The 72,089-nt window shown below is 31.4% G+C and overlaps 4 protein-coding genes and 1 non-coding gene across 10 annotated transcripts in view; 3 read left to right on the plus strand and 2 right to left on the minus strand.

Moving 5' to 3' along the window:
• The first annotated feature begins 981 nt into the window (after positions 1-981).
• On the plus strand, positions 982-19,316 carry LOC143072606 (KH domain-containing, RNA-binding, signal transduction-associated protein 2-like). 5 transcript variants are annotated; one of them, XR_012977255.1, is made up of 11 exons: positions 982-1,199; positions 9,866-9,984; positions 10,974-11,090; positions 12,400-12,543; positions 12,892-13,043; positions 15,258-15,293; positions 15,605-15,761; positions 16,339-16,403; positions 16,819-16,892; positions 17,180-17,372; positions 19,133-19,316. XR_012977255.1 is itself a non-coding variant. In XM_076247643.1 (10 exons), exons 1-10 carry the CDS (start codon positions 1,064-1,066, stop codon positions 17,290-17,292), a joined length of 1,113 nt encoding a protein of 370 aa, XP_076103758.1. In that variant the 5' UTR covers positions 982-1,063; the 3' UTR covers positions 17,293-17,977. The 5 variants fall into 5 exon arrangements, 3 of the variants coding, with proteins under 3 accessions (XP_076103758.1, XP_076103771.1, XP_076103779.1); XR_012977261.1 differs by having other exon boundaries at positions 983-1,199; positions 16,819-16,883; XM_076247643.1 differs by lacking the exon at positions 19,133-19,316 and having other exon boundaries at positions 17,180-17,977.
• A 5,547-nt stretch (positions 19,317-24,863) lies between these two features.
• LOC143061561 (U1 spliceosomal RNA) lies at positions 24,864-25,027 on the plus strand. Its single transcript, XR_012974468.1, has one exon. It is a non-coding gene; the product is annotated as a U1 spliceosomal RNA (small nuclear RNA).
• A 2,517-nt stretch (positions 25,028-27,544) lies between these two features.
• On the minus strand, positions 27,545-48,114 carry LOC143072654 (meiotic recombination protein SPO11-like). 2 transcript variants are annotated; one of them, XM_076247701.1, is made up of 13 exons: positions 47,971-48,114; positions 42,792-42,917; positions 35,660-35,748; positions 34,972-35,038; positions 34,172-34,280; positions 33,451-33,537; positions 32,467-32,503; positions 31,992-32,101; positions 31,172-31,271; positions 30,442-30,479; positions 30,046-30,122; positions 29,163-29,274; positions 27,545-27,906 (listed from the first exon to the last, which is right to left on the minus strand). In XM_076247701.1, exons 1-13 carry the CDS (start codon positions 48,066-48,068, stop codon positions 27,787-27,789), a joined length of 1,170 nt encoding a protein of 389 aa, XP_076103816.1. In that variant the 5' UTR covers positions 48,069-48,114; the 3' UTR covers positions 27,545-27,786. The 2 variants fall into 2 exon arrangements, with proteins under 2 accessions (XP_076103816.1, XP_076103824.1); XM_076247709.1 differs by having other exon boundaries at positions 29,144-29,274.
• Positions 48,115-56,269: 8,155 nt separating this feature from the next.
• On the minus strand, positions 56,270-62,871 carry LOC143072672 (transmembrane protein 53-like). The gene is made up of 2 exons (XM_076247733.1): positions 62,647-62,871; positions 56,270-57,051 (listed from the first exon to the last, which is right to left on the minus strand). Exons 1-2 carry the CDS (start codon positions 62,862-62,864, stop codon positions 56,391-56,393), a joined length of 879 nt encoding a protein of 292 aa, XP_076103848.1. The 5' UTR covers positions 62,865-62,871; the 3' UTR covers positions 56,270-56,390.
• An 80-nt stretch (positions 62,872-62,951) lies between these two features.
• Positions 62,952-72,089, plus strand: part of LOC143072667 (armadillo-like helical domain containing protein 1) — a 13,906-nt gene continuing 4,768 nt past the window's right edge. The window contains exons 1-9 of the mRNA XM_076247721.1: positions 62,952-63,291; positions 65,975-66,043; positions 66,857-67,023; positions 67,922-68,118; positions 68,625-68,709; positions 70,043-70,162; positions 70,824-70,896; positions 71,407-71,452; positions 72,051-72,089. The exon at positions 72,051-72,089 is cut by the window's right edge and continues 45 nt beyond it. Coding sequence (XP_076103836.1) covers positions 63,086-63,291; positions 65,975-66,043; positions 66,857-67,023; positions 67,922-68,118; positions 68,625-68,709; positions 70,043-70,162; positions 70,824-70,896; positions 71,407-71,452; positions 72,051-72,089 — 1,002 coding nt within the window. The 5' untranslated portion in view covers positions 62,952-63,085. The remainder of the gene's footprint in view (positions 63,292-65,974; positions 66,044-66,856; positions 67,024-67,921; positions 68,119-68,624; positions 68,710-70,042; positions 70,163-70,823; positions 70,897-71,406; positions 71,453-72,050) is intronic.

The following is a 72,089-nucleotide window of genomic DNA, read 5'->3' on the forward strand; positions in this document are numbered from 1 at the left end:
TATAGTCATGATGAGACCGGTTAAAAAAAGTTCTGAAGAGTCAATGATTTAGAAATAATGGTTAAAACTGCATGTTATATAACACAGAAAAGTCTTATTCTTTGAGGCATTCTTATTTAACTTATATTTCATAAACCAAACAAACCGGCCATACCAGATATAGATATGAACATATAGACTTAAGTTTAAATTTCAAACATAGGAGCCAGGAGGTTTTTTCTCCATTCTGTATGCTAGAGCTCTTACTTTTATATGAAAAAGACTAATAAACACACAGAGAAATAAAAAAAAAATCGCTTGTAGGCCACCATTTTGAAAATCTCTAAACCGTCCTTGGAAGTACGGTTAAAGGTTTCATTAACCAAATAACCAATTGGTTAAGAACAAAAAATAATAAAACATTGAACCAATAACCAAACTTCAACCAGGTTAATGGTTAAAGAAAATAAAACACGCCTTATGATTAAAGAAAAATAAATAGCGCTTGTGCTAATGAAACATTCTATTTGTGTAACAATCTGTACGGTTTGAAGATTTTTCTATGTTAATAGATAATGTGTAGGGCAGTATTGTGAGAAATAATAATAAAAAATCTAAATTTCTTATTTTCTCTTAGATGTTTTAGTGTATTTTAAACAGTGATACATAGTCAGTATCCTGTACATTTTTTTATTGGAACAAAACTCTGTAATACCCTAATTGAGCCTCAACGGAATAAAAAAGTTTGATAATTTTGTATCAACACCGTCTTGTGTTCGTGTGGCAATAATAGTAGCATTTAAATTTTTAACATTGAAATAGAAATAAATTTCTTTTGTCTGCTTTTTCATTTTTTGTTTCGAGCTGTGTTAACCACCCATTGTTGGTATTTTAGTCTTAATGAATTAATTTTATCAAATTTTGAACTATATCGCGGATGTTTTATACTGGTTACTTTTACATATGGATATTCTTCCTCCGGACTACCCAGCCAGAAACCAGTTCAACATTAAAAGTAGTTCGCCGACAAGCACGCGTTCCTTTCTCGCATATCAATCTTAAGACAGGCTACAGAAATAAGACAATGGCTCAACAACAACAACAACAGCAAGAAACTTCTCTTGGAGAAGCAAGCTCCAGTTTGGTGGAGGCGATGAAAAGTGAAATAAGTCAGTTGGATGCAAACTGCCAACCACATGGAATCAGACTCTTAAATGATGGTAAAAAAATACTTTGTTCATGGCTCACGCTAACTTTTCCATAAAGACTCCATGACTGATCAAAGCAAAAGTTTAAAATAGCCTTGCAAGACGTCATAATTATTTGGACTAGGCTGATCCATGTTATTTCAACACCGCTTCTTAACTAAATGTTTATGAATTTACGTTTTAAATTGATAATAAGCGTGTTTCGTATGTGCAAAATTGTCTTGCAATGATAAACGAGTTGGGGACAAATATAATTTCATATGCAGCTAGAATTAAGAAATAATTCATGGGTGCTTGAATATATCGTGATTTTACCATGGGTTGGCCCTTTAGACACATATTCTACCCAGAGCAATAGCGAGGGGAAAAATATCAGCTTAAAGGGACAACCCATGGTAAAATCACGATATATTCTATGCTGTTGCTGTACTGTATCTCTGTAATCGGCAAAAGCTATGGTTCAGTAGTTATTCTGTGTCTCAAGATGACAGTCGAAACAAAATCACAAGGGACACAGAAATCCAAAACGTCTTTTTTCCCCAAAGTAGATAGACATTGACCAAAGGGCAGTAAAACTAGTTTTGTTCAGTTAATGAGTTACACAATGGGTGCAACATGTGGAGAAGGATCTGCTTACCCTTCCAGAGCACCTGAGATCACCCATAGTTTTTGGTGGGGATCATGTAGTTCAAATAATTATGACGTCTTGAAAGGCTACTATATTTTTTTTCTTTGACGCCTTGCATCGACGTCATAATGCCGGACTCATATTTTCAGTTGGACTTTTAAGAGGGAATTTACTGCTTTATTAAAATGTTTAGCTGATTTCTCCTCGGGATGTTTAATTTTAGTAAAAAATATATTTTTTGAACCAAACTGTAAAATTTAACGGACCAGAATTTCCGGATAATGTAAAACAAAAGGTTCCGGAAATTTGGGTCTGTCAAATTTTACTAAGTTTGGTGCAAAAATTATTTTATAATCTCCCCAAAAGAAATCAGATACATGTTTTTAAAAAAGCAGTCAACATGTTCCCGCCTGGGATGGAATTGTAACTTATTTTATTATTACTGTAAGGATTAATTGGAAATATTTTGCACAAACACATAAATGGCAAGAATTTTTATATATGCAAATATTTTTAGCCTTCGATGAAAGTTTAAAGGTTAAATTGGTTCTTAAAGTTGAGAGCAAAATGTGCTCAAATTCCAACCGAAAATGGTGGCTTCAGCATTATGACGTCAATGTAAGGCATTGAAGAAGAAAATATAAAAGCCTTTCAAGACATCAAAATTTTTTGGACTAGGGTTCATGTTGATATTCTTTAGTTTTCTATGTTGTGTCATGTGTACTATTGTTTGTCTTTTTCATTTTAACCATGACGTTGTCAGTTTATTTTTGATTTATGAGTTTGACTGTCCCTCTGGTATCTTGTCCCTCTTCTTTAATATGACTTGCTGGACCAAATGATCAGTTACATTTTTATACGACCGCAAAAATTTTAATTTTTTGGTCGTATATTGCTATCACGTTGGCGTCGTCGTCGTCGTCCGAATACTTTTAGTTTTCGCACTCTAACTTTAGTAAAAGTGAATAGAAATCAATGAAATTTTAACACAAGGTTTATGACCACAAAAGGAAGGTTGGGATTGATTTTGGGAGTTTTGGTCCCAACATTTTAGGAATTAGGGGCCAAAAAGGGCCCAAATAAGCATTTTCTTGGTTTTCGCACTATAACTTTAGTTAAAGTGAATAGAAATCTATGAAATTTTGACACAAGGTTTATGACCACAAAAGGAAGGTTGGGATTGATTTTGGGAGTTTTGGTTCCAACAGTTTAGGAAATAAGGGCCAAAAAAGGGCCCAAATAAGCATTATTCTTGGTTTTCGCACAATAACTTTAGTATAAGTAAATAGAAATCAATGAAATTTTAACTCAAGGTTTATGACCACAAAAGGAAGGTTGGGATTGATTTTGAGAGTTTTGGTCCCAACAATATAGGAATTAAGAGCCAAAAAAAGTCCCAAAAAGCATTTTTCTTGGTTTTTGCACAATAACTTTAGTAAAAGTAAATAGAAATCTACAAAATTTTAACACGGGTTATGACCACAAAAGGAAGGTTGGGATTGATTTTTGGAGTTGAGGTCACAACAGTTTATGAATTAGGGGCCAAAAAGGGGCCCAAATAAGCATTATTTTTGGTTTTTGCACCATAACTTTAGTATAAGTAAATAGAAATCTATGAAATTTAAACACAAGGTTTATGACCATAAAAGGAAGGTTGGGTTTGATTTTGGGAGTTTTGGTCCTAACAGTTTAGGAATAAGGGGCCCAAAGGGTCCAAAATTGAACTTTGTGTGATTTCATCAAAAATTGAATAATTGGGGTTCTTTGATATGCCGAATCTAACTATGTATGTAGATTCTTAATTTTTGGTCCCGTTTTCAAATTGGTCTACATTAAGGTCCAAAGGGTCCAAAATTAAACTTAGTTTGATTTTAACAAAAAATGAATCCTTGGGGTTCTTTGATATGCTGAATTTAAAAATGTACTTAGATTTTTAATTATTGGCCTAGTTTTCAAGTTGGTCCAAATGGGGGTCCAAAATTAAACTTTGTTTGATTTCATCAAAAATTGAATAAATGGGTTCTTTGATATGCCAAATCTAACTTTGTATGTAGATTCTTAATTTTTGGTCCAGTTTTCAAATTGGTCTACATTAAAGGGAAACTTCGCAAAAAAATCAAAAATTGATATTATGTTCATTCTGTATAAAAATGTTCAAATTCATAGATATTAAAGTTTTATTCCGCTAGATAAGCGATCACCATCGATTTTAAATTTAGAGTATCAATTCTCCGAGATCCGCCATCTTGTCTTCTTTCCCGATGAATAAAAACGATATGTCTATAAACCACAAAGAAACAAAACTACAGTAACCGATGTAGTCGTAATTGCGTGTCGATATCTTGTCAATCGTACGGTTGTTTAATACGACTAACTAACTTGATACGGAAAATATTCTTACTTTTTTTAAATTACCATGGTCTGTTGTTTTTAAACTGTTGAAATTGGAATTAGGTGAAAAGTCAAAGTTGAAATCATAAATAAGTGTTCCGTGAAAATTGTTTTCGAAAATCTAATTTGTTCATAATTCTTTAAAGTAATAAACTTTTTTCAAATATATTTTGATCTTCACTTATCTGATCACCAGCATGGCTAAAGGTATTACTTCCAAAGGTATTGTGAGGGGTGTGAGGTGACACGTCCAGGTATTCAAGCGATTTCCTGTCGGGCTTGCAAGTTCATGCATCGTTTCACTTCTGCAGGTATTGATCAGTGTACACGGCTGATAACTTATAACTTATAACTTTCCATTTTGAACTATCAGATGTATAATATACAACTCTGTCTTACTTGTCATTACTAAACTCATACGCTTGTTTATAAATAACATTTCTGGTGTAAAGAATATAATTCATAATATATAAATAATACCCAAAAAATAAGATTTGATGAAATTAAAATCTATTTAAATATTTTTTCCAAGGGTGAATTTGGGAAAATGTAATATATAGTCATTGTCAATAGTGAAGGACAGATTGGAACAGACCAGAAATATTGATTTAAAAAAATGTACGCACTTGCCGACGATTCGTTTATACGACTGGATATAAAGTTACGGAACTATAGCGCAATTTAAAATATATACGTGTATACATTGAACATAAGAAAAAAACATATATTTTGAATAAATAGGGGTAAAAGTGTTGTAAATAGACTAGCCAACGTATGCCAACAGTATGTAATCATCGAATGTCGATAGACTACAGTTGTATACCAAAAGAAGAAGAGAACCAATTTGATTTAAATACAGGTCGATGTATAACTTTTGCTTTGGTTCATTGAAGCTGTGGACCTAGGAAAATCACAGATTTATATTTCAATAAGATTGTTCTCAAACAAAGGAAGGAATTCGTCATCACAATTGTTATATATGCCACTGGACGAACACTAATTATCCCCAGGGGATGTGAATATTTTGCTGGGAAACTTTTGAGTATCAAAGTTTCAAATTAATTTCGGGATTTATTTTCTTTCTTGGTATTCAATAACCGAAAAAAAGAATAAATTACTTGTTCGCTAAATAGGGATATTCTTGTCAGATAAAAGAATTTTAGTTATATTTAAAAAATAGGGAAATATGACATTAAATTGGTTCTGTCTTTTTTTAAACATCGTTAAAACGATGTGTGTCTAAGGTGAACGCCACAAGAACCCTGTAATACTAAAAATGTAGTACGAGAGTATAGCATGTAAACATTCCTTCTCAATAATATGGTTGTATTGGAAAACTTTTCATACAGATTGACAACTCATTGTCCGATATGCATGTAATATTTGCCACATGACGCCCATAGTTCTTTCTACCATCATCACCTTATTCCTTGATATTGCTGTAAACATCGATGGTTCACACCCAAACAAAATGGGAGTAATGAACCTTCAGAGCTTCTCCGTGTTATACACTTGTGAAATATATAGACGAAATTTCTGTATTGAAATGAATCTACATCTCACAAACAGGATTTTCAAATAACGATTTTGAGTAATCACCTTACAAACCAATATAAACGTATGGCAAGATATAACCATGAAGGAATTTAGTTTTTGTCAGAACTCATCACTATATCATAAACGTATACGTATATATATGCATACAGTTTCAAATATCAAGAACAAGCGTTCGATGTCGATAGTCTGTTCTCTAACTGTTCAGAGTTAGACATGTCACTTGTTCATTCTTGGAAGCCTTCATATTCCCCGTCTAACGATGGGAACTCTTTCTGATTGTGTTGACTATAAATGCTTGTATGGTAATTCTGTCGTTTATCTGTACAAGCGGTTGCATTTCCTCTCCTTTCCCAACAAACAAACGAACGAAACGCAACTAGTCTGATTTCTCTGGAGCTCATCCTCAATGGCTCTTATACGTCAGGAAACTTACATGTATACTAATAATGATTGTTTCATGAACAACGATGTATGAACGAACTATTATAAATTCGTCAATATCTGTAATGCATGACTAAAGTATAACTTTTATTACAACTACTGTATTACTTATTTGGATTAATGACGGCTATCATGTTCAACATTGCACAACTATTATCATAGAATTTTTAAAAAAATCCTCCAAAATCCTCAAAAGATATAATGCCTTAGCTTAGATAATTAGTATTCTTTTCACAAAAAGTTCGTGTAAATGATTGTCAAATGAATTTAATTATGTAAGAATAAAATGTTAAAAAGAAACTAAAAAAAAATTATGCATGTTGTATGTTGTATGTTTTTGTCAATTAAAAACTTTAAAATTGCAATAAAAAAAAACACAGCCAGATTTGAATACAAGTTAAGAAATTCCGGTAAAGTCAATGATATCAAACAGATGTACAATGGTATATCAAATTGGGTAATATTGCATTTAGTTTTTATACGCCCGTCAAAATTTTGACGGGACGTATTATGGTATACAAATGTCCGGTGTCCGTCCGTCTGTCTGTCCGTCCGTCCGTCTGTCTGTCTGTCCGTCCGTCTGTCTGTCCGGCGTAAACATGTCGCACCGTAACTTGAGAACGACTTATCCAAATTTCATGAAACTTAACATAGTTGTTACTTATGATGGTCAAATGATCTGTATACTTTTTGGTGAAAATAAGATTAAAACTTTTCGAGTTACGGCACTTTGTAACTAAAACAGGGGTGTGTTTTTTTCACATGTCGCACCGTATCTCAAAAACGATTCTTGATTATGGCTTAAAACTTTAAACACTTCTAAGTTATATTAATCTTAATATCTGTATACTTTTTGGTGATGATTCAAAATTTCATTTTTGAGTTATTGAGTATTTTGTAAAAAAGGGGGAGGGTTTTTTTACATGTCGCACCATATCTCAAAAACGATTTATGATTATTGCTTAAAACTTTACACAAGTCTTTGTTATATTAATCTGAAGATCTGTATACTTTTTGGTGATGATTCAAAATTTCATTTTTGAGTTATTGAGTATTTTGTAAAAAAGGGGGAGGTTTTTTTTTTTACATGTTGTGCCGTATCTCAAAAACAATTTATGATTATTGCTTAAAACTTTACACACTTCTTTGTTATATTAATCTAAAGATCTGTATACTTTTTGGTGATGATTCAAAACGTTATTTTGGAGTTATTGAGTATTTTGTTAAATAGGGGAGGGTTTTTTTTACATGTTGCGCCGTATCTCAAAAATAATTTATGATTATTGCTTAAAACTTTACACACTTCTTTGTTATATTAATCTAAAGATCTGTATACTTTTTGGTTTTGATTCAAAATTTTATTTTAGTGATATTTAGTTTTTTGTAAAAAAAAAACAGGGTTGGGGGTTTCACATGTCCCGCCGTGTCTCAAAAACAGTATATGGTTATTGCTTAAAACTTTCTCAGAAACTATTTATGATTATTGCATAAAACTTCCACACAAGACGTCGGGCGTATCATGCGCTCATGGCGCAGCTGTTTATTATTAAAGATTAAAACTACTATTTTTTGCTTCATATTTGAATCTTTACGCCAATTGCCGCTAAGAAAGTAATCAAAAATTGTTTCCTTTTATTTTTATACACTTTCGGAATTACGAATCTGAATTTTATTTTCAATTAATTTACACAATTTAATTATTGTATCTTTATTCTCATCGTGTATTTAATCTTAGTGTACTAACATCATGACAGCATATACTCTAATCCTTTCTATTTATCCTTTCCAAATAACAACATTTATACCTGTGTACGCTTGAACTCACACCTGCGGCTAAATAGCTACAAGGTAAACGAATTGACCTCAAGCCGAGAAATATACAGTGACCTTTACAAAATAATATACACACTCTGCTCACACATTAGTTGCATTGAAATGATTATCAAAACAATAACGGTAAATAGAACTGAAATAGTTTCAGTTCAATATCAGTAAAAATGTTCAATAAATATTTTATGAAAAAAATCTCAACAATAATTAATTAAATTTATTCAAAAACATTTACTAGAGATAATTTTATAGGAGTTTAATTCAATCAATACAAAACGGTATATATATGCATATTCACTTTCGTTCATTCTTATATTGTGGTTTATAACTTCGACCATTCGTCAGCTGTGCGCTTTTAATTACGTATATTGTCGATAAGCTATAAGAGTTAAACAGATTTTATTTTTTCCCAGAATTCAATAAATCGGGCTAATACGTCACGACCCACTCGAGAATTCAACCAAAAAAGTTACAAATACTTGATTTTCTCCGTTATTAGAAGGAATATAAATTTAAAACTTTGCAAATGTGTTTTTTATGTTAAGATGAACATAATTAGATGATAAGTAAAAAATCGCGGAATTTCCCTTTAAGGTCCAAAATTAAACTAAGTTTGATTTTAACAAAAATTAAATTCTTGGGCTTATTTGATATGCTTTATCTAAATATGTACTTTGATTTTTGATTATGGGCCCAGTTTTCAAGTTGGTCCAAATCAGGATTCCATATCAAGTATTGTGCAATAGCAAGAAATTTTCAATTGCACAGTATTGCACAATAGCAAGAAATATCTAATTGCACAATATTGTGCAATAGCAATTAATTTTCAATTGGAGTTATCTTTCTTTGTATAGAATAGTAGTTGATAATATATGTTGGAAATTTGCCAGGCATGACTATGATGTCATTTTCTATTTTTATTTGCCAATAACTTTATGTAAATAACTTCATTGGAAATTTGCCAATATAAAATGTTGCTGATGAAGCTTTTTTTCCTTATCTTATCTAAAATGTTTTTAGATAATGTATGTTGGACATTTGCCAGACATGACTATGATGTCATTTTCTATTTTTATTTGCCAATAACTTTATGTAAATAACTTCATTGGAAATTTGCCAATATAAAATGTTGCTGATGAAGTTTTTTTTATTGTTTTATACAATAAACAATGTATATTCACTTTTACTACCAACCAATCTTTACCATTCAGTGATAACAAGCACTTTATTTTACATTTTAATATTTTATGATGTATTTAAAAGAGAAGTTATTGTTGCAACCTATGCTGTGTCATGATCAACTATTTAATTTTAGATTTAAAAAGTTTGAAGAAGAAATCTTTAATTGATTTGTAAAATCTTGACATTTGTTTTGTGTAAAAAAAAAACCATGTAATGTCAAAAATTTGATCACAATCCAAATTCAGAGCTGTATCACGCTTGAATGTTTTGTCCATACTTGCCCCAACTGTTCAGGGTTCGACCTCTGCGGTTGATAAAGCTGCGCCCTGCGGAGCACCTGGTTAATTTTTGTCAAATTGTACATCTACATGTAAATGTCCTTTTAAAAAAATCTGGTCCAGAAATCATCCTATACCAACAATGGGTGGTTGACACAGCTAGAAAATCCTGCATTTGGAGGTGGGTTTCACCTTGCCCCTAAATACATATGTGTGCTATGGCTACATGTAGTTCAGTAAGACAAATGGTTCACCAGACCAAAATGTCTATTTGATTTCTCAAAACCTTGGGTGTCACTGCAAAAGGCATTTCTAGGCACTCCACCCAAATAACACAGCCTTAATATATGTTTTATGGTTTTTCTTTCCAGAGGTGAAAAGAATTGAACAAGGAGGGCCTAAGAAACAAGTGCCACTTGTTGAAGCTCATCACAACCGCCCTCAGGCTGTAGCATTGAAAGTAAAAATTCCAGTTTCAGATTTTCCAAAAGTAAGTAAAGTAAAATGTGTTTAATGTTTTATTAGCTTAAATCGTCAGAGCTGAACTGACTAGGATGGGATCCTCTTTAAACAACCAACAGCGATTTTTCAGAGCAAAATAAATGCTCTGAAAATCCATAGATGTTGATTATAATGCATACAACATTTGAATAACAGTTTGTAACACACCGTGCTTTAAAAAAAAACAAGGAGTCTAAGCCCTGTACAAAAAATGATTGCCAATTTGAATGAAGCTCATCCAAAAAAGAGGGTAGTCATAATCAATTTGGATAATTACAAAATAAAGCTCTATGTGTCTGTATGCAGAACATTTTCTGATATATATTTCGGGATGCTAATGTTTTGTTAGCAGAATGTAATATTCATACATGACACAACAGAGCCAGATGAACACAAGACCATAGTGCTGATAGAGATTGTTAAATCATCTTTATCAGTCTCCAGTCTTTGTTACAGTAACTTTTTTTTGTCACAATATGTTGTAGATATGTTTCACATGATGCTCCAATGGCAAAACACCGTGTCTGTACTTTGAGATGTTGATTGAGCATCAATATTGCATCCTTGTAATACTTTCTTCCAACTCTTGCAGCAGCATCAGATTAAGTCTGTTTTTCTAGGTAAAAGATACATAATAAACAAACAAACAAACAACGTAATATGTATATATCCTCTGTTTCACCTTTAAAGAATTTAAATTAAATGGCCATTTATGGGCCAATACTTCAGTGTCAATTTGAGAATGATATAAATGATCTCATAATACATACATGTACAATTGTACATTGAAAAACTTGTGGTAAATGTTTCTTTCAAAGAAAGTTATTTAAACTTTGTCTGCATGTACCTCATGTCCTGTAAAATCGGAGTTTTAAACATTGCATTAAACTTGATTGGATGGTTTCCATGAGACAGTTCTAACTAACTGGAAATACAAAGCAAAGAAATTTATTTTAATGATTCTGATTTTATTTACAGTTCAACTTTGTTGGAAAACTGCTTGGTCCAAAAGGAATGTCATTAAAAAGACTGCAAGAGGAAACTGGAACAAAGATGTCAATCCTTGGGAAAGGATCAATGAGGGACAAAGGAAAGGTAATATAGAAATACATGTACTAAAAGGAAGTCATATTTATTTAGACTGACTTTCTGGTATATTTTAAGTTAGATTCTTCTAAAAACCACAGAAAATCGACACATTTGAAATAAGATTTTGACCATTATTTGTATCCAGTAATATAAGACCAAAATAAAAAGCTCTAGGTGTCTGTATGCAGAACTTTTTCTGATATATATTTCGGGATGCTAATGTTTTGTTAGCGGAATGTAATATTCATACATGACACAACAGAGCCAGATAAAAACAAGACCATAGTGCTGATAGAGATTGTTTAATCATCTTTATCAGTCTCCAGTCTTTGTAACAGTAATTCTTTTGTCCGAATATGTTAATGAGTTTTACATTATGCTCCAATGATCAACTATTTTGAACTGTTAAATTTTTTTGCAATAAAGTTATATGTTGGTATACTATAATTAGGCTAACAAAACAGGTGTATACATAGTACTAAACATAATGTTTTGTTTGATCTGGATAATTTGCTTCTTTTAGCATATTCCAATATTGCTGTGAATGGTAAAAAAGCTCTAACTTTAGCATGTCCCAAAATCGTCTGTGTCTAATAAGCCCTATTTTTAAAAGGTTAATTTCACCTTTGAAAAAGAGCCAAAATAGAGACCAATATTTGTTACCTCAAATTAAACTTGTAATAAGAACAAATAAAAAGCTCTAAGTGTCTGTATGCAGAATATTTTCTGATATATATTTCGGGATGCTAATGTTTTGTTAGCGGAATGTAATATTCATACATGACACAACAGAGCCAGATAAACACAAGACCATAGTGCTGATAGAGATTGTTTAATCATCTTTATCAGTCTCCAGTCTTTGTTACAGTAATTCTTTTGTCACAATATAAATGAGTCACATTATGCTGCAATTACATCACTCTGTTTTGTACTGTTGATTATTAAAAAATGAAAAGTAATTTTGTGTCCAAGAACTAAGAAACGAATTAATATTTTCTACTGTTTCAATCATAAAACAGTTTCTCATCATTTCAGTTGAGGTAATATATCTGTTAAGAGACTAATGTCACATTTACTATTAATTTTAGATTATTATATATCAAGTTAAGAAACGAACAGCATGGCCAAAAAAAATGATGCTAAATGGTCTTATATTTGTATATAATGTCAGATTTACATGTACATTGTATCTGTTCCCAAGAATATGACTGAAAGAGTCTATACTCTATTTAAAAAGTTATTTTGTGGCTATAGTTAATGAGCTTGAACTCACAGTTCTTGTTAGGTATGATTTGATATAAATATTTTATTTTAGGAAGATGAGATGAGGAAAGAAGGTGGAAAATATGCTCATTTAAATGAAGATCTTCACTTGTTAATAGAAGTGTACAGTGAGATATCTGATTGTTATGCTCGTCTGTCACATGCACTATCAGAAGTACAGAAATACCTTACACCAGTAAGTGGATAATACATTAACTTGTTGTAAAGTGTTACTGGTTGATCTTGTATAGTAATTGACTTTTCATTTAAGTTGGTAATTCAAGAATTTTCATTTACAGTCCTTCAATGTGTCTCTGAAAGTTAAGCCTGTTGAGCCTCTGATATGATTTGTGTAATATACTGAAGTATAATTTCTACTTGACATTATATATCATTTGGTCCATTGTAAAGTTTGTCTGATTAGCAATCATACTACAAATTATTTTTAGAGGATATACATCAGAAGAAAAAATATTCTCATTATTGTCAACCAAACTGATTGGACATACATGGTATAAACTGCATGATTGTGTACTATTTTCAGGAGTATAATGATGAAATAACACAACAACAGATGCAGGAGATGAACTACATGTCAAATGGTTCACAGCCCACTAGAGGTGGTGGAAGAGGAGGCCCAGGAGGGGCACCACCAGGCCGTGGAGCACCCAGAGGAGCACCTGCTCCAAGGGCAAGGTATTCATAGTTGTTGGTTTCCCAACAATCACTTTAGTTTAAGTGAAGGATCTCTATGAAATTTTTTAAGTAGGTTCAAAACCACAAAATGAAGGTTAGGATTGGTTTTGGGGATGATGGTCCCACCTGTTAAGGAAAAAGGGGCCCAACACCAGCTTTTTATACGACCGCAAATTTTTTTTGGTCGTATATTGGTATGACGTCGTCGTCAGAAGACATTTGGTTTTCACACTATAACTTAAGTATAAGTAAATAGAAATCTATGAAATTTAAACACAAGGTTTATGACCATAAAAGGAAGGTTGGGATTGATTTTGGGAGTTTTGGTCCCAACAGTTTAGGAATAAGCATTTTTCTTGGTTTTCGCACAATAACTTTAGTACAAGTAAACAGAAATCTGTGAAATTTTAACATAAGGTTTATGACCACAAAAGGAAGGTTGGGATTGATTTTGAGAGTTTTGGTCCCAACAATATAGGAATTAAGAGCCAAAATAAGTCCCGAAAAGCATTTTTCTTGGTTTTTGCACAATAACTTTAGTAAAAGTAAATAGAAATCTACAAAATTTTAACACGGGTTATGACCACAAAAGGAAGGTTGGGATTGATTTTGAGAGTTTTGGTACCAACAGTTTAGGAATTGGGGGCCAAAAGGGTCCAAAATTAATCTTTGTTTGATTTCATCAAAAAATGAATTATTGGGGTTCTTTGATTATGATATGCCAAATCTAACCGTGTATTTAGATTCTTAATTATTGGTCATGTTTTCAAATTGGTCTACATTAAGGTCCCAAAGGGTCTAAAATTAAACTTACTTTGATTTAAACAAAAATGGAATTCTTGGGGTTCTTTGATATGCTGAATCTAAACATGTACTTAGATGTTTGATAATGGGTCCAGTTTTCAAGTTGGTCCAAAAAATAAAACTTTGTTTGATATCAACAAAAATTGAATATTAAGGGTTCTTCAATATACTGAATCTAACCATGTATTTAGATTTGAAATATTTGGGCCGGTTATCAAATAAGTCCACATTGAGGTCTAGAGGGTCTAAAATTGAACATTATTTAATTCATTAAAAATTGAATTCTTGGGGTTTTTTGATATGATGAATCTAACCATGTATTTAGATTTTGGATATTCGAATACCACATAGGGATGGTAAGAATTGTCTTTGGGTGTTATGGCTCAAACCGTTATGGAATAAGGTGCATAAAAGGTTTCCAGGTTAATGGACAATTACTTCAGTACAAAACATACCTAATTTAAAGCAGGGTAAGGTTGGTAATTGAAACTCATTATAACAGCTCACCTAAACTGCTCTTAAATTATATATATTGGAAATTTGCCAATATAAAATGTTGCATTGGAGTTATCTTTCTTTGTCCAGAATAGTAGTCAATTCAACTTAAATCATGACTATGACATTTTATATTTTTTGATGTATTTAAATGTGTAGTTATTGTTGAAAACTCCATTAGAAATTTGAATTGAGATCATTTTTGGAATAAGGGAAAGAGAGAGGTGAAAAAAAAATGGTGGGGTTCAATTTTTCTTACTTCAGATTTCAGAAATAAAAAAGCAAATTTCTTCAAATATCAAAGGATTAATATTCAACAGCATAGTGAATTGCTCAATAGCAAAAAAAAAGAACATTTTTAAGTTCATTAGACCACATTCATTCTATATCAGAAACCTATGCTGTGTCAACTATTTAATCACAATCCAAATTCAGAGCTGTATCCAGTTTGAATGTTGTGTCCATACTAGCCCCAACCGTTCAGGGTTTGACCTCTGCGGTCGTATAAAGCTGCACCCTGCAGAGCATCTGGTTTTATTTTAATTTCCATATTTGAATTTTTGAAAAGTTTTAAGAAAAAGTCTTCAATTGCACAGAATTACGCAATAAATTTGTAAGATCTTTGACCACACTTATTGTGTCGGACACCTAGTATAATATGTTCAAAATTTGATCACAATCAAAATTCGGACAGTATGAAGCTTGAATATTGTGTCCAAATTTGCCCCAACTGTTCAGGGTTCAACCTCTGTGGTAGTAACAGGCTGCGCTTAGCGAAGTATTTTATTTTTATTATGCCCCATTTATGGGCATAGACAATGATAGTGCGGATGGGGCATCCATGTACTAGGTACACATTCTTGTTTCAGTATTATTAAGAATTTTTTAAGTTTTAACTGATTTCTATAATTTCAGGGGAGCATCAAGGGGTGCACCTGCCCCAAGAGCAAGGTATTCATAGTTTTTAGAATAAATTTGAAAGTTGTTTTCATTAGTAACATGTAATTAATTAAAAAAAAAATTAAGTATTATATAAATATTAAAATTTAGTATAATTAAGATATGATTTACTATAAAATACATTGCAATGAAGTGGACAACTGCTTGTTTACATCTCGACAGTTTTTTAAATCGAATTTCAAAGCAAAGAAATACAAGTAAAACAAAGCAAATGCAAGTTTTTAAGTTTATGGTAATTTTAGTGTTGGTTTGTTTAGTTCTTTAAAAATGTGAAGATTTTTAACTGATGCCTTTCATTTCAGGGGAGCACCAAGAGGTGCACCTGTTGGAGGACGTGGAGCACCAAGAGGAGTCTCTGGTCGTGGTGCACCAGTTGGACGAGGAAGGGCTGCCCCACCCCCAGTAGCACCTGTTGCACAAAGTTTGGAGACCGCTGGATATGATGATTATGGTGTTGGTGTAAGTTAAATGAATAAGCATTTGAATGTTTAACCAATAGTGATAATTTTGTATGTTGAATTAAAGAATGAATTGTGGATTTGTATATTTTTTGGTAGCTATCAAAGCTAGCATGGTCAATAAAACTGCAAATTATGCATTTAATTCAAATAATTAAATTTTGTGTATTTTCATGAATACCAGTTACTAAAGTTACTCATTAATGTCATCATAAACATTACAGTGTTGTTATAAGACTCTCTTTACATAAATTTATATTATATACAATGTACTTAATAATCCATTGAAAGAAGTGGAGCTATGTTAGAATCAACTCTTCAGTCTTATTTTTTCATCAAATATTTTCGTCACACTTTTCTGAGACAGACTTGAGAGAATGACTTTTTGAGTATTTGGTCAGCATCTCGGTGATTGGTATCCTGTTTCATTTTGTATTTGATTTTCAGTCACTGTATTCTTGTTCGCCAATACTTTGAACTTTGCAATATGATGAATGAACTTATAAATTTCTTGCAATAGAGATAGTACAGGAGATGTTGAATTGTATCATAATAAGAAAAACATTTCTGTTTTACAGGGTTATGAAGGTTATGCAGATCCTTATGCCAGAGATCCATATGCAGAAAGTGGATATGGTGCAGGGTAAGATTTTCAAAATAATCGGAAATCCATCAAAATAAAGGATAAAATCAATGACAAAGCAATCTTAGTTTACAAGAAATTTATATATTTAAAATAGGACAGTTTGGCCTCCCAACAGTAAGAAAATGCACACATCAATACTTCAACTTACACTTTATCTTGACACATGTTTACTTGGATGACTCCACCATTTCATTAATATCAAACAAATAAAGTTTAATGTTGTGAAGGTAGTTACTGTTGATAAATTATATTAGAAATGTTTTATGTATTCTTTTACCCTTACTTACAAGTAAAACAAAGTTTGATTGTCTGATTTCCTTGATTATAGTTAAATTTCACGATATCTTTTTCCTTTGTTTTGACACTTTCCCGTAAAAATATACAATTTAATGTTGTAACCTTATTTTTCTAGTGACACTCAGTATTTTGATTACGGGCATGGTGCATCAGCAACAGCTTCATACGATGAAACTTATGGTAAGCCAGGTAGTGTATTATTAAATCATTCTTGTGATTTATGAAATGCATTTATTTAAAGAAATAATAAGAAAGATCTGTAAAACATAAAAAATTGAAAACATCACCAACATGCCAGTTGTTGAAATCATAAACTTATTTAATGTTGATAATTGTCATCTTATTCATTGTCAGATGAATTGTGTAGAGCAAACTTCTAGTATGGTTAATATATATATTTCAACTATACAGACCATTTAAATTGGAAAAAAGCAATACAGATAGTAAAAGTTTTATATTTTATTTTTTCCCTACAGCTGACAATTCTTGGGCTACAGGAGCAACAGCAGGAAAAGCTCCACCAACAGGACGAGGTGGAAGAGGACAATTTAGACCACACCCCTATGGAGCAGGCAGAGGGGGATATTGAAATAGTTAATGGTTGTCTGTACCTGTGTATTGTCAGTCAAATTGGTGTTCTGTAAAGAAACCTCAATAGAAATAATTGAGGTATATACTACATGCTGCAGTTTTCTTTTTGGTACACCAAAATCAATATGAACATTAAATGGATAAAAGTAAACTTTAAAATTTACCTTGAAAGATTTTAAAGCTGAAGATGGACTATTTTTGTTACTTTTGCCAAACTAAATATTGTTTTAATTTGTAGTTTTTAACAGGATTTTAAATGTTAAAACAATATGATAAATTTAGTCACTGATCAAATGAAGATGTCATAATATCAATATCATAAGCCATTGTTGTAATAAACTTCACCTTTCATATAAGTTTGAGTCTTTATTTTATCCACAATATTACTGTAGAAATCCAATGTCTCAAATACCCTTCCTTACAAAGTAGGTTGTCAACAATAACATGAAATAATAAATAGTAAAAACCTTAATATATAATATTGTTTGTAAGGTTTGAAACATCAGTGTTTTAAAAATCCTGTAAATAGTTATGAGGCATTGGATTTTTTCTTAAATAAATGGTAAATGTATGATTGTATAAATTGACCAAATTTACTTTTTCTTTCCAGTGTCTGAGAATTGTAAATGTAACATATGCCATGTTGTGTCATTCATTATGAAATAAAAACATTATGTAATAAATATTGTATTATAAATCTTGCATACAAAAGATAATTCTTTTTCATGAGGAGTATAATTATAAAGGTCTTGAACAGATTAGGACTTTTTCAACATTAAGAGATAAGTCGCACAGTTTAAAAATATACAGCTTAACAGAAAGGCATGAATATAGGAAAGACCTAAAGCTCTCAACCGAATTATCCTTAACAAAAGCATAGAAGATGAATATAAAGCTAGAACTATATGAATTAAAGATGTGACTGCCATTGTCATTACTTGCCAAAAATTGTTACCAGCATAAACATTCACAGCCTAACAAACTAAAATTACCTTTCATAAGACTGTTCGATGTTGAAAGGACACCACAAGAGCAAATCATAAACAATATACAAAATATGAAAATGGGACCTATATCCGATATTTTCACTTATTTGCATTTAAGCAAAATGAATCACTAATCTATTCTTCAAGAAATAGAATTAATGGGTCTATATAGTGATAAAGTGAAAAATTTTAAGCAATTTTTAATTTGGTCCATTGATGAAAGTAAAAATATTGAGCCAGCAATAAAAGAGCTAAAGTTAGACAGAAACTGATAACAATCGTCCAGGGCACTCCATCTAGACCTTTGAAGAAATTAACTACATACTTTTATGACTCTTATTAGAGAGTTAATACCTATAAAATGATCTATAATATGAAAGATGTAAAATGTAGCTGTAAAAATATGATGAAGAAGAATCCCTTAAATATTTAAAGAAAGGAGAAAGCAAACCCTTACAGAATTACCAGGTATAGTAGGAAAATGTATGTCTATAATATGTACAAATTAGTGGTCAGAATTATAAATTGCATTATAAAATTAAATAGTGGAAAAATATGTAAATAGCAGTTAAAATTTGATTGTTATACTTGATTAAATATAATGTAGTGTTGATATAACTTATTTCATTTTGATAAACGTCTCTCTCTAGTAGTGTTAAAATGTATATAAAGCAGCTAGTCTGTAGATGTCAATTTCAAATTATATGTAATATTTAGTTCGATAAATTAGATTCTAATTGAGCAATAGAACTTATTTAAACAAAAATAAAAAATTATGTAAAAAATTGTTTAAAATAGAATCACGATTCATACTATTTCTGTGGTTTAACATTGTCATTTATACTTAAACAGGGACTTCTTGCTTCAAGCCAGAGGACAAAAAGAAGAGGGTAGTGTTCGTCCATAACAGGATAAACCAATGGAAAATTAATCTAGTGACAATATATATTGACATTCATAACATCTACAGTGATTTAACCCGTCTCAAACAAAATAAAGGAAGAAAAAGTGGCCAAATAAAATATTATTGCAAAAATGTTGTGTTTATTTGTTAAAGTTGATTAAAAAGTTAATATTTAGGAACACCATGTCCACCTATCTGCATATTATATTGAAGATACATTTTGGTGTGAGATAAAATATTTGTTAGAAGAATAATTTATGGAAAATAAGATTGCAGAAAGGCAAACTAGAAAAAGATGTCCATAATCAACTTTGTATTACAAGAATTAATCTAGTAGCATGTTGTTGCAACATCTAAAAAACATAAAGGAAACACAAATTTTAGCACGTTGTTTGTTGACATGAAGAACCATGGACAAAAACCACATTGTGCATAGCATTGTGCACTCTCAAAAACTTTTTTGCTAAAAGTGCATTCACAACAAAAAGTAGTTGACAACACACTTGGAGATAAAACAAGGAAAAAAATCACTTCAAGTAGCAAACTGGTTCATGTATTGAAGGGATGGAATTCTAGCTTGGTGAACTGAAACTGTGACTATAGCAATAACTAGAAGTTGATATGTATTTATTATAGTAGTAATATATAATTTATTAGTTTCATTCCCCCTCTTTAGGAATGGGCATTCTACTTCGATCACCTTGTTGGTCCAAATATTTTGTCAGCAAATTAACTTTGACGAGTCGTAATGTGTGAAAGACTTTTTGGATCAGTTAGATACATGCTGCTGATACATTGAATTTTCAAATATGTACGAACTTTTCTTCAAACAAATTCTCATATCACAGAAACATATTGGGTGCGATTTTGATATGTGTTGGATTTACTTCCTGTTTCTGATTCTTTCAATTACTATTTATTATTTCTTCAAACTGCTAACCTTGAAAAAAAATTGTCAGCCTTTTATCTATACAATTAGATTATAACTGATTGCACCAGTGTGGTATTGGTTCCTAATTATAGCCATCCAACAAGCAAAAAAATTGTGGATTCTTTTTCAACCTTTAAGAAATACTGATGCCTGTTTGCCATATGTTTATAGCTTAGAGCTACAATGTATACCAAGTTGAAAAGGCTTTTAACCTTGGTATTGAGATATTGAGAAAACTTTTTACCTTATTCCAAAGAATTCATCTAGAGGTCTATATGTTCAATATCATAACCAAACATTCCACCAGGTAAAAAGAACTACATTGATTTTTAAAGAGTCTGATGTCGGTCATTGCAGCTATTGTCCTGTATATTACTTTTGATGCAGATAAAGGATTTTGAAAAAATGGGCTCCCTGGTAGGAGTGAAACTGGTAAAAAGTCTTGTGCATTTATCATATAGAAAGTTCTGAATCCGCCTCTGATCTTTTAAACTATATATATATATATACAAAAAGGCTTGAACCAAGGATTTATATAGTCCTATACAAATCCTTGTTTGAACGCATTCGTAAGAAACTTGGGTGAATTGTTTATATCTATTGACGAGATCTCCCTTGAGTTTTATAAATTTTAAATTCTCAGAGTTGGGATTTTTTTCATTAAAAGGGGAATTTTCCAGTTTTCGAACTAAACTGACTCAAATATACTTTCACTAATTTGCAAGAAACTACTGAATTGTTTATATCTTATTGACATTAGCTCCTATTCGATATTTTTAAATTTTCGATTTTACGTTTTCGAGTTGATATGTTTTATTCATTAATAAAGGTTGTATTTTTCCGACAAGAATTCAAAAATGCTTTCTGCAGGTTTCATGATATTTTGGTGAATTGTCTATAGACGTAAGATCCCTTTTTTATAAATTTTAGATTTTACAGTTTTTATACGACCGCAAAAATTGAAAATTTTTTGGTCGTATATTGGTATCACGTTGGCGTCGTCGTCGTCGTCCATAGACATTTGGTTTTTACACTCTAACTTTAGTAAAAGTAAATAGAAATCTCTGAAATTTAAACACAAGGTTTATGACCATAAAAGGAAGGTTGGGATTGATTTTGGGTGTTTTGGTCTCAACAGTTTAGGAATTAGGGGCCAAAAAGGGCCCAAATAAGCATTTTTCTTGGTTTTCGCACAATAACTTTAGTATAAGTAAACAGAAATCTATGAAATTTTAACATAAGGTCTATGACCACAAAAGGAAGGTTGGGATTGATTTTCGGAGTTTTGGTCCCAAGGAATTGGGGGCCAAAAGGGTCCAAAATTGAACTTTGTTTGATTTCATTTAAAAAATTAATTATTGGGGTTCTTTGATAAGCCAAATCTAACCGTGTATTCAGATTCTTAATTTTTGGTCCTGTTTTCAAATTGGTCTACATTAAGGTCCAAAGGGTCCCAAATTTAAACTTAGCTTGGTTTTAACAAAAATTGAATTTTTGGGGTTCTTTGATATGCTGAATCTAAACATGTACTTAGATTTTTGATTATGGGCTCAGTTTTCAAGTTGGTCAAAATCGGGGTCCAAAATTATTATATAAAGTATTGTGCAATAGCAAGAAATTTTCAATTGCACAGTATTGCGCAATAGCAAGAAATCTTCAATTGCACAGTATTGTGCAATAGCAAGAAATATCTAATTGCACAATATTGCGCAATAGCAAGAAATTTTCAATTGCACAGTTTTGCGCAATAGCAAGAAATATTCAATTGCACAGTATTGTCCCATTGTAAGTTTAAGTTCTTAGACCACATTCATTCTGTGTCAGAAACCTATGTTGTGTCAACTATTTAATCACAATCTAAATTCAGAGCTGTATCAAGCTTAGATGGTGTGTCCATGTTCAGGGTTCGACCTCTGCGGTCGTATAAAGCTGCGCCCTGTGGAGCATCTGGTTGGAAAATGCTTTGAGAAGTTGCCATGAAACTGGTGACTGGCTTCTATCAATTAAGATAACCTCGGCTCCCTTTAGTTTTCTATGAATTTCTGATGTGACATCGAGAAGTTATTGAACTTTATTCTTTGAACAAGCGCAGGGCCTACCATGCGCTCGTTACGCAGCTGTTTTATATTCCCTTGATTTTGGATCAATGATCAAGTTCACAACATCTAATAAAAACAAAATTTGCTGAAAGTGATGTTTTTAAATATATTTGGACTAGACTAAAGTAAATCAAAAAGTATATGTCAATTTAAGTGAGGAAGACCCTAATGAATTTTGAGTCGAAACATTTAGTTCAAGGTATCTATTAAACCATATATCAGCCATGCACTAACAAAGGGATGGGATGTCAAGGTTGACGAGATAAAAAAAAATAAGATATTGCAAAGGACATCTTCAAATGGGACAGGCATGTGCAAGTATGCGGAGAATGCCTGGAAACTTGGACCCACTGCCCAATTATGTTTGTCTAGATGCTCATTTGTTTGAGTTTCTTTTAAGTTTCATTTGGTAGTAACACAAGTCAAATTTGGTTAGGTTGGGTATTGGAAACTTGCTTATGACTATCTGAAGAGCCTCAGAAGGATTTTTGCATCTGTCCTTTTCCAGCTGCAAAAACACTATCTTTTGATAAAAATCAGTTTCTGTGTATAATCAAAAGGCTTAGTCCTAGAATAAAACCAATTATCAGTTTGAAATTATCTCTAAAACAGATCAACGAGTATATATTATAGATCATTTTAAGTGCGCGCACAATTGTGTCTTTGTTAGCTCACCTGGCCCAAACGGTCAGGGTGAACTATTACTATCACTTTCCGTCTGTCGCCTGTCGTATTTTTACATTTTTAACAAAGATATTCTTTGAAAAGTACTTGGTAAACCACATTAAAACTTAAATTCGGTGCATGAATGGAAACGATTTTTTAACGAACCAATTATGATTTTATATACCTAGTAAAATGTATGCACGTTGGCATTTCTCCCTTGTTTGACTAGTACACAATAAGACCCTTAATTACGACTCTAGTCCTAGAATACTTGCATAACAAAAGAAAATAGTAAAACGATTTATTATCAGACGATAAAAACATAATGAAATAAGGAGATGTGGTACAATTGATAAGAAGAAAACAACTAACCGCCAGTGATCAAATGACCCGGATCAAAACAACTATAGGTATGACACTTAACTTGCGTGGTTTTGCTCCTTGTTGCGGTCCGTATTTTGTTTGATTTTTTTTATGTGACTTCTGTGACAATTTTCTATCAGAGACCTATAATTCGACTAATTGAATGATGTATTTAAAAAAAAATATCCGTTATGATTTAGGACTTCACTGACCAATTTTCATAATGTGGCATTTTTTTTCTTGTAAATTTGCCACACACTATTCCTCTAGTTCCAAAGCTTGTCAAGTTCCTACAGTCAACAAAATTTGGGACACAAAAGATACAATAGCATCTGAACAACATGAGCGTTTCGATATTCAATCTATTTCGTGGTAGAGGTAAAGATATTTCAGAACTAGTTATTTAAAAAACTTGAAAAACAATTAGTAAACTGCTATAGTACTATTGTCACACAATCTGGATAAACTCTCGTCGTACCTTATAAAATTATGATTTATATACTGAGACTAGATTACAAGTGTTGCTGTCCACCTGTTGCAGTTTATTCAAAATTCTGTTCAAAATTACAGAAGAACCATTCAAATAAACACTCGTGATATTGTCCCAGGATTGACAATTGTGTTGTGGAATATTGTTTAATTTTTTTTTTGCAGTGACATATACAAGACATATGCAACTGATATTTGTATTCAAGGTTGTAAAAAATAAAGACATGTTTACCATGTAGATGTGAATAGAAGGATAAAAAAGAAACCGAAGAAGGCAAAAAACTGAAACGTCTAAAAATGTTTACCACAATGACGAAAAATATATTTTACACAATAAAAATAAAAATGTTCATTATTGAGTATACCATATTGCCGTATTTGCTATTTACTTTGGGACTATAATACTATTCCCATTCCAAGTGACCGCTGTGGATAGTAAGCTTGGGATTGATATTAAATAGCAAATACCAATTATTTCTGTTTATGTTCATATTATATGTACAGTAAATTAAAAACAAAAAAATAACAAGATTTTTTTGGGAAAAAGACTGGGGATGGCTAAAAAAAAGTGTCCAGTCCCCAAGTATGTGTACTTTTAGAGAATACGTAAAAAAAAATAATGACGTTATTTATATTCGTGACTTTTTTATATCATTTTTCCACATCATTACATTTTATGACACGGGCATTTTTCAATTTTTTTCTATCGTTTTTAAAAATTCAAGGGATAATCCAGTGAAGTATCATAAATTAATCGAGGTCATGATGTATAGTACTTCCATGGATACACAAAATTACCGCGATCGTAGCTATTCGACCATTCTCACTCCTACAGTTATCGGTTATTGTAGACGTTACGAGTGCTTATGATTGCAGAATTTACCTATGGAGTTGTCGTTCCTTATCTCGTCTTCACTGTCTTTCTAAAATTAATAAACTAGCAATAACAATAAATTATTTAAAATATAAATTGTCATTAAATCTTAAAAATTATAATCAATGTATGTCAATTTTAATATTCTTTATTTTTACATTCACTGAATTATAATTGCAGCTTTTAAATTTTCAGCTGTCACCTTTTGTATAGTAATAATATAATGATTGAAGAACTTTAATTTTTATGGTTGAAGCATACTTACCTGGTACAGGGAGCACCGTGATCAAAAAGGCGGTCTCCCCAGGTCGAGGCCTTTCCATTGCACTTCGGATAGGCTGAAGCTTGCGAATGCCCCAAATGTGGGCATCTCGGGTACGCAATTTTTTAGTGTGGGGGATTGCGTTCGCGCTAACCCCCGAATATAATCAAAGAATTTAAATGCAAGAATGACCACATTTCCCATAATCAAAAGTAAATACTGCGAAGGTAACACAATGCTCATTTCCTTTTTTTTTAAATTTATTATGAAAGTGTTTAAACTGAGAATGGAAATGGGCAATATGTCAAAGAGCAGATAACAGCATACTTTTTTTTAGTTTTTCCCTATCCAGGCCTGCCAACTATCCTGATTTAGGGGGATATATGAGCAATGTTGACATGAATTTTAAAATTCTTTATATCATAAACTGAGCCAAGACCTCAAAACAAGCATTTAAATTCGTTAAAAGGGTATCTAAGCACATACATACATACTCATTCAAACATTATAGTAGAAGCACCTACACCTACGATAAAAAAGAGGAGCAGAAGTTCCTCGTGCGCTGAAAATTTGTCAGGTATGCCCATCAATGAGCTCCATTATTTAATCATGTGTTTGTAGCAATGAGTCCAAACTGCAATTTAGTAAAATGAGTACTAGTAGTAAATTATTATTGAGATAGGACAAAGCCTACTAAAATATAAGTAAATATCATAGATATAGGATTGAAGATGTGGTATGATTGCCAATGAGACAACTCTCCATGCATAGATAACATTTGAGTAATACAGAGTCCCTAGATACCTTAAGTTCTCCAAGACTGACTCTTGAAGTATATTTGCCAATAACACTTCTTTATATTGAAGACAAAAGGAAAAAGACGTGAACATCTGTGTATTGCAGATCACCTAAATGTAACTTATTTTTCTATAATTAGTTATACCTGGCTACAGTGCTACATTCCATACTTTTTGAAAATTTGCTTTTCTACCCAATTCAAACATTGAGATTGGTTGCACCTGACAATTAAACAATATTTTAAACTTCAGGAGTTTCATCACAGCTTTGGTCTTGTTCTATAGCAACTACTAAAATACCGTCTTGATAATTCACAGTAATATTGATGATATAAATAAACACAACTAAAGACGATTTTTCGACATTCTTTACTAAAAAAACTGAAATTGTTCCTTTTCAAATAGATTTATTCAAAGTGCAACATGAAACACTTCAACCAGTTGGTATTGTAAAAAGTCTTTTGAATAAGTACAGTTAGGTGAAGTAATTTTGAGAAATATCTACATACTTGGTCCTTGGTCATCATGGTAAAAGGTTCGATAAGTGATTTTCTCAGTAAAAGGCAAGTTGAAGCAGAAGTTAATGTTGTCTGCCACACCTTGTCAACTTAAAACAGCTTAACAGCCTTATTGATCATTGTCAAGAGTGTAACTACCTAAAACTCCCAAGGAGAGCAGTGACTCAAAATCAGCATATTGGTCCAGTATCAAGACATCCATTTATTGTTGACTGTCATGAAAGTGAGAGGTTAAGCTTGCTATAAAACCAGGTTTAATCCACAAGGTGATGCCTGTACCAAGTCAGGAATATGACAGCTGCTATCCATTTGTTAGACATGTTTGAGCTTTTGATTTTTGCCATGTGATTAGGGCAATCCGTTTTGAACTTTCCTTAGAGTTTTATTTTGTTTGTTGTTTTACTTATTTTGATATCACAGCTTGGTCAAAGGATCTACTCAATTAACCAGTTACTTATGTTAACATTTGCAGAAGGTCTCCCAATCATATATCCCTGTAAATATTAAAAGCATTTTGCCATCAGCATCAAAGATTGGCTCATTCAGCAATGTTTTCATCTTATCCAAACTAAATGAGGATAGTTTGCAACTTTTATAAATCATTCCTGTAAAGGGTGGTTAAAATTAAACTATTTGTTTAACAGGTTTTAGAGAAGAAGATGAAATGTAAAAAGTATACAATAATATAACCCCCACCCCTACTCCAAAAAAAACCAAAGTATGGCTAGAGGGCCTGGTTATTAGTGATAATGGAGTGTTGCTACATAAAAAACTGTAAAAATATCTTAGTTATCATTTATACCGTAGTTGTATAATTTACATATCTTAGTTATCATTTATAGGTGTATAATTTACATACCTTAGTTATCATTTATAGTTGTATAATTTACATATCTTAGTTATCATTTATAGTTGTATAAATTACATATCTTAGTTATCATTTATAGTTGTATAATTTACATATCTTAGTTATCATTTATAGTTGTATAATTTACATATCTTAGTTATCCTTTATAGTTGTATAATTTACATATCTCAGTTATCATTTATAGTTGTATAATTTACATATCTCAGTTATCATTTATAGTTGTATAATTTACATATCTCAGTTAACATTTATAGTTGTATAATTTACATATCTCAGTTATCATTTATAGTTGTATAATTTACATAATTCAGTTATCATTTATAGTTGTATAATTTACATATCTCAGTTATCATTTCTAGTTGTATAATTTACATATCTTAGTTATCATTTATAGTTGTATAATTTACATATCTCAGTTATCATTTATAATTGTATAATTTACATATCTTAGTTATCATTTCTAGTTGTATAATTTACAAGAAATGTAAGTACAAAAGGTTTAGAGTATTTTTATTTAACGATGTGTAACCATGATAACAAAGATAAAATATAAAATGCCAGCTTTTCAGGCCACAATAATTAAATAAACTGCCAGAGTTTCAGGCTATCACAGACATTAATAAGTTCAAATCTGGAACTATTATAGAATTTCCCATAATACATCAGTCATATCCATCCACTGTACTGCAGTTTTCCAGGAAGGTAAACACCGGATAAGTTCCCACAATACATCAGTCATATCCATCCACCATACTGCAGTTTTCCAGGAAGGTAAACACTGGATAAGAACATCGGTGATAAAGAGTCTAAGATCTGTATTTCAGCCTTCACTTTCAATTCCAACATTAGTTTAATCTGAAGGAAAAAGCAGAATGATTATAACACACACAAACAACGATTGAATTATTTTTAGAAAAATAACAACTTTAAAATCAACTTTAAAGATAATTGCTTTCGTGTGATTGTCAAGTAATTTTTATGATTTTCTCTTCATCAACACTGTTACAGTGCTTATCTGATTGGCTTTGCTTTTACTTTTCCTAATACATTTGAGCAAAACACTTTCTGTTTCATGTTGGGGGATTTTTTTTTCAAAATTTGATCAAAACTGAAAAATGGCAGCCCATTGCCAGAGAAAGATTGCTGTATGTATAATGCACTTAATTGTAGCCATATTAAAAAACTAAAGACTATTGTGAGAAAAAAACTTTTTCATACTATATATACTTTTTACTTGAAAACACTTTACAATAAGATGATGTGGTAAGAATGCCAATGAGACAACTATCTGTGTGAGCAATGGACAAGAATGCAAACATCATCAATGTACTGCCTTTTACAATGAGCAAACCCCTTATACACAGTATTCAAGCATTAAAAATTCCAAGGATAGCAACATGTGAAACCATTAAAAAAACAAAAAACTAACTGCCTGTAGTGAGTTAAGCTACAAAAGAGACAGAAAGTAACCAAACAGCGATCACATATTTATTTGTCACCAACCTCCCCTAACCTGTCCATGTAAAATGCACATCTATATATGCTAAAATTCTATAGAAAATTAATTTACATAATGGAATACTGCAGGAATGAAACCAGTTGCTCCGGCTGGTTATATTCCGGACCTTAAAAATATTTTCAGTTGTCTTAACCAATTTAAATGTTTGTGGTGTGTCTGTCCAAGATCAATTCAGTACAACTTTTATGTTTATAAAATTTCAATCAGGATGCTAGTAAAAGGTTGACACTCCTTGTTTTGAAACAAAAAGTCTCAAGTCTTGAGTCTGTTATGGTTGCACTAAATATTAAATCTTGATAGAATTTGGGTCATTTACTTTCCAATAAAAGTTTCTGCATCTCTATACTTGAAGATTTACTCAACATGCATGCAATTCTTATTTTCGCATATATATACCGGTAAGTGCTTTTATAATTTTTTTCTAAATTTATATAAATGTATAGTTCAAGGTGTTAAATCTTTTGTCCTTCATTGTTAAATACACTTTTATTTCAGGTTCTTCAATGAACATTTAATACCATTTGTGACTACTGGAATTCTCTGTACGGTATCTTACATTATAAATGAACCAACTTTTTGTAAATACATCTACCTCTTTCTCCAGTCCTGGAAAACTTGACAAAAATGGCCTTGAAAGTAAGTCAGAAATTTTGTTTTTATCTCCACTTGTAATGGATATGCACTTATCTACATCTATCCCAAACCTAGAACATAAATAAATATCCAGTCAGAAAATTTTATTGTTTATCCATTTATAGACTATGAATATTACTATTCTTTTTATATGCTTCTTTATTATTAAAACTTACCACAATGAATGTCAAATATTTTATAGCAAGAAAAGTCATGTTCATACCTGCAGTAAAAACATTTGCTGAAACATAATTTTATGAAGAAGTATTCTGAGTTAAATGCTTCTTATTTGGAATGTAAAAGTGTTAACAAAAGCACATTAGAACATCATACTTTAAATGTGCCAATAATCGAGGCTTTTATAAACCTATAAAATTACAAAAAGAGGCATTAAATTCTTTTATTGTATAGCAATATAATATTTCCCACAGAATGTAACCAAAATTTAGCGTGCAATAAATTCCAATATTGCACTAGTGCAATAAATCTTAGAAATTCAACGACAAAATCTTTGTTTAAACCAATTTTTACTTTCAAATATTATATTGCTATACAATAAAAGGGTTATTGCATGAATATTGGGGAATATTGTCCCTTGTATAAAATATATTGCACTCGCAAGCTCGTGCAACATAAAATTCTACTCGGGACAATATTCCCCAATATTCATGCAATAACCCTATAATATGCTACAAATATGAAATAACAATTTTACCTACCTACTTTTATGATTTTTGACACATGCATTAAGCTGAGAACTGAGTGAAAACCAAATAAGCTGAAAAGTAATAGAGATTGCTCGTAAGAAATAGAGAATATTTTATTTGATGTTATATATTTACCTTTTGATATCTGTTGGTAAAATACCAAGCCATCTAACAGAAGGTACAGCAAGATATTCCGACTCAAATGCTAGGGCCTGCAATTATAAACAAATTGAATTCTTATATTGTTTAACTGCCATTCAAAATCATTTATATAAGACACAAAATGTTATTGTACTTAATCTTGTTTATTGAACTAAATCTTCATTTGTTTACATTTATTTAATTAATCAAACTGCTGCATAGGGTATAATATAACAATTCCTGGTAGCAATCTTAAGACAACCTTAAAAAACAAAAATTTCCAAAAGGATTATCGTTTGTCTTTGCTAAAAAATTCTTATAATATTAACTTTTTTGGAGATATCACTGATTGATGCCATTGAAGCTCGTGTGTTGAAAATAGTTACTTGCCTTCGATCCATATTTGTAGATCAACATGATTTCTATTCCTGAAATTGAAATATATAATGTGTAATGTATAAAACAATCATATGATTTATTTCAAGATGGGAGTTTACATAACGCAACAACAAAAATAACCTAAAATGCAACAAATTAGACATGATTCTATTAAGAGCACCCATGGTACAAAATGTAGTATATGAAACAATTATACATGTACATGCTAGATATAAAATTGATATTTAACAGACTTCAACATGCTAGATATAAAATTGATATTTAACAGACTTCAAAGTATTTAGTAGTGCAAGGTTTGGAATTCATTTCTACCCTGTTTTCTAGTGCAAAAATACAAATAATATCTGAGAAAGGTTTCTCTATTTATACTGCAACTACTATGCTTTTCATTTATGTAATAACAAAATATTCCATTGAATAGTGGTTTGTATATTTAAATGAGAAGACTAAAATTCTGCAAAACTGTAATCTTTTATATCCTTAATAAAAAGAATTTCTACCATAATAAAGGCTTTATATGGACAGAAACTTCTGTTTAAATATATTTTGACTCTGGTTATTTGGCACTTCTTTTTTCATGTGATTCAACATTCATTTGATCCAGTATATTAATTTTAAATGACAAAGAGACAACCATTCTTGCAAAAGAAATCAGTGCTGACATCTCAAAAACAAGTACTAGTATCCGCTAATGTGACTATAAGTATTTAAAAACACAAACCATGAGGATCAGCATCCACCAATGCCAGCATAGGTATATGGAATTTATCCCACAGAAGTTTCAACAGCAATCTGGTATTCATGTCAGGAAAACCTTTTGCCTTAATAAGTAAGAATAAAAACAACGTTCAAAGCTGATTCAGACATAAACAAGAATGTGTCTACAGTACACTGATGCCCCACTTGCACTATTATTTTCTATTTTCAGTTGACCGTGAAATTGGAGTCAAAACTCTAATTTGGAATTAAAATTAGAAAGATCATATTAGAAAGATCATATCACAGGGAACATGTGTACTAAGTTTCAAGTTGATTGGACTTGAACTTCATCAAAAACTACCTTGACCAAAAACTTTTACCTGAAGCAGGACAAGACAGATGGATGAACAAACAGACGCTCAGACCAAAAAATATAATGCCCCTCTGCTATTGTAGGTGGACAAAAGTGGGGCATAAAAAGGTAATGATAAGCACATGGGCATTTTCATTTGTTGAATCCTTTCACATTTAAAAAAGAACATGGTCATAAATTTTGCATACAAGTTTTGAATCCTCAAAATATCAGATATAACATGTCAATATTTACTTAAACACTGAAAAAAACTGTACAATATGATCATTGTCAAGATTCAGCATCCTGTCGCACTAAACTCTGACCAACAAGTAATTTTTTTGGTGTTATTTATAACACCTTATAGGTGTTATGTAAAATTGTGTTGTATCAAGTCCACTTCAAAAAGGTAGTAATTATTATTTTGATGTCTGATAACATTAACTTAAAAGCTACTTCTATAATTGACAGAAATGTGTAATTTACTTACAGTAACCAGTATACACTGCTTGAACTTGAGATGAAAGCCATCATCTAATAACTTCTGAAATGTAGCATCCTTCTCTATAATCAAGACAAACTTTGCATTTGTTTGTAGGAGTTAGAAATTTATTAAGGAAACATAGTGCATGTTATATTTCTTTTTATTAAATTTTGAAAAAGAATAGCATATACAAGCTGAAGTCAAAAACTTATTAATTGTTTCCAATTTTAATCTTTTACATAATTCTGCCAGTTGAACATGTTGAAATGAAAACTGTTGATATGTTAAGACAGTTATATATTTGTACTGATATTTCTAGTTATTCTTTGAACAAAAAAATATTCAGGGAAATTTCTCATTGTCACAAAATTTCTTTTCCAAGCCAGCCTGCCTATCTGACCAACAATGTGAAAACAACAGAAGAATAAAGCTTCATTGTTCTTTTTAATTATGATAGATTTTATAGCTTTTTAAAGGATATAACTTATTCCCATTACATGTGATGGCACCATGACACCCTGAAGAAAAGAAAAAAGTTTAGAATGGTTGTAGAATATATGTATACAAAATGCAAGATAATACATTGAATTTTCTTCTCTCCTGCCTAAAATTCAATGAAAACAATTGTCTAGAAAGACTACTTTTGTTTCTTTTAGCATTTGAATATAAAATCATTTCCCAATATATTATTACTTTTACACTTAAAATTATTAAAAATTACATAAAAAACTAGTTGTCTTTGCAAGGTAAATTATAAATTAGCAGATTAACTAAGTTCTGAAATATTTTTAATATGTATAATATATATTTAATATAATAGTTTTAATACCTAAATTAACATACACATCACAAATACAAAGTGAAGCAAACATCTTCCAGAAAATTTTAACTGTTGGGCATCTTTTATGATTTTCACTCAAATTTAACATAAATGTTAACTCCAGTTATCCCCCCTTTACTGTTAAAAACTTATTTACCACATGCACTGTTCTATAATGTCTACTTTCTTTGAGTTAAGTTTCAGTGAATCTACCTGATATATTAAGGCCTGTTATAAGTTTCAACGAAATAGTTGGATGACAGAAGGGAAAAAGTTCTTCCATTTTAAGAATTTTTTTTTTGAAGAGATGACCTACCGTATTCACATTAGGGCTGTTTCTGAATTACACATTGACGGGCAAGAGAGGCATTTTTTATAAGACCACTACAGGTAACACCCATAAAATAAAAATTTCCATTTTACTCATATTTCTTTCAAAATTCTTATCAAAATGCAACCACTGGTATCTAATTAATTTTGAGTGTCTCCCAGTCCCATCTCCCCACCTGACAAATTTTGGGATAGCCCTTACTTGGGATATTTCATCTTACTTGTCTTTATCACTACAGGACTTTTCAAAGGTTAAAAGTTTGCTCTTTGTATTAAAGGATTTTCATATTCCACTAAAATAAGAATATACCTTACATTTTTTGTAGAATTACAACTGGTAAAATTCCCATCAGCATCTTGGAAAGATAAATCACCAGCTAGTAATCCTTTAGATGTTCCAAGCTAAAAAATATGTAATATGCATTGTATCATTGATGCCTACTGATTTTGGGGCTAACATGGTTCATAAAATTCACTGACAATAAAACTTTGTAAGCCTGGCTTGCAGCATTCAGTGTGGCTACAATATCATGATGCAAAATTGCTAGATTTTTGAAAATAAGTAATTGTTCAATTTTACAATTATTTTTCTGCACCATGCTGTCAAGATTTGTGAAATTTCAACACAATACCAAGTCATTTCATGGTTATATAAACCAGAGGGGGGTTAGGAGGGGTCCTGATCCCGAAATCCTGAGCTTAAAAAAATAAAATCCTGACATCCTGAAGTTCAAAAAAAAGAATTACCGGATCCCGAAAGGGTCAATCACGAAATCCAGAGCTTAAAAACACCCGATCCCAGTGTCCTGATAAAGGTCCTATCCCCCCTCAAACCAGGAGAGGAAAATTTTGTTTTTACGAACAGCAGCATTGTTTTATTGAAGTAAAATGATTTAACATTTTTAAGGGAGATAATCCATATGATACTGCAAACTGAAAAAGTTATGAAATACTTTCCATTTTAAGTACCCATTTGGCGAGTATCTTCATTCAAAGATTATAAAGTTTCCTATAAAGTTTCAGAATGCCTTTATACCACATGCAGATGCCATCTTGGGATCTGTAACATACAAGAGATGTTATCAACAGCTTCATCAACAGCCATCTGATTACCAAAAAATGTTGGATCCTGATAAAACAAATCTCTGAAACAGACAAAAATGGCAAATAACATATACCGTCTTCAATGTTTTCTGAGCAGTTCTTTAGAGATGTGTCTTCAAAACAAAAAAGTGTCAAAAAATATCAATAGTAATTTAATATTCTACAGCTTGTTTGTTGAATGTGTAATAGTCTCTTGTAAATTGTTTTTTTCATATGGTGTAGTATTTCCTGGAAAAGGTTTGGGATTATACCTTTTTTTCAAAGAAAATTTTATTAAAAAATATACCATTCCTTGCTGTCAAGTTCAAGGAGTGAGGTATGAAATATATGTAGATCAACTTTTGTATAGTCATGTAAATACAATGTATTTGTCTTTTTATTCATTCCAAATGAAGAAAAAAATATGAGAGATAATCAAAGTTTGAAAAAAGCCCAAATGTATTTGAATGTAGCACTCTTATGTTTTCTTCAAATATCTAGTGGCTAATAAATAATTGTTTTCAAAAACTAAATTTTTTCATTTTAAAACTTATGTCCTTAGTCTTCTAAAATGTATCCTGCATCTAACTTTGATTATAGTGAAGATGACACATAAACAGTCATATCTAAAAATGTGTTCAAACCTGTTTTGATTTGTTTAATGTGCTTTAAAATTGAAAGTGAGCTTAACCCCCTTTCCATACAAAATTGTTTGAAAACCTTTGCAATAACCCTAAATTAATGCAATTTTACCTTTTGGTACAGTATTTGTCTGTTTGGACCAAGGTAAACATGATTGACATAACTTTAATCATCAAGGCTACAATAGAAAATAATACAAATACAAATATTTTTATTGGCACAAACTCATTAACAATAAATGGTTAAGACCTATGGCATTACATACAACTATAATAATTGACATGGTAGAATAAAAGGTTCCATGATAACATATCATGCTAAATTATGAAAAGTTACAAAATGATGTATCATATAAGTTCACTATTTCTTATATTTAGACACTCTGATATGAAAGAGGAATATAACATTATAATGCATACCTGAAAATGATAAAAAAAAATCCTTTAGGGTAGAACTTTAGTTTAAAAGGTCAGTTCAAGTTTTATATGGGTATGGAGTAATTTATTCAGAAGTGCCATTACTTAGATCAATTTCCTACTATTCACATGATTGCTGTCTCTTATGTATCTTGTAAATTTCCTGTCTATCACAATCAAAATTAAATTTAATCGATCAGCAGCTCAGCTAAAATCTTACTGTTTTAATTTATGAGTGAACAAAACGAAAGCTCCACCAAAGTCACTTAGGCAGTGTGTACAAATACTGTAAATTATTTCTGAATTCACAGTACATTTTGTGTACATGAAGTTCAGATCATTACCACATGCAAATCAATTTATAGTGTAGAAATTAAACATACCAAACTTTTTTGTTGATTGAGGAGACTCATATCTGACAGTAGTCATTTTGGGATCATTCACCATCTGTAAGCCAATATTCTCTTTAAAGCTGAAATATAAGCAAATTTATATATGATTATGACTGATTGATATGTTATGAGCAAGCACCAACTCATCTTGGCAATCAAGTGCTTGCTTAGAACAAAACAAATATTACATATTCCTATAAGCTACAGTTGCCCATTTTATTGAGCTTTTTTTTAAACTAATATTAAAGATTGTTCCTATGTTTCAGATCCTATCTATCTGCCAAAAATTTGAACTGATTGCATATTTACAGTTATAACTGAACAAATTCTTGTCTTGGCATACAATCTTAACTCTAGCGTTGACATTGCATATTTTACCAAGAAATTTTTAAGAAACACTGTCCACAGAACATGGATGCCCCACTTACACGTTCATTTCCTATGTTCAGTGGTTGTGAAATTGGTGTCAAAACTCGAATTAGACATTAAAATTAGAAAGATTACCGGTATATTAAAGGGAACATGTGTACTTAATTTAAAGTTAATTTGACTTTAACTTCATCAAAAACTACCTTGATCAAAAACTTAACTTGAAGTGGAACACAGGGATTAATGGACAGACAAATGAACAAATAGATGCACAAACCAAATAACATAATGCTCCTAGGTGGGACATAGAAACAAATATGTAGTGTAATATGAGGCGCCGTTTTACTATTTATTACTTATTTTCTGATATCAAAAAATGATTTTCTGATATCAAAAAATGATTTTGTGATATCAAAAAATTGAATTCCTGATATCAAATAATCATTTTCTGATATCAGAAAATAAGAAATAAATGAATAAATGAAGGCTCCCTGTGTTCTAATAAAAGCATTCAAGCTCACCCATGAGCCCAAACATAAGGAAATATGTGAAATAATATTTCCGGTATGTTTCTGGAATGTAACGCTATACGATGTTTGTCATTTTATTTATGGCAATTTCTGACTCCATTGTTACAAAAACAAAATGCTTATACATTTCAAGTTTAAAAACATGATTTAGACCTCAAATTAGTCTCTAGAAAACTTCTATTTAATAACAATATTTGATTAAAGAAACATGTACACTAAAAGTTTAATCTTCTAATCGAAACTGAACGATTACTGATCCAACTACTCTTAGATGCATGATTTTTATTTTATTAGTTGTTGATGGCTTTGGACTAGCTGTCAGATAACTGTAAGTACTCTCAGATCTGTTCCTAGTGTCTTTTTTGTTGTTGTGATGTACAACTACCCGGCGAGGTCCACTTGTATATTTTTGTCCATCTGATTAGTTAAGCCTTTTTCAACTGATTTTTATAGTCAGTTCTGATGTTGAACTGTTATTCCACTGTCCCAGGTTAGGGGGAGGGTTGGGATCCCGCGCTAACATGTTTAACCCCGTCACATTATTTATGTATGTGCCTGTTCCAAGTCATGAGCCTGTAATTCAGTGGTTGTCGTTTGTTTATGTGTTACATATTTGTTTTCGTTCATTTTTTTTTTTTATATATAAACAAGGCCGTTAGTTTTCTCGTTTGAATTGTTTTACATTGTCATATCGGGGCCTTTTATAGCTGACTATGCAGTATGGGCTTTGCTCATTGTTGAAGGCCACACGGTTCAACCTATAGTTGTTAATGTCTGTGTCATTTTTGTCTCTTGTGGACAGTTGTCTCATTTGCAATCATACCACATCTTCTTTTTTATAAGTACGAAATTCGAGTCCGATGCACTAAAAGACAATATATTGAAGATTTTTGAAATTATTATAAAATATTCCATCATATTTACTTTTGCGTAGAATAATCCCAATCAAAGGAATTAGTCAACCTAAGAATTAACTAAATACTGGAAAATGTTTTAACAAAACTTGACTTATTGGAAACAAATATTGACGTGTTCAAGATTAGATACGATGGCTGGATGATATATTCATGTTCAACTGACGTAATACACGACCTTTTCGCCTCGACCATTCACGACTCCTTGCGGACTCCATCACGACTCCTTGCGGACTCCATCACGACTCCAACCCGACCACTAATTGAATACATACACGATAATTCCGACCAATTCATGATCTTTACTCGGCTAGCTAGACCACATCAACTATACTCGATCTCAGCCTGATCTCGGCCAGACCAGATCGACTTGATCACATATAGGGGTCGTAGGGAAAGTTGGGCATTTGTCGGGTATGTACAATTTCAGTATGAAAACGTCTCAATTTTTTTATATCACGCGCTGCAGCGTATCGGGCATTTTTAGTAAAATAATAATAGAAATAACAATAATAGATTCTTTATCTAAAGAAGGCCGGTTAACTCATATAGAACTTGTCTAATTTTTATTGAGGCCCTTGTTGTTACCCTTGTACGTTCATAAGTACGTATACGTACATCCCAACAGTTAGTGTCTGTTCTCTAATTTTATTTTACCTCAACCAAATTTTATGAAACGTATACACAATGCTCAATACCATAAAACACAGATCAAGTGCGAATTTGGGTGGTGTCTCTTTATAACGTTATATGCAAGCTGGGGCATTATCTGTGTCCCATGGACACATTCTCCCTTTTTTTGGTTAGATTCAGAAGTGCATAGAAGGTCTGAGTAAAATAAAACATTTAAAATATCTACATGGAAATAAAGCAGTTGGATATTTTAGCAAGGTGGTTAGAGCTCAGATAGACCGGTTAATAGCTGTGACGGAGCTTGAAGAGAGCGTAGAAGACGAACAAAAAGGGGTAGACGGCAAAGGGAACCGAGAAATTTAGGTAATGCAGTGGCTGACACGGCGATCACTGTGTCGGCAGTATAAATTGTAATCACAAAAATACTTTAACTCCTAGGAAAATTCAAAACGGAAAGACCCTAATCAAATGGCAAAATCAAAAGTGTGAGAGACTTGCAGGAGCTCAACAAAGGGGTCTTTCTGTAAGTAAAGTAGGATGCTGATTTGTTATGGGATTTTTACTGCTCTTTTCTTGAAAAAGACACCACAAAACAGTGGCGGATCCAGCCATTTTAAAAAGGGGCGTTCCCAACCCAGAGTAAAGGGGTGTTCCCAACCCAGAGTAAAGGGGTGTTCCAACTATATGCTCCCATTCAAATACATTGATTGGCCAAAAAAAAGGGGGGTTCCAACCTAATAATATTGCAAAAAGTGGGTTAAGATGTCACATTTTCCCAAAATTTGACTAAAAATAGAATTTCAATCCCCTGGATGATGCCTTTTCTGAAACTGTTTACATATATCTATCACGAATTCAAATAAAAATCATTTGTCTTTTGTCTCATTTTTTTTTTATAAAGAATTGCGTTTAAAAGCGTACAAAAAAGTGTTTGTAAACATTTGACCGTACGGTGACATATACTAGCAGTTGTTAATTTCTGTGTCATTTGGTTTCATGTGGAGAGTTGTCTCGTTGGCAATTATACCACATCTTCTTATTTTTATACTACCAAAATTTCTGGACTTACAGAAAATGCGAACAGTCAAACAAAAATAGCTTATTAAACAGGTAAAATATAATATTGATGTTCTAAAAACTGACTTTGAAGGCTAAATTAGTCAACAGCTGTCTAAGAATGAATTTTAATGCACAATTACTTTCATATTTCAAAAATACTCTGGGGACAAATTGCAACACCAAGGATCCCCCCAGGTTTTATTTGGTTTCGTGTTGCTAAGTTTTTAGCTTTCTATATTGTGTTATGTAGACTGCTGTTTGTCTTCTTGTCGGCATTACGTTTTTTCACTGTGGCAGAGGAAAATAAATAATTGCTTATAAAAGAAACTGGAACGTATAATTGCTTTTCAATGAAGAAATACAATTGTTGACTTTAAACCTCAAAATAATTAAAATGTGAGATACACAAACGTACAAAACTTCTAATGACTAATGAAGCCACACTGTGATATTCTTTAATTCCTTAAACAAGACCGAAACACTATAAACAATGTTAGGGCTCATGGGTGCGTTCAGAAGCTTTTATTGAGACACAGGGGGAATTCATTGATATTTTTCTTATTTTCTGATATCAAAAAATCATTTCTTGATATCAGGAATTCGAATTTTTGATATCAAAAAATCAATTTTTTGATATCAGAAAATGGATTTCTTGATATCAAAAAATGATTTTCTGATATCAAGAAATCGAATTATTGATATCAAGAAATAAAGATTATTTTCTGATATCAAGAAATCGAATTCCTGATATCAAAAAATGGATTTCTTGATATCAAAAAATTGAATTCCTGATATCAAGAAATATTTTTTGATATCAAAAAATATTTCTTGATATCAAAAATTCAATTTCTTGATATCAGGAATTCAATTTTTTTGATATCAAGAAATATTTTTTGATATCAGAAAATGAGGAATAAATAGTAAAACGGCGCCTCATAGTGTAAAGATAAGAAATTTTATAACTTGAAACATAAAACAAAGATTATACTTTTTTTAAATTATTTTCTGATGTCTTATAGCATGTATTGTATAGTAACTGCCAATTACTAACTGCTAAATGTAATTTTATTATGATTGCAAATTTTGCTCAACATTTATGATATTCCATTTTTATAGGTTTACTTTGATTATTAATAGAAAGATAAACAACATCTTCTTAATTCATCTTCACAGCATTTTATCATATGTGGTGTATGTGCCATTGTGGTAAATGCAGACACTGTTGGGAATATTTAAAACTAGGGATGTAAACAAGTACTCGAGTATCGCTCGGTAGAATTGAGTATCGATTACCAAAATGATACTCTACTAATCGTTTTCCTGTTAGAATGTTGTTGTTTTCTTAAATTTAACAAAAAATATTTTTTATTGAGAGCACCTCCCTGGATATTATATATTATTTAATAAACAGCTGCGCCATGAGCGCATGATACGCCCGACGTCTTGTGTTGAAGTTTTATGCAATAATCATAAATAGTTTCTGAGGAAGTTTTAAGCAATAACCATTTATTGTTTTTGAGACACAGCGGGACATGTGAAACCCCCCCCCCCCCACCCTGTTTTTTTTTTACAAATATCACTAAAATAAAATTTTGAATCAAACCAAAAAGTATACAGATCTTTAAATTAGTCTAACAAAGAAGTGTGTACAGTTTTAAGCAATAATCATAAATTGTTTTTGAGATACGGCACGACATGTAAAAAAAACCCTCCCCTTTTTTACAAAATACTCAATAACTCAAAAATAAAATTTTGAGTCATCACTAAAAAGTATACAGATCTTTAGATTAATATAACAAAGAAGTGTGTAAAGTTTTAAGCAATAAACATAAATCGTTTTTGAGATACTGCACGACATGTAAAAAACCCCTCCCCCTTTTTTACAAAATACTCAATAACTCAAAAATGAAATTTTGAATCATCACCAAAAAGTATACAGATCTTTAGATTAATATAACAAAGAAGTGTGTAAAGTTTTAAGCAATAATCATAAATTATTTTTGAGATACAACGTGACATGTAAAAAAAACCCTCCCCCTTTTTTACAAAATACTCAAAAACTCAAAAATGAAATTTTGAATCATCACCAAAAAGTATACAGATATTAAGATTAACATAACTAAAAAGTGTGTAAAGTTTTAAGCAATAATCAAGAAACGTTTTTGAGATACGGTGCGACAAGTGAAAAAAAACACACCCCTGTTTTAGTTACAAAGTGCCGTAACTCAAAAAGTTTAAATCTTATTTTCACCAAAAAGTATACAGATCATTTGACCATCATAAGAAACAACTATATTAAGTTTCATGAAATTTGGATAAGTAGTTCTCAAGTTACTGTGCGACATGTTTACGCCGGACAGACGGACAGACAGACGGACGGACGGACACCGGACATTTGTATACCATAATACGTCCCGTCAAAATTTTGACGGGCGTATAAAAATTGATAAAAATTAGAATACGATTCAAATGTTAACTGTCAATTAATTCCTCAAAACAGAGGTATATGTAGGATATATGAATAAGAGCATTTTCCCAAGGCTGACACTTTTAGCTAATCTTAGTCACTCACCTACCTCTGTACCGTCAGAGCATATATTTTCATCAGCAGGACTGTTGGTTACCTAACAAATTTGAGAAATCGCTACGTCCAAAGTTAACAAGATAATATTTTTGAATAAGAACAAATTTGTTGCACTTTGTATCGACCCTCAGAAAATGATTAATGGCATCAGTAAGTTATAATTATCACCCCTTTGTTGATCATTAAATGTGTTTTTATACGGTTTCCAAATACTGATGTTTGAATAATAGATATTAATTAATTACTTGACCAGTTTACATAATTAGTACATGTAGTAAATGAGCTATAATTATTTAATTATGGTAAAAAAAATTCCGACTATTATCTAGTTGAGTACTAGTTCTAGGTATTAATGATGAGGGTTTTACCATCATAAGAAAATAAACTCATCATAGATACCAGGAATGAAATTTTATATTAACGCCAGACGTGCGTTTCGTCTACAAAAGACTCATCAGTGATGCTCGAATCAAATAATGTTAAAAAGGCCAAATAAAGTACAAAGTTGAAGCGCATTGAGTACCAAAAATTCCTAAAAGTGTTGCGAAATACAGCGAAGGTAATCTATTCCTGAGGTAGAAAAGCCTTAGTATAACGACCTAAAAAACATTAAATGGTATAATTTTGTGTTTCCATTTTGTAAATGTTTTACCGAGCCAGTACTCGAGTATCGCTCGATAAATCCAACGAGTAATTGATTAGTAAATCTTTACCGAGTTGACATCCTGAATTAAAACACAAAACCTTTCCCCAGATTTGCTGTTCCAAGAAAAGACAGATGGCAAAACATTATTTAACCCAGAAGTTAACAAATTCATAAAATCAGTCTTAATAGAACTTAGAAACAACATAAAACTTTAGAATTAACAGTTATCATGAAACAAATAATACTGTTTATGTCATTAGAGATTCGGACTACTGTTTATCAATACTTATATGTCCTTTGGTAAACACTTCAACTTTCAAGCACATTTAGACAACAATATATAACAGTTCTACAAAGCAATTTTTAATTACTTTGGAATAGTTGGTACCTTATATTTTCCCATGTAGATCTATTGATGTGTTTCATGGTGGGTGATTCTCCAGAGGACATCTGTCCCATAACATCATTCATCACTGTTTGTATCTTTTGTAACACATCAGCTTTGCTAAGAATTCTGAAATATATTGTATCCGACATTTAAAAATATATATAAGTATTAAATCTTTTACAAGCATGTCCACAAATTTTTTTAGGGTATGGTCACTTTTCACGGAACCCAACAGTTCAGTTTATTGCTCTTAAATTGAATGAGCGATTTTAAGAAAGCACCAAAATAACAACTTTTAGACCTATAAATTATAATTATATATATATAACCAGATGCTCCGCAGGGCGCAGCTTTATACGACCGCAGAGGTTGAACCCTGAACGGTTGGGGCAAGTATGGACACAACATTCAAGCTGGATACAGCTCTAAATTTGGATTGTGATTAAATAGTTGACACAGTATAGGTTTCTGACACAGAATGAATGTGGTCTAATGAACTTAAAATTTTTTTTTTGCCTTTGAGCAATTCACTTTGCTGTTGAATATTAATCCTCTCAAAAAAATGTTCGCAGAAATTTTCTTTTTATTTATGAAATCTGAAATGAGAAAAATTTAACCCCCCCCCCCCATTTTTTTCTCACATCCCCCTTTCCCTTTTTCCAAAACTGATCTCAATTCAAATTTCTAATGGAGTTTGCAACAATAACTACTCATTTAAATACATCATAAAATATTAAAATGTAACAAAAGGTGCTTGTTATCACTGAATGGTAAAGATTGTTTTAATTTATCAGTTGGTAGTAAAAGTGAATATACATTGTATATTGTATAAAACAATGATTTAAGTTGACTCAACTACTATTCTGGACAAAGAAAGATAACTCCAATCAATTGAAAATTTCTTGCTATTGCACAATATTGTGCAATTAGATATTTCTGGCTATTGCGCAATACTGTGCAATTGAAAATATTTGCTATTGCACAATACTGTGCAATTGAAGATTTCTTGCTATTACGCAATACTGAGCAATTGAAGATTTCTTGCTATTGCACAATACTGTGCAATTGAAGATTTCTTGCTATTGCTGAATACTGTGCAATTGAAAATTTCTTGCTATTGCACAATACTTAATATAATAATTTTGTATCCTGATTTGAACCAACTTGAAAACTGGGCCCATAAACAAAAATCTAAGTACATGTTTAGATTCAGCATATCAAAAAAGCCCAAGAATTTAATTTTTGTTAAAATCAAATTTAGTTTAATTTTGGACCCTTTGGACTTTAATGTAGACCAATTTGAAAACGGGACCAAAAACTAAGAATCTACTTCCACAGTTAGATTTGGCATTTCAAAGAACCCCAATTATTCAATTTTTGATGAAATCAAACAAAGTTTAATTTTGGACCCTTTTGGGCCCCTTATTCCTAAACTGCTGGGACCAAAACTCCCAAAATCAAACCCAACCTTCCTTTCATGGTCATAAACCTTGTGTTTAAATTTCATAGATTTCTATTTACTTATACTTAAGTTATGGTGCGAAAACCAAGAATAATGCTTATTTGGGCCCCTTTTTTGCCCCTAATTCCTAAACTATTGGGACCTCAACTCCCAAAATCAATCCCAACCTTCCTTTTGTGGTCATAAACCTTGTGTTTAAATTTCATTAATTTCTATTTACTTATACTAAAGTTATTGTGCGAAAACCAAGAATAATGCTTATTTGGGCCCTTTTTTTGCCCCTAATTCCTAAACTGTTGGGACCAAAACTCCCAAAATCAATCCCAACCTTCCTTTTGTGGTCATAAACCTTGTGTAAAAATTTCATAGATTTCTATTCACTTAAACTAAAGTTATAGTGCGAAAACCAAGAAAATGCTTATTTGGGCCCTTTTTGGCCCCTTATTCCTAAAATGTTGGGACCAAAACTCCCAAAAGCAATCCCAACCTTCCTTTTGTGGTCATAAACCTTGTGTCAAAATTTCATCGATTTCTATTCACTTTTACTAAAGTTAGAGTGCGAAAACTAAAAGTATTCGGACGACGAAGACGACGACGCCAACGTGATAGCAATATAAATTTTTGCGGTCATATAAAAATAAATATAATGGATGCCAGGCATTAAAACTTTTCCAACTGCATAATATTGTCTGTACTCTTAGTAGTTTTTGAGGTGTATACACATTGTCCATATATTATCAATTAATGAATGTATCTGTATATATGATATCTCATTTATTTTAAATTGTGTTAAGACTAAGGGGCAAAGAAAATGAAAAGGGGGGGGGGGGTGTCATATGAAAAGTTATTTACCACCAAATAATGAAATAGTATATACAGAATAATTACAAAAAAAAGAATAATAATTGTGAGCCTGCTATTTCTGCCAAAGAATGGGAGATTCATTATAAAAATTTGCTTGCTTCAAGTAATAATGATAAAACTGATACAAATCAAAATATAGAGAACAAAAATCACAACTTTTCTAATACATCCCTTAATGTCCCTATTACATGTAAAGAAATCAAAGACTGCATTAAGAAGTTAAAAAAGGGAAAATCTGGAGGTCCTGATTTGATAATTAATGAATTTCTAAAGGTGGGGTCAAACACTCTAGTTTTACTTTTGACAAAACTTTTTAATAAGATACTTAACTCAGAAAAATTCCCCAAAATTTGGAACATTTCTCTATTGACATCAATTTATAAATCTGGTGACCCATCTGATTGTGGGAACTATAGAGGTATAAGCATAACAAGCTGTCTTGGTAAAGTCTTTACATCCATTTTACAAAAACGACTTAGTGATTTTCTTGAAACACATAATTTATTATCTTCAAATCAAGGTGGTTTTAGAAAAAAATACAGAACTGTAGATCATGTCTTTATTTTAAAAACAATAATAAACAAATATGTGTTTAAATGTAAAAAGAAACTATATGTGTGTTTTGTAGAGTTTAAAAAGGCTTTTGACAGTGTCTGGAGATCAGCTCTGTTCTTAAAATTACAAAATAAAGGAATACAAGGCAAATTTTATAATATACTGCATGACATGTACTCTAATACCTTATATTCATGTAAATATCAAAATATGTTTACCAAGCCTTTTCTTGCTAATCAGGGAGTCAAACAAGGTGACAGTTTAAGTCCAACTTTATTTAATATATTTGTTGATGACATAGGAAAATACTTAGAATCAAACTTAACTAGTGCAGTTAATTTAAATGGTAAAAAAGTGAACCATTTATTGTATGCTGATGATTTATTGTTGATATCAGAATCTGCAGATAGTCTCCAGAACTCTCTTGATTCTTTATAAAAATATAGTACTGAATGGAAACTGGACGTGAACCTTAAGAAAACAAAAATTATAATTTTCTCTAAAATTAAAGTAAATAAAGAAAACTTTTACTTTTATTACAGTTCCAATGCACTTGAAATTGTTGATTGTTATAAATACTTAGGAGTTGATTTTCATAGCTCTGGAAAATTTATACAGGCAGTGTCAAGCCTCTCAGATAAAGCTAAAAAAGCATATTTTGCATTGAAGTCAAAACTACCATATAGTGAAAATTTGTCTGTTAAGACTTGGCTCCAGCTTTTTAATTCAATGATAACTCCTATTTTAACTTATGGATCAGAAGTATGGATATCAGAATTCAAACCAAATTTTGAAGCATTAGACAAAAGTAAATTAGAAAAAACACAAAACTCCATATTTAAAAACATACTTGGGGTTCATGGCAAGTCTTCCAATCTAGCAGTGCGGTGTGAACTGGGCACTTTACCCATTAGCATTAAATGTTATCAACTTATGTATAAATATTATGAGCGTCTCAGTGATATTGGTGAACGGTCTGGTGGTCCGCATGAAATTCTCAAGGCTGCTTTTGAAGTGGACAAAACTCTCACAAATAGAGAAAATTCATGGTCTTATAAACTATCTGAATTAATGAAATATATTGGAATACCCTTTAACAAGCATTGCAATAGTAATTTCAAACAGAAACTAGAAGATTTCTACAAAAATAAAATTATATTTGAACTTTCTAAGATAAAAGATGGAAACTGTGGTAAACTTTTATTTTTTAGTAAAATTTATACTAAATTTAAACAACAAGAATATTTAAATTTTAATATTCCTAAATACCTTAGAAAAAAACTCACTAAATTAAGAATAAGTGCACACTCATTAGCAATAGAAACTGGGAGGTATGCAAGACCAAAAATACCATCTAATGAGATATTTTGTAAATTTTCAGGCGCGGATCCAGAGGGGGGGGTTCCGGGGGTTGGAACCCCCCCTTTTTTTTGGCCGATCAATGCATTTGAATGGGAGCATATAGCTGGAACCCCCCCTTTACTCTGGGTTGGGAACCCCCCTTTTTAAAATGGCTGGATCCGCCCCTGATTTTGCACAGGAAAAATTGAAAATGAGATTCATTTCTTGATTGAATGTCCGCAATATAACAAAATTAGATCTAAATATAAAATTAATGATATTAATTCAAATAATTTGGATGAAAATTTTACCAAAATGTTAAATCCTATGTCTGAAAAGGAATTAAAATCTATTTGTATGTATATTGAAGAAGCTCTTGATTTGAGAGACCACCATACCGTTTCATCAGATAATAATCTTTTACAGTAGTTTGTGCATATGCATATATATATATATATATATATATATATATATATATATATATATATATATATATATATAAATCTTATATTGTGTGTTTTAAGTAAATATATGGAAATCTAGAATAATACTGAAATATAAGTTTATGATATCAATATCAGTTTATAATGTATTTGTATACATAGAATTGGCTCATGACTTGTTACATGAATCTTTATTTCATTTATGTGTTGTTTTAATATTATAATTGTCTGTATTTGGATCACGCCTCTATTGACTTTTTTGTGCTCTTTCCAATAAAATATTGAATTGAATTGAATTGAATTGAATAAGTACAATATTAATTTGTTTGCTCATTTGTAATTAATTTGACTTAATGCCTCCAATGCTGTACAAATGAATACGAAATAGAAACAATAGTGAATAGAACCATTTCTCTTTCACATGTTTTTTTTTTTATAAAACAACATCTGTGGAAAGTTATTCATTATCCGGAACAATCAATGGCGTATGAGTCGAGTGGTGGATTTGTAAGACCTTTTTGGAATATTTGCCGGCTTATAATTTTCCATCGGAAAACTGTGATACAGTTGATCAAGACAACTCCAAAATTCTGGACGTGCAATGGGATCCATTTCGTCTGCTACCTAATTACACCCGAGTAGTTCCGAGTAGCCGCACGTGTTTTGACATAGGTGCGTTCTAAAGAATCATTGGAGACGCCGACCATTCGTTGTTTTTTTAGGGAGGCATGTGTTTTTTTTTCAACATATAAAGATACATATAAGGCAGCAACCATTTGATTTTCTGGGGGGGGCTATGGTTTTTTTTGGAAAAAAAAGTTTGTTTCCAGGTTTTGGTGAAAAAAATAATTTGTTTTGGACCCTGAGAAAAAAAAATTGTTTGTTTCACCCTCAGCTCCCACTATATGTAATGCTAAAATTGAAAGAAAAAAATTGTTTTCGGTTTGTCGCTAAAAAAAATTGTTTGTTCTTCGCCGAAGGCGAAAAAAAAAGTTTGCACAGAAAAAAAAACCATAGCCCCCCCCCCCCAGAAAATCAAATGGTTGCTGCCTAAGTTGATATAACGATACAGATAAAAAAAAAAAAAGGTAAATTGTTGAATTCATTTTTTCCTACCTTTTAAAATATTATTTTAAGAAATTCTGAAAGCAAGCAATTTATCTAACTAATGTTCAATCCATTAAGGATGTACTAAGGTGAGGTTAGGTAAAATTAAGAAATTAAGAAATAAAAATTGATACTTTAAGCTGGTAGAGCTTCAAATATGGAAAAAGATAAGCTAAAAATATTGATAGGTCATAGACCTCCTTTTCGAGATATTTGCGATTTAAAATATGGCGGGAAAAGGCTGACTCGGACTTTTACCTAAAATTTGCATTGGTATTATTTGGGTCTCAAAACAAAAGAAAGAAAATCAAGAATCCTCTAAAATTTAGGTAAATAACTGTTCATGAGCTGATCATGAGCTATTAAGTCTTATATGAAGAAATAAATGGGTGTTATGGGGCAAAATATTTTACATTGTATTGTATGGAAAAACACCAAGGAGTCCGAACATTTGACACACATCCCAAAACCTCACCTATTAAGTACATCCTTAAGGGGCAAACCATTTAACTAAAAAAAAAAAGGGGGGGTGTATGTGTTTTTTTTGTCTGAGTCAGATTTTTTTTTAATAGTTTTTCAACGCTTTTAATTATTTATTTTTTCAATGTGTAACACTACATGTATATGGGGAAAATGTGGATTCAGAATATTTTTTTTTTGTCATTTGCTTGGCCAGATTTTTCTCTCTAAGGGAGCTACCATTTTACCATTTGATTTTTATGGGGGGCTAGGATGAAAAATTTTGTCCTGCATTTTTTTTTAGCTGTAATCTCTGTCCTGCCTTTTTATTTTTCACTCTGTTCGGTCCTGCTTTTTTTTTTTTTTAGTTTATCCTTTGTTTTACCTAAATTTTCGTCCTGACTTTTTTTTTTTGCAAGTGTCTCAACCTGCCTTTTTTTTTACTCAAAACTTCTGTCCTGCCTATTTTTTTCAAATTTCATCCTAGCCCCTGTTTGAGCTTGCTAAAATATATACATGTACATATATGCTTATCTAGTTATGTTTTTGGCTTGCTTTTTAGTCATTATGTGGTATTTTTAACGTTAAAATTTAACACAAATGTTGGCTGCACCTACAAGCTATGCTGGGCAATACTTTTATCCTAGGATACTGAATCAGGCTCCTCTGCAATGCTGGAGTTGAACTTGAAATTTAAATACTCCAGTTATTCTTTGCCACAGAAGAAGATCATCACTGAGTCATAGTAGTGTGTAATTTGGTACCCAATGTTTTCGACAGGTTCTAATTTTGTGACTCTGCCAGGTTTATTCTTGCATTCTTCATATATAATAAATCAGAAAGACTACAAAACCATCAGAAGATATAAATATCAATATTTCACTTCAAGGTAAACGATTCTGTCTGTTCCCTAAATAATTCTCCTTTCAGAGAGTATTTTTGAACTTGAAACTAGAAAATAAGAGACAATAATGTCTGCTTTGTAACTAATGGACAGTTTAATAAAATATGATCTACATTTGTATAACATCTCTTCTCTTGACAACTTCCTAATCTTGGGTAGAATGTCAGCATCTTTCTTTCTCCCATAAAATATTGTATTGAATAAATCAGTCTGTTGGTTTACTCTGGAGTTGTTTCATATTTTGTCATCAGAGGGCCTTAAATAGTTATGGTACTTTCAGGGCCTTAAGGTGGTACCCAACACTTTAACTAAAATTAATTTGGCTAGCTTAATTTTCTTAAAATTTAAAAAGTATTTACTTTGACCCTTTTACAAAAATATAAAAATTTCAAAAAATTTGAACAAACTGTTTTATCAGAAAAATTACACTGGTTATATAGCAGTTTGACAAACACTTATTTTGATCATTGAGAAGCTTAATATTCCCTGAACAACACAACGTAATTAAAACGTTTAGCTGATTTTACAGAGTTATCTCCGTGTAGTGTTAGGTACCACCTTAAATAGTTTATTGTATGTTATTGGCTTGCTCATTTTTCAAGTTTATTCAAGTTGCTCATTATACAAGGTTGTATGGTGATCTATCCCTGTATGTCTTTGATTGATAGCAGTCTCATTGGCCAGGATACATAATCTCCTTTAAAACTAAATTAAAGCCATTAGATTTTGCATGATATAGAAATTATTGCTTGGCAGGTTCAATATACGACTTTTATATACATGTACTGTCAAGTAATTGATATACATCGGATAACCATATGATAAAAAAAAAAAAGAAGTGGTATGAACTCATAAATCCGTTTATCTGACAAAACCTGCACAGTATTGTCAGAAGAGAATTTTTCTTCTATAATGTCACCTGTTCCTTAATATACAAGTGTAATTTACGGTACCCATAAATACATGCTAGTGTTTCCAGGCATTGGACAAGATTGTATTTTCTGGCAATGTTTATAACAATGATCCTATCTGAAGTTCAGTAAAGGATGGTATGTTCTGCTCTCTGTCAAAAGGTAATAGTGCTTTTTTGAATATCCATTTCCTGAGGTTTTTTCCAGTAAAATCATATTCAAGTTGCAGCATTAGTTTCAGAGAAGATGACAAAAAGGTGATTTTTTCCACAGGAATAAAGCCTAGCTGATATCATTCAGCCAAGGTATGACATACAATAGCATGAAATGGAGAATCATAGAACAACCTTTCTTCATTACTGTAAAATTCAAGAGCATTCATTGTAGTTTCAATGTCACCAAATTAATAATAATTTTTTTTTAAAAGAGAACCTCTCAACTATTATTCCTGTCAAAGGCCCATTTGTTTTATTCCAAAAACTAGATTTTGCTGATGACTTAGTATTAATGTCCAATATACTCCAAACTAGTCAAGATAAGTCCTGAAGAAAAAGAAAGATGATATTACTTAGACTGCACTCAACTGGACCCCAGAAAGTAAAAGAAAGAGAGGAAGAAAGGGAGACAACTGTAGAGATAGAAGCTAGTTAACATCAACAGACAAATCTACTTCAACCATCAAAAAAGGATGATCTTCTTTGCTGGAAATTGCTGCTCTACACACCAATGGCAATTAGTATCCTACCCAATCTTAAAACAACTTGAAATAATCAGAAACAAGAATGTGTCCATAGTACACGGGTGCCCCACTCGCACTATCATTTTCAATATTCAGTGGACCGTAAAATTGGGGTCAAAACTTTAATTTGGCATTTAAATTAGAAAGATCATATCATGGGGAACATGTGCACTAAGTTTAAAGTTGATTGGACTTCAACTTCATCAAAAACTACCTTGACCAAAAACTTAAACCTGAAGTGGAACGAACGGACGAACGAACGGACGTACAGACCAGAAAACATAATGCCCCTCTACTATCGTAGGTGGGGCATAAAATGAAATGAATATTTTTCTAAGGTAAATCTATCTCTTTTTTTTTTGAAAATAGTCCTGTATGACTATTCACAATTTAAAGCAGTCCTGTATGACTATTCACAATTAAAAGCAGCTAACATGTATCTTCATCAATACAAATTTGTTTTATGAAGGACAACCTGTTACAATAAAAAAGATTTAAATGGACAAACAATAAATTGAACTCCTGAAATCTTAAGATAAAACTTTATTAAATAAATTTGTAAGCAATACATATACGTATATACAAATAACAAATTTCATATAACTCCTTCATGCTACACGGTAAACTTAAATTTTGTCTCAATATGTATTATTTTTGGAATGTTATTATATACATTAACATACTGTTATATTTAATGGTATAACGGATATTTATCCTGCAATTGGGTGTCCTACTATACAGATACAGCCCTACAGATATCGCTATGCTGTATCTGTATACTATACAGATATCGCTTTAAAGCTCCGCCCACTGCCGGACTGAGTATTGTTTGAACCTGTGTGACCTCAGAATGTGTATTCCAGTTGCATTCCAATGACGATGACAATTGTCGATTTCAAAACTTGAATGTGTATGATTGTGTTACAAAATCAACCATGTCAATTTCAGCATGCATGTTTAGTGACTGTCAAGTCTGAAGCGTAGGACAACTCGTACACTTCTGTTTCAAATTTGACAATGTTTTGTTATTTGTTTTTACTGTTGAAATTAGTTGTTATGTTAAAATAGATAATTATTCACCTTGAGCGATGTATTATTGTTGACCATTTGAGATTCTTTTTTGCGAACCCGTCTTCAGCGTAATGTGTGATTTTGATATTACTACGCGGGCCTCAAGGGTTTACAAATCGAAAATAAATGCTAAATATGTTAGTTTTTGTGTCTTTCAAAACACAAACAATATACAGAATTAATTGCAGGATAAAGACAATAACTGTTTAGTGTCTTTAAATATCAGCTGTATTTGTACTCGGCTCGAAACAGGTGTAGTAGCTCGCTAAAAGCTCGCATACACCTTGTTTCCTAGCCTCGTACAAATACAGCTGATATTTAAAGACACTAAACAGTTATTGTCTATGTACATTATTGTGCATTTTTAATGTATATGTACATTGAAATTAACTACAAATATTTTTTTCTTTTGTATGCGATTGCCCTCGAGACAGATTAATGTACATGATGTATAGAAAGTTATATTTTCTTTAGAAACAAAATATGATACTATAACTATTATTATAAGGTGTTCAATATGAACCTGGTATCTTTTGAAGATTAAATTAATATAGAGGGAAAAAAGTTTTTGTCATAGAGAGATTTCTTAAAATATTGATATATGAAGAAAATAGGAGTTTCCTATTTCAAAAACAGGAAAAACTCAATTATTTGAAGGACAATCATTAAATGACATAAGTTATTCACTTTTCATATCTGTAAGTGTAAAGTCCAGAAAGGTGTCCTTATATCCTTATATTACTTGTTGCATCTTCTAGCATAAATTAATACATGTATATGGAGATAAAAATACATACACGAGGGTTACTGTACCATACACCATCAGAGGTGGATTCAGAGTGTGTGTGTGTGGGGGAGGGGAGGCCTCCCACCCTTTTCTGGGGGAAAATTAGGTTGATTATATAGGGAATCACTGAAGCATGACCAGAGAGAGCCCCTCTTAGGCAGTCAGTGGGCCCCCACTTATGCAAATTTCTGGATCCGCCACTGACCATTTCAATTCTTTCAATTTTCACCAAAAAAATTATTAGGTTTAACCGTTTTATATACTTGGAATGGTGAATATAACTATCAAACACATGTTAATAATTATTATTTAAATCTTCAGAAATGTACTGCTATTGAAACATTGACTTCCCTCAGATGGTAATTTGTCAGCTTTTCTGTGTGTTTCAGAAATTTAATATGGCACAGTGCAAGTGTGAATGGAAAAATTGTGATGGAATAAAAATCTAACAAACCTGGAAGGAATAAAATATTACCTATTCTGCTGGAAAACATTAATATTTAATACACCAAATCATGATAGAACTTGTATACGAGAAAGTTTAATTTACAAATCAGAATGCACGGAAATAAAAAAAAAAATAAAAAAAATAATAAACATCACTCAATCATCTCACTAATTTTTCACATGCCTAACAAATAGCCAATGGAAATGCAGCAGAAATATTTTCCCATGATGCTGGATAAGCTTATCAAATTAATAAGGGTTCTGAAACTATTGTGGAGAGTTACTTTATGTTTGTGGAGAAAGAAAATAAATTGTACATTGCGATAGAAGTGTTGGCAATTTACAAATGTGCTAATGAATCTATCAGCTACAACAATAATAAGGTGCTTCTAACTGGAGTAGAAAGTGGAATATTCAAACTAATGTGACTTTATTTTATATAATTATATTGTATGAATATCAAGTTAAAATTTCATATAATTATAAATGCAGATTTAATCTACCAAATTAAAGCTAAAGTGATTCTGAAACAAATTGAAATATAAAGCATAAAATTCTTAAGAAATAATTGATGCAAGCTATACTTTATTGGTTGTTTTAACATGGGTAGGCATTATTATATTCGTGATTATTTTTGCCAGAGCGATAGTGAGGGCTAAATAACATGAATGTAATGCCTACCATGTTAAAACAACCAATAAAGTATAGCTTGCATCAATTATTTTGATTCTAATTAAGACAATTAAGGTCATTTTTATGTCCGATGTGTATAAGGGTAAAGCGATTGTATAGGCTCTTCCGTGAACTTCCCTTTTTTGTTTGTAAAAAAGCAAACAGCTAATACTGTGATTTTTCAGAGGGAGGAGTTTTGGAACAGCAGGCATGAACGGTTGTCGTATCTAGGTCAAATATGTCAATTTCGGAATGCAACACATTACAGTCATAATAAATGAATTAGTAACAACATGTGCATCATTTAAGAACTTGGAAGAGTTTTAAGTTTATGAAATATATTAAATCCATGCTAATTTGATAAAATTCATTATTTTGCTGTAGTCAATATGTACGCATGTGCATAAAAAAAATTATTGGATTTAGAGCATGGGTTTATTCATAAAGCGAAAGAAGCACGTCATGTTAGAATAAACAGTAAATGACAAAATGTGTAATTAATATGCACATATATATATAAATAAAGTAAAAATGGCTATCAGCCCTGTAATTAAAACAATAACAAACTAACAGTAAACATAAATACTTTGAAAAAAACTCACGAGTCTCAAAACAATTTATATGAAAATGCAAAAATAAATCAAAGCACTACAAGTAACATAAAAAACTGAAATGCTGTCAACACACTAGAAAATATAATACTATGATTGAAAAATAAAATACTGGATAGACACATAAGAGAGAAGGTTAAAACAATTCAAATGATCCCAATTTTGAAAAAACTCATCCTTTTTGTCCATAGTGAGTTCAAAGTTTGTCCATGGTGAGTCCAAAGTTCTGAAAAACTGTAATATGAACAAAGTTAACATTTGTTTAAAGATTTACATTTTTTGTAGTTCACTTAAAATTACCATTTAGATCTTCTGGTCAAAACAAAATGGAGAGTTTAAGATAACAAAGTAGCTTGAATTTGGAATTATCTATTTTGGAAATTTTGACTCGTTTCAATTCATGGAACCATCTTACTTAGTGAGTAACCTACATGTACACTGGAGCTTACATCTCCTAAATATGTGTACTGTCACTTTTTTATCATCATCAAATCTAAGGGAAGATATATTATCAGTGCTTACTTGTACAATCTGTAGTTTGTTACAATGGATTGGTAAATGGTTCCATAATCAATGCTGTTTCAATATCTTCTTTATAAAATATGATTAGCATAATATACAATGTTGTTTAAATGGTACTGTATAAAATATGCTCAATATGAGAAGTACATTATGTATTTCTACTGTAAATATTTTAGCACCTACATTTGTACATTATATTTTTTTTTTATTATGTTTATTAAATAATACATTGTATAATCAAATGATATGAAACTGCTACATGTATAATAAACAAGATCTGCATAACATATTTTTAAACTTGATTTAAAAAAATTGTTTTGGATTAAGCTAGAAACCAACTTTTCTTGTATTGGGTATCAGAAACGATTGTTGCAGATTATAAAATAAGCAGAGCTATCATCTATGGTTTGCATTTAGCTTTGAATTATAAACAAGTCTAATATCATGAATATGTATAATGTAAAACAACAAATCAATAATACAGAGAAAAAAAATCAAATATCATTTTTAAGAGAAAATCCTCAAATAGTAAGCTTCAAATTAAACTATGGGTGGTACATTTATGTACATGTAGCAGTTTATCTTTTTAAAAATGATGAACAATTGCAAATGTGTGACAGATATAAACTAAATTAAAATAAAAAATAAATGCATGAATAACTCTTATGTAGGCAAATCTAGCATGTTAAGAACAGGTTAATCTATCATCTATATTTGTCTATAAAACTGTAACAATTGGCAATATAGCTCTCTCTGTATTTCACTAAGTGTTGACAATGATTTGAATCGTCCCAACACTGTGACTCTACTGAAACTTTCAACACTTCTGATCTGTACTTCATAACTTCTTCAGAATCAGTATAAGGTATGACTTTATCAACCTTAGAATAGAGGAAAAGTTGTGGCCATCTAGATTTGTCATCTTTCATCCTTCCATAGAGAGTATGAGGAGTCCCGGCATAATTCTTTCCATAGTATGTGGAACATATCATTGTTTTAATAGCAGTAAGGAAGAGATATACTAATATATATATGTAAGTAGTATGTAGAAAGAGTCCTGTTTTCCCACTTGCCAAAGCAAAAGCATAGGCAGCTCTTGTAATTCTTCTTTTTCCTGGTGCACTATCTAATACACATCCCCTTATTTGCAAATTGTTGAATCTTTCGTATTCACCGGAACAAAGGATATCAGATATCTGGGAGTAAACAAAGCAGCCATTATTGCTGAACACATGGAAAAACACTGGGCTTTCTTCTAAGTTGTAATCTGGTACAAGATCCAATAATTTGACAGCTATATTACGTAGTTCTACAGGGTTGAAATAAGTTATGTCTGTTGGTGCTGTGTACCTGATAGTGATGCATCTGCAAATAAAAAATAGGTTTTATTTTTCAGTTTAATAAATAAAACTAGAGGTTCTAAAGAACCTGTGTTGCTCACCTACATGTACGTATACATATTCAACAAAAGACACTCTCATTGTAAACAAGAACATGAAGAATAGAATCCATGATAAAAAATCTCCATTATGTTAAACTTGAATTGCTGAAGTAATTTTTATGTCTGTTTAGATTTTCACTATCTTCTCTGTAGTTTTTGCTCAGAACACAAAAGAGGGTAAACAAATCCTCATTTAAGGGAAATCACTCCAATGAAGTGTGGCAGTCTACAGTACTATAAAACTAAATCAGCAATACATGATAAAGTAAAACTTTGATGTCAAGTAATCATAGCGTCAGTAGCCATGTAGCGAGGACAAAATACATCAAATATAAACCAAAGATGTTGGAATTTCAAATAAAGCAAATACTATGTTAGATGTAGATAAAGTTGTCTTGTTAGTACATGTACCTATTACCTATTTCCTGGAAAACGAAGCAGAAGTTATTAAATAATGGCAGGTTCATAAAAATTTTAATTCATGCATCTTTTTGCAAGACCCTTTTGCTATCTAAGATTTGATGAGTACTCATTTGGGACATCTAATTGCTTCTGACTTCAAATTCCTGTGTTGCTTTTTGAAAAATGTGAATTGTACCTCAATTGACCAATTGGATATTTAGGTCAACATCAGTTACCACTTTAAGATTTGTTAGTCCAAATGGACAGAAACAGACTACATATGAACATAACAAAAAGAAGATTTAACAGATGAAAAGTTGGAAATTATAAGCAGGAAAAGTATTAGTTTTAAGGTTTTTCTAACAAATTGCAGCATGAAGTGTCAGAATCATACATGTCTGATAGCATCACTTGACTGAGTAGTCACCAAACCATCTTGAATTGAGGTATAATCCACCAATTAATGGTAATTCCTGACATATCAAATTAGTTATAAAAACAAGAAATTGTCAATAGAACACGGATGCAACACTCACACTATCATTTTCTATGTTCAGTAGACCATGTTGGTGTCAAAACTTAACTTTACATCTGGATACGACTGCAGAGGTCCAGACCTGAACAGTTAGGGCAAAATGGACACAATATTCGCACTTGATACAGGTCTGAATTTGGATTTTAATTAAATATTTGACACACAATAAGTTTCTGACACAGAATAACTGTAGTCAAAGAACTTAGAATTAGTTATATGATTTGAATTTATATGCTATTTATAAAAAAATTTATATTAAATATTTTGCTTTTGCGCAATACACTATGCTGTTGCAAATTGCCCCCCCTCCTTTTTTTCTTTTGTACAATACACTTTGCTGATGTGTTTAAATTTCATGGATTTCTGTCTGCTTATGCTTAAGTTATTGTCTGTAAACCAACTGTCTTCGGACAATGCAGACGACGACAACGTGATACCAATATACGACCGCAACACAAATTCATTAACAGGATACTGAATTCAAATACATCTTTATTTTTATTCCTTATAATGATTTTTATATTGGGGGCGGATCGACTTAGGACGAATCAACCTGGGAAGGATTTACTTGGGGTTGGATTGAAATGAAAGCAAAACATTTTGCAGCAGGCGGGTAGCTCCATATACGTCAACATGCAGTTGTGTGCACATCAATTTGGCATGCAAAATAAAGAATTTATGAATTCAATTTTTAAAGGAAACACACTGAATATTCATTTGTAGGCATTTGGTTTCAAATTGAAAGTTTTATTGGAGATGACAAAGCCGGACAGTACCTTGCATCCATATAAGATTTGAATGTGTTATTGCTTTTGTAGTTTCTTAGCACATTTAGAGAGAAGTGTATCTGTCAAAATACCTGCAAGACATTGAATATTTTATGTTAGAGGCTACAAAAGAATGTAGAAGTGTTATTGAGTTGTTACAAGCTGAACGAAGCGATGAGTTTTGTTTGGAAACAGACGTACCAATCAGCTTTAGATTTAACTGAACACTTTGATATTGTTGAAAATATGACAAGGCTATGTGGTTGACAGACTACCAGAGCCAACCAGACTGCAAACACGCCCAAAAAAAGTATTGGAAAGGTTCCTTATATATTACATTCATAGACCACATGATAATGAACTGGAGTCATCAGAAAATCGCTTCTTTGTGCAGTAGCTGCTTCCTCATGTAGGAAATACAACAAAACGCCTGACATGTAATTAGGCCAGACTTTTTATTTTATCTGTTTAACGAGAAAATTTGTAAATAAACAGCTGCACCATGAGTGCATGATACGTCCGCTGTCTTGTGTGGAAGTTTTATGCAATAATCATATATTGTTTTTGAGATACAGCAGGACATGTGAAACCCCCCCCTCTTTTTCTTTTACAAAAAACTAAATATCACCTAAATAAAACTTTGAATCAAAACCAAAAAGTATACAGACTGACAGATCTTTAGATTAATATAACAAAGAAGTGTGTAAAGTTTTAAGCAATAATCATAAACTGTTTTTGAGATATGGCGACACATGTTAAAAAACCCTCCCCCTTTTTACAATAATCATAAATTGGTTTTGAGATATGACGCGACGTGTATTGTAAATGAAAAAACCTCCCCCTTTTTTTACAAAATACTCACTAACTCAAAAAATTTTTTTGCATCATCACCAAAAAGTATACAGATCATTAGATTAATACATGTATACAAAGAAGTGTGTACAGTTTTAAGCAATAATCATAAATTGTTTTTGAGATACAGTGCGACATGTGAAAACCCCCCCCCCCTGTTTTAGTTACAAATTGCCGTAACTTAAAAAGACTTAATCTTATTCTCACCAAAAAGTATACAGATCATTTGACCATCATAAGAAACAACTACATTAAGTTTCATGAAATTTGGATAAGTCGTTCTCAAGTTACGGTGTGACATGTTTACGCCGGACGGACAGACAGACGCTGGACATTTGTATACCATAATACATCCCGTCAAAATTTTGACAGGCGTATAAAAATTAGGGTCGAGGGGACAAAAAAAAAAAGGGAAAAATTGGTCAAGTGGACATTAAAATTGAAACCATTATTATAAGTGACCTTTGTTTTTTTTTGAGAACAGACCAGTATATTAACCCTTCTATTAATATAAACATAAACACTATGTTTGGATTCTGTATTTCCTCTAATATAGGTCAATGGCAATAGGCAAATATATCAACCTCACTGCATATTCACTATTTATGTATACCATATACCTTGTCACCCAGTCAGGAACCTCTTAGTGTATGCAGAGATATATATACATGTGTATATATATGTCTCTGGTGTAATAGTCACAGAGTTGAGCAACTTTAACTTATAAATTGAAATAATGCATATATATACATATACATGGAAATATATACATTAATCAAGAAGATCTAACCAAAAGTATGTGAATGCGACTCAAGGTTGGCAAAAAAGTGGTCAATACTAGTATTGACCATGCCAGTGGTAAATACCGGGAAGTACCGGCAAATACTGGTCGATTGAAATTTTGAGTGGTCATTACTTTAAAAAACACTCTCTACCTGGTCAATTACTAACAAATAATAATTAAATATAGAAAGTGTTCAAATTATTTTTAAAGCCTTCATTTCTTTTTCTACTATTACATGAAAATTCTTAAATAAACATGCATGTACAGTGTTCTACATTGATTAATGAGTACATAAAGCTATAGTGTAAGATAAAAACTGTTTTGTCCCTGCAAAAAACTTTCCATTCCCAGCATGAAGAAGGTTTTTTCCCCTCACAGTTGAATAGACAGGAAATATTTTATTGTTTAAAGGAGTCTTCAAATATCACTTTCATTATTTTCAACCATGTTTTGTCAACATTTATTGGGGGCTGTTGTTTAAGTAATTAAACTTTCACACCTAGTAATGCCAGGTGACAGGAAAAAAGACACATGTAACTTCATTTACCTGTAGTTTTATTTACCTTTGATTTAAATTACCTGTAAAAATCATACATTTTGAATAAAATATATTAATTTTGAAATAATATGTAATTTTTTATCATGTTTATATATTTAAAGTATGCAATATCATAATTCATAATGACAAAAATCAGTAGGAATATGTGTTATAAATGAATATAAAATAACATATTCATTAATTTATATAAGCTGACACATGCATAAAGATTAAAGTTTAAATATATTTGACTTTTCATCAAGTTTTTACTTCAATTAAAAGTAAAAACAACTATGAAAAATTCAATTGACCAGTATTTGCCAGTATTGACCACTTGGGGAGTATTGTCCAGGGCAGTAAAAACCGGTATATACCAATGGTAATTACCGGGGGTGGTATTTACCGCCCAACCTTGGAATGCGTGTGGAATGCATAATTTTTTGTCTGTCAGCAGTGCTATTTATGCGTCTGTAGTCATTATCGCAAAATTCTGGATTTCGATCATAGCTGGTCTGATTCCGATGAAATCTGGACTTTGAATCGTAGTTTACTTCAGGCTAATTTCATCAAGTTCTGATGAAGTTATAACCGATTTTGTCAAAAGTTAGAAATGAAGTATGAAAAACATGCCACCAGCTTTAAAAAAAAATTTGAAGAAAATATATCATTCATGCCTTGAATTTCTTTACTTAATTTTAAATGAAAATTGCTGTTTCATCAACTTGGTGAAAATTAAATATTACCGATCACGAGAGTGACTGAAAGCGAGTATCGTAGACAACAGATTTTATTTTGTTCTGAGGATTTTGAAACAGTCAGTGGGAAAAATAAAATTAAAAGTAAGAAGCACTAGTTACTTTTATTTTTATTATGAAATCTGGAAAGGTGGAGTTGGCTGATCTCGTTAAACATGACGTCATAATACAAAATATCTGATGCCACAATGGCAAAGTTATTGTTGTATGACATTAATTGTTCAATCAGGACAGGTTCTCAGGTCAGCCGGGACAGAAATCCAAATACTGATGAGGTGTATAATTTCTAGCTACGCCCTAGTCCAAATAATTATGACGTCTGGCGAGGCTATTTTAATTTTTTTCTGGGACGCCTTCCTACGATATCATAATGTAAATCAAACGTTCCGGAAATTCCAGTCCATTAAATTTTACCGATTTTAATATTTTATATTCACCGGAAGTTTTTTGGTGGTTGTGGGAAATCTCGTTGAATCAAAATAAATATTTTCCCACTTCAAATGGAATCGTATCTTATTTTATCATTTCTTTTGGATATTTCTGGAAATATTTTACATCAATAAGCACAAAAAAAGGACTTTGTAATAACGTAAAAATTTCTAACATGCAATGAAAATTTCAAGTCAAAATAAGGTTTCAAAGTTCACCCCAAAATTAGCTCTCAAACTCCAGATGTAAAAAATGGCTTCGGCGTTATGACGTTGTAGGAAGGCGTCCCAGAAAAAAATTAAAATAGCCTTGCCAGACGTCATAATTATTTGGGACTAGCTACGCCCCTGAAAAGGCCACCTAACAAATTATATTGCCTTCAAAAATTTATCACATTGTTTTCTAATTGAAATCACGTAATCTGTCCCTGACACTGGTTTTTTTCCAGAAATCTCACCCTTTTTTTTCATAAAATGTACTGTATTTTGCCAGGTATTTGTCTTTGCAACCTGCCCAACCCAGTAAATACACGACTGTTTCAGGTTCTTTCGATTCTTCGTCAAATCTGAGATCATCGAAATCATCGAAATCATCCACAGGTCCTGCAGCGTCATCAAGATTTCCATTTCTTGATGTTGGAAAAGTAATATCGTACTCAAAATCGTCCTCCTCCATTTTGATCTTGACGAAAAAGTATTTTTACATTCTTAATTTTCATTGGCTTATGACTTTAAATTGACCCAATGAAAATTGATTTTATATAATCGAGTCCTTATGAAAAATGGCGATGTAGCAACATGTAAACAACTTATTTTTGAATGAGTCTATAGTTTGAATTTGGTCGTGTTTGACATCATTTAGTGTTCTTAATGCAAATAATATAGACACATTTTATAATGGGGTCTTCAAAGCAACAGTCGGCCATTTCAAAGGTCACAAATCTTCTACAGGAATGGGATAAAGGAAGTAAAGTTGTCAGAGCAAAGATTTTGATTGACTTTGTTAGACAGAACCAAAATAAAACAGGACCTGAATTGGAACAAGAGTTTGCACAGGCTGCTAGTTTATTTTTAACAAGACTTACTGCTTGGCTTAGATTGACGTATCCTTTTTCATTGGTGTAGAATGTTCGCATCTTGGTACCACCCACAATCCCATGTTTTTTATACTTTTAGATCTTATAATAATTATATACCTTGTAATACACCTTATTGCTATTTGTCCGCCATTACTGGATATCACACAGGTTCCTGTAAAAATTTGACGTCATAAAACAAAATATCTGACGCCACAATGGAAAAGTGATTGTTGTATGCGTCAAAAGTTCTAGCGGCCGGGATTAGTGATAAGGTGTATATCATATGTTCTAGCCCTGCTTAAAGTTAAAGTGTAAATAATTATATCCTACTAAAGAGACATTAATCTAGTGGATACAGTGTGTTGTATATAAATTTTCCTTTTTATTGGTGGAGGACTTTAGAAAAGTTATATATACATGTATATGAATCCATGACAAATCTCCCCACTGGCAAATCGCCCCACCCCTAATCGCCCCACTTTTTCACAAAATCGCCCCACTTTCTAAAAAATCGCCCCAATCTTGTTTACCAACTCGCCCCACTAATAAAAAAGTGTAAAATCACATTGCAAATAGGTTGGATAACATGCCCAACTTATGAAAAGGGTTAAAATTTTGCTGAAATAAGCTCTGCCAACTCGCCCCACTCATGACAAATAGACTGATAAACCACAATGAATTTATTAGTGCCAACTTGCCCCACTTATGAAAAAGATGCAATCCCGTTGTATGTCTATGTCCCTGTCCCACTTCAATACCTATGAAAACCTTAGTGAAGGGCTATCAAATCAAATTAATGTTAATTAAAATCTAAAATTGTATGATTATGATACAATTAACAGGTTTCTTTTCAATTGTTATACAAATAACTAAGCTTACAAGTATAAAGTTATTCTCCAATAATGATACGAAAATGTATTTGCAATTATCATGTTTATATTTTAAGAATTTCAAACCTCATTTGATTTAAAAGGTATTGGTTTAATAAATTTCTTTTTTTTTTCTGTATTCTGTGTAGATTAGTTTTCATTTAAGTGGGGCTAGTTGGTAGAACTGAAAATTATATATTGAAGTAGAATTTCAATAAGTGGGGCGAGTTGACAGGGGCAAAGTTAACGGAATTTAACCCTTTTCACAAGTGAGGCGATTTTTTAAAAAGTGGGGCGAGTTGGTAAACCAGATTGGGGCGATTTTTTTTAAAGTGGGGCGGGTTGGTGAAAAAGTGGGGCGATTTGGTGTGGGCGTTTTGCCAGTGGGACGATTTGTCCTGCTTCCCATGTATATATATATATTTTTAAAAATTTTTTTTTTTTTATATACAGTATATTAGATATCCGTGTGTATATATATTCTTGGTGGAGGATAAATACTACTCCCAATAAGTGGAGTTGTGCCTTAATTGGCAGAAGTTAGATGCATACAGATACAGATTGGTGCCCATTCACAAATACTGTCTGAATATATATATGATGCAGGGCGATGTGATGTGGTGGTAAATTTATGGGGGATATCTTTACGACGAATAACAGTATTAATTCTTGGCTAATGTTGTTAGCTCTAATTTTTGGGTGAATGACGATAAAATGAACACTTTATTTTAGATGATAAAAAAATTAACTGATTTTGATGAATCTCATTAAATATTTTCCAAAAATAACGATAACAATAATTATCTGAGACCTCTGTTTGATCTCAACAAGGATTTGTATAGTAGTCTTACTATACAAATCCTGGATCACAATAAGGTAATAACTATAAAGTGGCCTATTCCTAGGTCTATTTATTTACCTTGATGTAAATGACTAACCACAATAACAAAATAGACATGTCCTTCACTGGAATGCTGGAAAAGTTTGTCTATTATGTGCACCTGCTTTATTATGTCATTTACCAGATAGAGGGGATTGCCTGTATATATGCACCTGCATTATTTAAGTCTTCATGATCGTCCTTATGCAGGATAAACCTAATTGCATGAAAGATGTTCACTTATCCAATTTAGTTTTTGACAGAAATGCAACGACCTCAAAAACAGTTTATTACCAGACTTGATGTTACATATTTCTGCAGTTTGACTTCAAATAAGACAATATAAAATGTACCTTCTGGCTATTTGTCCGCCATTACTGGCCATCACAGACATCATACATTTGAACCTTCAGTCTCAAGGACAAATTGTTTTTTGCTTATTTTGACAAAATTGAACCTAATTATTGGCTACTAAAAAGGAATTATTATTTCACTATTTGTACTTCATTACTTATTGAGCCAAAAAAAAATATATTAGTTTTATCATATATCTCGTAGCTAGTGCCCCTTTAAGTTTGTGAAAAATACAAATTAAAATAGGTAGACAATATAACTAGAATTCACATATATATACACATTGATCATTCAAAAAATAGTTGTTGGCAATAGAAAGAATTCAGACTCAACATTCTATACTTTCAGCATATGTTTAAGGAGGTCCACACTTACAACAGGGACAAGTCCCGGACAACCTTGACTCTAAGACTGTTAATTACAGCTTCTTCTGTGTAAAGTGCCAATATTATCAATTAATCCTTCTACCTCTGAACATGAAGGAGGTTCATGAAAGACTGAAAACTTTTCAAGTTATGAATCATACTAGGCACTGTTATATTTGTAATTGTGTGTTTTTGGCATTACTTACTTTTTAGTTGTTATTAATCCTTAATTCAGACAGATACATGATTGGAACCAGTCTGAATGAGCAGCTCAGAGCTATTTCAATATTCTTATCCGCATCAAGTGGGTCAGTATAAGTTTATTCATTTGTTAAAAGATATTTACAGTAAATTAATCATACTGTAGATTTATTATTTTTTGTTGGATAGTATCATACCAATTTACATGTATATGGATTATTTATAGCTGATTATTTGTTTTGATGAAATCAATTACTATAGATAGTTTATATTGATTAAATAAATTACATATTTTGTACTTTAAAAGTATTCAAATGCCTATTGATTTAACAAACAAAAAATATTTTGATAAAGATCATTTACAGTTTAATAAAAAAATATTATTATGCATAACATCAAAAGAATATTTAATGTTACATTACCATTGAAAATATGAGTTGTAAAATGACTGCAATACTACATTGTATTGGAAGAGATTCTAGAGAACTGTACATGTATGTGTATCTATATATATGAAAGTAAATACAATAAAATTAAATGAAAGAACAGATGTATAGGTACATTTTATAAGACTTTATTTTCATAAATCCATTTAAATTATATTGGTTAGGTATTATTAGGCCACAATTAAAAATATTTTGGTTTGCCCAAACCCTACCCAAAGGTTGAGACAGTGGGTAGGTAGGTAGGCATTTTCTTTTTCTTTTTTCAAAAAGAGAAATTGAAGTATCAGGTGTTTATTAGTCTTCATGCCTATCTGATTAAAAAAATCTTCTTCAAATCAGGACAATAAAAGAATTTGAGTAGGCAGCTTTTTTCTGGGTGGGTAGCGTTTGGGCAAACAAACCTATTCTTTGTTATGGCCTTATTAAGCAAAATGATAATTCATTTCCAAGATTCTTAATTTTTTTTATTTGTAGACATAAATTTATGGCAGAATTCATAGAAGTTGGTGGTGTACTAACTTTACTAGAAATTATAGGACTGAAGCAAGCAAAAGAAGATGACAAGTTGGAATCATTGAAATGTTTACAGTGTGTAGCTAATGCTGGAAGAAAGTATAAGGAACTTATCTGTGAAAGCTACGGTAAATGAATTTGTTGGAAGAATTAAATATAAAGATAATATAAATTAATTGCAAAAAAGCTGTTACAGGTTTTTTGTAAACAAAAACAAAAAATGATTTCAAGGTTAATACAATAAAATTTCTAATATGTAACTACACAAATAAAGACATAGACATGTTACTATCCCTAGTTTTTAGAGTTTATTTATGTAACACTTTAAGTTTAACCACACTGGAATTTAATGGAAATTGTTGGACCCTCTTATAGCATGCTATATATGCAGTATGGGTTTTGTCCACTATTGAAGGTCATTAAGTGACCAACATGTATAGTCACTAACCTTTAGTTCATTTAGTCTCTTTGGCAAACCCCATCTTCTTAGTTTTATATCTAGTTTTCAGCATAAATTACTATAGTGCTCACTGCTGTCGTCCATTGATATATTGTTTAGACAAAAAATAGATTGCACTTATTAGAAATAATAGAAATAATTAACTGCATTGAGATGAAATAGAAAACAAAACAATGTGTAATAAGGGGTATTATTGGAATAAATGCATTATACATGTATACCATGATAGAACCTAAACACATTTTTCTGAATCTACAATCAATAGTGAAAGAGGACAGAGAAATAACATGTACCAGTATTCATGTAGGTCAACCAGCATAAGTTTTGCAAATGTCTACATTTTTTCCAAAGGTAAAAAAATGACAGATTTTCTCTGGACAGGTTCTTATTAAATTCTATTCATAGAAGATCTGAAACCAAATCTAAATGTATAAATGAACAAAACATAAAAACAATGGAAATTACAAGGAATCATAACTTGGGACAGCATGACATGATGAAGTGGGATTAAACTACATAAACTACATGTACATGTAGTTTTGAGACTGCAAAATCTTTGATTGTAGGAATAAGAGCAGTAGCTGAATGTTTAGCTAAAGCCAAGTCTGAGGAAACACAGGATGCTTGTAGGAACCTGCTTCTTATGTTAGCACAAGGCAACTTTAAATTTGAAGTACAAGTTTACAAGGGACTGATAGCACTTCTTCCATGTACTTCTCCCAAAGCACAACAGATGGCAGCACAATCTCTAAGAGTTGTACAGGTAATACAATTAGATAATTTCATGATAATAATTTCATATACAGTATACTACATCTAAGCATCTCTATGATTACTCATTAGACCATTTGTGAAAAAAATCATTTTAAAGAATTTTCCTCGTTGTTGAAGGTTGTACATAGACAGGGCTGCAGATTTTCTGTGTGCTTTGGTCTAGTTGTATCTCCTTGGTAATCATACAACATCTTTTTATTTTTATACACTTTTATATAGAAATATTGTGAGTCAGGTATTTAGAATTCTTAGTCTATGTCGACGTCATGCAATTTAAACTCAGTAAAACGTATTGAGACAGATAATTTGATATATGTAGGTTCATTTTCTATTCAGCAAAAATGAACTAATTAATTAATTTATTCATAGTCATGATATTTGTTGCTTTTTACTAAAATAACTCACATTTCAAAGATAAGTATATCTTGTTTGAATTTTCTCTGATAATAGCTGAAGGTATTCAATTACATAATTTGAAACTTATTTCTGTTTTAGCCAATTGTGAAGTCAGCAAATCCCAGTATAGTTGAGCCGTTACTTAATTTATTAAAAACTTTACACCTGGAGGTACAGTATGAAGGTAATATTTGCAACCTTGATACTTATAAAGTGAAACTCTATCTCACATCGTCTTTTGTTAAAAATATCTATATGGGTGGTAGACACAAGGAAGAGCAATGAATACATGTAAAAACTAAAGTTTACTGTTTTTTATTGTCGAGCCTGCAACTTTTGTTGCAGAAAGCTCGACATAGGGATAGTGATCCGGCGGCGGCAGCTTTAGTTAACTTTTTAAAAGCTTTATATTTTAGAAGGTGGAAGACCTGGATGCTTCATACTTTGTATATAGATGCCTCATGTTACAAACTTTCCGTCAGTCACATGTCCAATTTCCTTGACCTAATTTTCATGGTTCAGTGTATACTTGAAAAAAAAGTATAAATTTTTTGTAATGTTTAATTCTCTCTTATTACAAGTAATTGGATAACTATATGTGGTATGTGCGTACCTTGCAAGGTCCTCATGCCCGTCAGACTGTTTTCACTTGACCTCGACCTTATTTCATGGATCAGTGAACAAGGTTAAGTTTTGGTGGTCAAGTCCATATCTCAGATACTATAAGCAATACGTCTAATATATTCGGTGTAAGGAAGGACTGTAAGATGTACATATCCAACTGTCAGGTGTCATCTAACCTTGACCTCATTTTCATGGTTCAGTGGTTATAGTTAAGTTTTTGTGTTTTGGTCTTTTTTTCTTATACTATATATGCAATAGATTTACTATATTTGGTGTATGGAATGATTGAAAGGTGAAAATGTCTAGCTGACAGGTGTCATCTGACCTTGACCTGATTTTCATGGTTCAGTGGTCAAAGTTAAGTTTTTGAGTTTTGGTCTATTTTTCTAATACTATATGCAATAGGTCGATCATATTTGGTTTATGGAAAATTTAAATGATCTATATGTCAGTCGCACAGGTTTTATTTGACCTTGACCTCATTTTCACGGTTCATTGCTAAGTGTTAAGTTTTTGTGTTTTTGGTCTGTTTTTCTTAATTTATAAGCAATAGGTCAACTATATTTGTTGTATGAAAGAATTGTTAGCTGTACATGTCTGCCTGGCATGGTTCATCTAACCTTGACGTCATGTTCATGGTTCATTGATCAATGTTTAGTTTTCTTGTTTAATGTTGGGTTTATGTGACAGTCGTAATAAAGCTTTATATTTAGTACTATTAACATAATATCAATGATTAGTAAAGAAGGCGAGACATTTCAGTGTGTGCACTCTTGTTTGGTCTAAGTTTTATCAGAAAATTTATTATGTTTTAAGAAAACAGTCACCATCATATTAGTTTAAATGGTTGAAATAAATGATGTCATATTATTTTTCCATTTCCATTTTTACAGCCATTGAATTGATAAAGGAATTGATGGATTATGAAGTTTCTGATTCCCTGTTGAAAGGACTTGTATTACTGCTCAGACCAGCAAAAGAAGACTTAATAAGGAAACCAGAAATATTAGATGGTATATACTTTTACAACATGCCATGTTTGAGTCTCATATTCATCATAACCATAGCAATCTATAATGAGAAATAGTTGTAGGAATAGAAAATTCTTTTTAAGCTTTCATATATTTTTTTTAGAACAAAAAACATTTTTCCTTAATCAAAGCAATGTGTTTCAAGGTCACTTTTATTTTCAAGCTGCTCTGAATTATGACTTTATAACTTTTTAACATTGCTTTAATCTTGCCACAAACACTGTTACAGAGTTATGTCCCATGCACAGTCTCAAATTGGTAAAATGGATGAATTCCAGATGAAGTTATTTTCCTATGAGCTTGAATCTTATTATTTTGTATTGTTAAAATATATACCTTTAACCTATATCATGTGCAATTTAGTGTTTGTGCAAAACAATTATTTACCATTTCAGAGATTAAGTTCAGTATTGATATTTATACCATATACAGAGATTTAGAGTTATCTCCCATGTAATGACATAATTTTGAAATTCAGAAAGAAAAACATGTCAAGTTATACTACATGTATTCAAGAGCATTTGTTTTACTTGTTGAATTTTGCACAACATAAACAGAACATAAAATTCAAAATTTTCCTATACAAATGAAACCTTACAAAATTATCAGTACCGGTATGTGTAATAAAATAATATAATTTCAGATCCTGATGTTCCCAGAATAAACGCACCACTTCCTGTATTTGTACAACAAGCCGCTGCAGCTAAAACAATAGGGTAATCATTTTATTTGATAATGTAATTCTTAAATACCATCATAATGTTAGATTTTATTGTTTAAATTTGAAGAGAATAAAATTTTAAAGATCATTATCATGATAAAACAATTGTTATATTATTTATTATAGTGAAAAAGATAGTTGAATAATAGACACATGGTATCATGATCAAAGAAAAGGCATTTTTCAAAAGGGGAGATAATTGGATGACTAACAAAAAAGAAGTTTACTTTTACATGTGTCAAATGATGAGATGATCATTTCTCCATGAGATCGAAAGTTTTATAAAAAAAATTACTCTAATTTCATCTTGGTTTTTTTGTTGTTTCAACATAAAAAATTAATGTATATCTTTATAACTTTTCAAGTGATTTTTCAAATCATTATTTATAATGATAAACAAAAACAAGATTGATTGTGAAACTTTATTTTATTTTTCAAATACCATGAGTTCTCTGAAATTGGTTAATGGTCTCATTTCCACTAACCTTTCCAATGTTCATTTCAGAATTCTTGCTAGAGAGTCAAATGAAATTGCAGAAAAGCTTATACAGGTAATTACTTAATATTTAAATTTGTTGTTTTTTTAAAAGGTGTACATTTCTCTTTGTAATGAACTTTAATTTCAGCATAATTCTGTGTTTAAAAATTAACTTCAAGTCTGGACTTTAAAGAAAATTCCAGTTTCTTGGCCACATAAAGAAGGTAAATGTTAAGTTCAATGACTTCAACAAAAAGTAAACACACTCAAAATCAAAGCAATCTATGTAATAACATTAACGGTACCAATTTTCCTGCACCAGATGCGCATTTCGACAATACATGTCTCTTCAGTGATGCTCGTGGCCAAATGTAAATCTCATGATAACAGCCATTTGTATGATTCATCAGCTTTTCTCAAAATATTGTAACATATTTTGTAACATATTTTGATACACTATTTGGTTAAACTGGCAAACAATTCACATGTACAAAAAAATCTGTATCCATATATAAAGAGTACTTTGATGAAAAACTACAGGTATTTATTACATTTCATTTGTAAACTTGGGAAATATTTTTGTTCTTTTTTTTTAAGTGAAGTTGAGTAACACACCACCTATTTTATAAAAAATACTATTGGTAAAATGGGATATGTTTTATGTATTTCAGTTGAGAGTAACACACAACCTTTTATATACCATGGGTAAT

This window comes from Mytilus galloprovincialis, chromosome 1, assembly GCF_965363235.1.
Source record: "Mytilus galloprovincialis chromosome 1, xbMytGall1.hap1.1, whole genome shotgun sequence".
Lineage (NCBI taxonomy): Eukaryota > Metazoa > Mollusca > Bivalvia > Mytilida > Mytilidae > Mytilus > Mytilus galloprovincialis.

Bases quoted from the DNA above. Each gene is read 5' to 3' on its own strand.
- LOC143072672 (XM_076247733.1), bottom strand. From the start codon at position 62,864: ATGGAGGAGGACGATTTTGAGTACGATATTACTTTTCCAACATCAAGA. The intron at 57,052-62,646 runs GTGAGATTTCTG...TTTTATTTGCAG, and splicing joins ACATTTTATGAAAAAAAAGG to ATGCATCACTATCAGGTACA.
- LOC143072654 (XM_076247701.1), bottom strand. From the start codon at position 48,068: ATGGATCCCATTGCACGTCCAGAATTTTGGAGTTGTCTTGATCAACTG. The intron at 42,918-47,970 runs GTCTTACAAATC...AATATATTTCAG, and splicing joins CCGGCAAATATTCCAAAAAG to AATTCTTAGCAAAGCTGATG. The intron at 33,538-34,171 runs GTATAAAGGCAT...CATATTTTTTAG, and splicing joins CAAGATGGCATCTGCATGTG to CTTGGAACATCTAAAGGATT.
- LOC143072606 (XM_076247643.1), top strand. From the start codon at position 1,064: ATGGCTCAACAACAACAACAACAGCAAGAAACTTCTCTTGGAGAAGCA. The intron at 15,294-15,604 runs GTATTCATAGTT...CTTTCATTTCAG, and splicing joins GCACCTGCCCCAAGAGCAAG to GGGAGCACCAAGAGGTGCAC. The intron at 15,762-16,338 runs GTAAGTTAAATG...TCTGTTTTACAG, and splicing joins ATGATGATTATGGTGTTGGT to GGTTATGAAGGTTATGCAGA.